The 70273-nt window shown below is 52.3% G+C and overlaps 3 protein-coding genes across 3 annotated transcripts; all 3 read left to right on the forward strand.

Moving 5' to 3' along the window:
- The first annotated feature begins 10578 nt into the window (after positions 1-10578).
- On the forward strand, positions 10579-11496 carry LOC148594947 (olfactory receptor 14A16-like). The gene has a single exon (XM_088523301.1). It carries the CDS (start codon positions 10579-10581, stop codon positions 11494-11496), a length of 918 nt encoding a protein of 305 aa, XP_088379427.1.
- Positions 11497-11691: 195 nt separating this feature from the next.
- On the forward strand, positions 11692-30792 carry LOC148594948 (olfactory receptor 14C36-like). The gene is made up of 2 exons (XM_088523297.1): positions 11692-11764; positions 29810-30792. The coding sequence occupies exons 1-2, from the start codon at positions 11692-11694 to the stop codon at positions 30790-30792; spliced, it is 1056 nt and encodes a 351-aa protein (XP_088379423.1).
- Positions 30793-47690: 16898 nt separating this feature from the next.
- On the forward strand, positions 47691-48662 carry LOC148594949 (olfactory receptor 14J1-like). The gene has a single exon (XM_088523298.1). It carries the CDS (start codon positions 47691-47693, stop codon positions 48660-48662), a length of 972 nt encoding a protein of 323 aa, XP_088379424.1.
- The last annotated feature ends 21611 nt before the right edge of the window (positions 48663-70273 follow it).

Here is a 70273-nt window from a genome sequence, read left to right on the forward strand (position 1 = left end):
TCTCCCACCCCTGAGCCACGAGGCCTCACCTGCAGAGTGTACAAATTCACTTCTTAACCATTACTAGAGCTACTTGTCTCATATATTCTGGGTAAATCAGGGCAAAGCATGTGCCAGGTAAGCTCTGTGTTTTATATCTCAGTTGTTTTCTTGGATGGTTTACAGATGCAGGCTTTGTCCAGGCTTCACTTAAGCGTGGAAAATAAAATGTCCAGATTTCTAAGGTGGATGCCTGTAAGTTAAGTGAAGGCAATTCTTGTCTATTAGTGCTTTGTGTGAAAGCCACGGGCCTGCACATGCTTGCACCACTGGGCACCAGGAAGGTTTCCTTGCATCTCCAGGGAGAGGAGAGGGAAAAAATTACAGAAGCAAAAATCTGTTTCTTAGCCCTTGAAGATGGTGTTGAAATCCTGACATCTTAAATGCACCTTTCACCAGGGAGTCGCTGTTGGTTCATTCTGTGGTAACAGGGAAACTTCTTACACTGAAAAAGAAGGGACAGGGCGGGAAAGGCAGACCCAGAAACAATCTTCTGATAAAGCTTTTGCACTTCAAACTTTTGGTTCAACTTTTTTTGTACTGCTGCTCTCAGCAGGAAACTGTTGCTATGGTGTTTTAGAAGTGTATGTGTATAAATGGGCAAATAGCGGTGGTCTTCCCTCATGTGATGCTGTGGGGGTGATCCTTCCTAAAAGTCACTCTCTGTTTCTTCCTACCTCTGCTGCTGTTCCCAGAGTTGGGTGTCTGACCTCAAAACCGCATAACCCTGTTAAAAACAGCAAGGAGAAGCACATCACTGCAGGAAGAGCGTGGGGCAAGAGCTAAAACTAAACCCTAAACCAAATCCTAAAACTCACCCTGTGAGTGCGTATTGACGGAAGAGGTCCTCTCAGCTCTCAACAGGTATATACAGAAATGTTTTTTGGATCTGTATGGCTTTTCCCACCCTAAATCTTTAATTCTGGGCCAGTTCGTTAAAGGCCATGGGTGGTGGGCCTGGGCCCTCCCAAACTCCCCTCCCTGCTGACATACGCGGGGGAACTGCTGCAATCTCTGACTCGTGACGGGACAGCCATTTTTTGAAAACGGAATTATATAAAAGCACAATAAAGAACATGTATCATGCTGCTATCGCACATGGTATGGGACATAACACCTAGCAATGCTCAATGTCCAACTGTGCAATCTTTGCATGTAAGTTTTAGTCGTCATGCCATCGTTATCTCTAGCATCTCTTTATCTCTATCTTTATCTATTATCTTTATCTCTATCTATTATTTATATCTCTAATATCTCTTTATCTAGCCGCTTCCTAAGCTGATCTTAGGTCAAGACTGTGTGTAAATGGGAAGAGTCCTGCATTATAGCAAATCTACCCAACCCTGCTTTTTATGCTGGGGTCAGCGTTGTACTGCACAAAGCTTCCTTTTTCAGGTGAAACTTCTAATTGTGAACAGAGTTGCTGCATTAAGAAAGAGGTATTGCTTACATTCTAGCTACTCTATGAACAGTTCTTCTAGTGGTATTTATTTTTCTTTCATATAGGGTTTTTTTTAAAAAAAATGAAATGCTTGATGTTATTAGCTGCCCTGTAGATAGGGGCCTTCAGTAGTTCATATGAAAAAGAACCACAAGTTTTTAGTACGCACATCCTCTGATACTTTCCATTTCACCCACAGCAGGTTCAAGCAAGAAGAACAAGAACAGGAGGAAGAAAGCAACTGCAAGATGGTAGAGGGAGTTCTGCTGGTAGAGTAGGCAGGGTTCATTCCAGGAAAAGAAAAGGAGAACCTGCAGGATTCTCTAGCTCACCCACTAAGAGAGAGGGATACACTGCTGAGAATAGGAATATACAACCAGGGAGACCCTACTGGCAGGGAACTTGATTGTCAAATGAGAGGCTCTTGCAAAAAGGAGGAGCACTAGATGAAAGTACATAGACAAATTGGCATAACTCAGTCCTCAGCGCTGCCCTCGCGTGCCCACAAATCAGCGCTGCTGCTCTGGTACATCTAGAAAGCAGAACTGTGAGCGGAGGGGGCAGGAGCGCGGCCGCTCTGACAGCTCCTCGAGGGTGGCGCACGGCATGGGAAGCTCCTGCAAACAGCAGGTTGAGCGGGAGGCAGCCTTGTTCTTGGAGCCGCCCTTGAAGATGCTGCCTGCATCAGCCCAGGTAGGACTGGGGGAAGCCAGAAACTTCAGAAACTTCCAGAAACTTCAGAGAGAAGGAGTAGCTTTGGTGCACAAAATCTGCAGGAGTCGAGGGCCTCCCCTTCTATGGCAGGGCTCTTCAATATGCAGAAATCTAGTGTCCACTGCAAAAGGGTCACTGCAGGAGTCTGTTGGTATAGAAATGTGCATATATATATATGATGGTGCACACAGAAACATACAAAGGTGCCTCCTCAATTTGGGAACATTCTTTGATAGAACAGAAATCCTTGGCATTTCAATCACTCTCAGGAGAAAAAAGACTTTGTCATGGGACCTGCTTCATCACCGAGCCTTACCCCTTAGTGTCGTGTACTTGCACGTCACTCACATGAAGGACAACGACACTCACAAGCAGGAGAAGGAGCCTGACCTGGTGGAGGATAATCCTCCCACCCAGAACTTCTCCCCTCAGTGCTGTGGAGAGCTCCCTGGGCAAGCTGAGCGCTGACCTTCACAGGCGACACAGTCACTGCTGCGGGCACACAGCACCTTTGGTTGCAGGGACCCTGCTCTGAATTGCAGACTTCTCACCCTGTCTGGGACCTCTCACCCATCTGGGAAGGTGATGACCCGGCTTCACATCACTGCTGTTTCTGTTGGGGAAGGCAGCAGGATGCCCTGCTCTTAGGTGGTATGTTAGAGAATCCCTGCTCTGAAGCAGCTCCTCTTCCTCTGCACTGCAAAAGCCAGAAGAAAGAAGAGAAAAATACTGCCAGCCATGGGATGTGATGGCTTCTTATGTCCCCTTCAAGAAGCTCCATAGCATTGTCCTGTAAGCACACACTCACTGTTTTAAGAGCTGTGGAGGTCTCCTCTGTCCTCCCGCTCCACACTGCCGTTCCCCTCTCGCTGCCTTCTCTCCTCTGCTGTCCGCAGCAGCAGGCAGTGCCCGCAGCCCTGCTGCTCTTGGCACAGGAGCTGCTCCTGCACTCGGCTGTCTCTGGGCAGTGCTGCCAGGCTGCCACGAGCTGCCTCCGTCCCAGGAGCCTGGCCCCGCTCAGGAGCAGAGGCCCAGCTGAACTCATCAATTTCTCTGTCCCTCGTGCTCCCTCCTCCTGGGAAATGTTCACTGGAATAGAGTGAAGTAATCACCTGTTGTCTCTTCCCATTGAGTGGAGAGCGACTATTTCCAACATTGCAAGTCCTTTCATCAGAGTATGACTACCTATGAGAAATGGAAATGTGCTCCTGTGGAACCTTTGATGCTCATCTCTTCAGAGAATCACGGAATGGTTAAGGTGGAAGGAATCTCTAGAGATCATCTAGTCCAACCCCCCTGCTCCAGCAGGGACACCCAGAGCACAGGGCACAGGGTGGCATCCAGGCAGGATTTTGAAGATCTCCAGAGAAGGAGACTCCACAGCCTCTCTGGGCAGCCTGTTCCAGTGCTCTGTCACCCTCACAGTAGGTTCAGGGAATGAGTCACTCTGCCCATCTCATGCTGGTCTAACAGTCCCTGGCATGAAGTGGGATTCAGAAAAATCCTGCAAACTCCACGGGCAGCTCAAGTGATTCCCCTTTCAAAACTGAATTGAGCACAACATAGAGGTCTGCAAGAGAGCTCCTTGTCTAAGCTGCAATTGCAATCACTGGAGATGGAGAATGGGAATCAGTTGCTCCCACACAAACACCTGGGGACAGTTGAAAAGACTGAGGAGGTCCAAGGCATGTGCCAGGGCCTACTTGCTCTGATGCAGCTCCTCGGAGACCTGCATCATCCCAGAGCATCAGGGTGGGGGCCTCAGGAGAATTGCATTGCCCATCTGAAATGACCCCAGATCCTAAATACAAGCCCCATTAACTATGAAGACCAGGCATAGAAAGATTCTGGCATAAAGCAGCAGTTTTGGTAATTGAATGCAGCTATTTGATCTGATGGCATAGAAAAATGCTGGCAGAGCCTTGCCAGATGCCTGGGGTGTCCAGCACAACCAAATGTCTCTAGCAGATACAGTAGGGCACCTGCAGGAAAAGCATGCCCCATTGCAGTGCTTGCTGGGCAAGTGCCTCAGGCTATGCTGAGTTTCCTACCTCTACCCTAATCAATGAATTCCAGCACTGACTGCAGGGAAATTGTCCCACCTGCATGCAGAACTGTCCCACCTACATGCAGAATGCTGCTAAAAGAGGAGGCACATCACTCCAAGCTCTGTGCTCTGGTCTCTGAACTCTCAAACCCTTCTTAATCCCCTCCCCTGAATTCCTGCTCACCCCGCTAGATTGTATGAACAGGGAGTTCTTCAGTAGCACCTTCACTTTTCTAGAGATTGCTTCAAGAAATCTGCCATCCTGCCCTGTCCCTCAGGCTAGGCAGCTGTGACAGTCACAAGTGCTCCATGTGCCCACCTACAGCACCTGCACACATACACCCATGGTCCCTATGGCACTCGCATGGTCTTTGGGTATCTCCATTCTTGTGGTTATTGGCCAGATAGGCCCAGCAAAGGTGCTACTGGTGCTGTCAAGAGGCAGAGTGGGCAAAGGCACTTTTGGAGCTTCCTCACAACCTGCTGGTCTCTCCATGGTCTTCGGAGTCTTCAGTCAGTGTCCTTGGGGTGGCCTTTGCTCTGGCACAGTGATGCACAGAACATGCCTCCAGCAGCAGCATCCCTGCACATCTGGGCATGCACTCATGCAACAAGGGGAAATGTGTCCTAAGGATTCATGGTTTAATTCTGCATTTCAGATATCATAATTCATATTGCTTTATTGTACAATCATCCCAGCTTATTACAAGCTGAAAATGGAGAGGACAATGAGCAAAGATTTTTTTTTGCTTTACTTTTTTTTTTTTTAGCAGGATTCGGAGGAGGACCTGGAGCTGAGCACACAGCAAGGCAGCAAAGGTACCAGGTGTCACATTTCATTTGGAAGGAGACTCTTCCCATCTGCCCACATAAAGGTCATCAACCAGCTGTCCAAGCTGGTGAGGAGAGCCTTAAATTGGGAGTGAGTCAGGGGAGAAGAAGACTCCAGCAAGAGAGAGAAGGTGATGGCCTGAAATGATAAGGAAAGGTGCAGGTGAGAGAGCAGTGGGATGCAGGGAGCTAGGCTTAGGGATGGAAAGAGAGCCAGTCGGGAGTGTTGTTATGAGGATTAGTGGGCAGAGCAACAGCTATGGCCTTGTGAAGATCTCTGCTATAGATCTCAAAACAAGCGATAATGATGAGGTCCCCATGGTCTTCACCAAGACATTGTGATGGCGTCATTCTCCATGGTCTCCCCCAAGGAATCATGATGGGATCTCCACAGTATCCACAAAGGCATCGTGATAGGGTCTCGGTGGTCTCCACCAGGGTATCGGAATAACGTCCCCATGGAAACCACCAGGGCTTTGTGATGGCAGTGGCGTCATGTCCATAAGGCCGCTGTGAGGGGACGGGCCCCATGGTGACCATGCCCTTGCTGGGGACAGAGACCCCAGGCTCCCCACTCTGAGGAGAGCAGCTCCATCAGGAGGGAGCAGCTCCCCTTGGTGCCGCTGTCAGGTCCCCACGAGAGGATCCTGAATATGGACAAGGAGCAGCAGACGAACGCCTGTTCCCAGCCCACAGACGGGCTCTCGGCTTGCAGGAGAGCGGGAGCGAGGTGAGCAGTGGGGCTGAAGGGAGAGGCAGCGGGGATGGCACCAACACGGAGAGCACAAGGATGGTGTCGAAGGGGAGTCAGGATGAAACGAGAGTTAGGAGCTCTTCTGTGGAGGGCTCATTTCTTCCTGGCCATGGCCTTTGCTTGGGATAGATTTAGTTTGTGCAAAGTCAGCCACATGAAAAGAGTGCATTTCCTTGAAGCTGGTCCCTGACTTTCTGCACCAGTTGAGAGAGGACGATACCTCCGAGTGCGACGTGCTCTGTGCAGTGAGAGGTGGCAGGGACAGCTGTGGGCAGGGGGGCTTTTCTGAGCGCAGGGCTCTGAGTGGGACAAAGAAACCTTACAGGTATAGACCTGATAGTAACAGAAAAGTTTAGAAAATTTGATAAAAAACAGATCTAGACAGAAATTAAGAAAAAGAATTAAAGAAAAAAAAGATTTGTTATACTTCCCGCCATTATTCATTGTTGTGTTTTAGTACACTAGACTTCGGCATCATCATTTTTTCTTCAAAAGGAAAGTGATTTTCAGAAGTGGGTGGGCTGCAGTCCCAGAGTCCTGCACAGCTGGTGCCATTCCAGGTGTTGTGGTCCCCTGTCCCCAGCCTCCCTCTGCAGCTCTGAGGGGCTCTGCTCTCCTGCAGGTCCCTGCGAGAGCTCTCAGGCCCACGCAGGTCACTCAGAGACACTGGGAAATCTCCAAGTCCCACTGGGTGCTGGTACTCAGACACTTGAGCTCTGCCTGCAAAGTTGAATGGCTGTTTTCAATGTCTTCCAGTGATAAAAGAGTGGAAATCTTCAGGAAGTTTCTCAATCTGCTGTGAAGAACTATTTATTTGCCCTTGCCTTTTAGTGTCCACTGCTCTCTCCACTGGACTGTAGAGGAAATCTCTGTGATCACCCCCGTATTTTCTATGTCTTGAATACATTAATCATTCCGGCAGCCCCTCTGGGCAGCCCCTCTCCCAGCACAGCACTCACCCCCACTCCAGGCATGTTCTGCCCCTGGAGGTCTCCTGTGCTCCATGGTGGCTCCATAGCCCCTTCCAGGAGGATGGGCATCTGTCCCAGCTCTGTAATGAGTGGGACTGTCCTCAGCAGATCCCTCCTGAGCACTCACCCTCTCCAGGGGCCTGGGCACCAATAAGCGGCAGCTGAATCCAGTCCCCTTTCCCTAACACAGGAACATGGCTGCACAGCCCTCTGGTGCATCAGCCAAGCCTCCCACATTTGTATCATCACAAAATTTGCTGGGAGTGTACTCTGTTCCTTCTTCCAGGTTACTGATGGTGAAGATGAATAGGATTGGACCCAATACTACTCCCTGGGGGACACAGCTGGCTCCAGGCCCCCAATAGACTCTGTACAAATGTCTGGGCACAAGTAGGAAAACCTGAGAGAACCTGGGGTCTTTTCCTAGCAGCTACTAAAGAATTGCAGAGTTTCCTCATAGCTCCTGCACATGCAGATGTGCTAGAAATCCCAGGCATGTATCATGGCCTTGCAGGCCTACTTCAGTGCCACTGAATCAAGTGTCCGAAATGAATTACAGTCACAGTTTACATTGTCAACATCTCCATGTGTCTCAGCTTCCTAGTGAGTGTGGCTCTAACACTAGTGAGCATCTAGTGCTATTTCAGATGGCCAAGGAAGATGCCCACCGGGCCCTGACCAGGCATTCTAGAAAGATGTGAGTATCACATTTGCTCTATCAGAGCAATAGACACTAGCCCGTGCCTGGGACAACCCTGTCTCTTCAGATGTCACCTGGTGTCACCAGGCAATTGACTCCCACCCTGCATCTGATGTGGTTACAGCAGAAGCTTAGACGAGGACCTCCCATGCAGTCATCATTGGAGATCATCCTTCAGCTTGGGAAAGGGGAATCCCACAACCTTTATGTTCGTGGAGTTCTGGGCAGGGAGCTGAATCCCACTGCATGCCAGGGGCTTCTAAACCAGCATGACATGTCCATATTGACAGATTGGAATCCATACCTGAACCATGGTTAAATGAACTCCCTTCTTGTCCCTACCTAGGTGTCCTGTCTAGCTGAGAGATGTGTATGAGGGCTTTCAGAGCAGGATATTTCCAACTCTGGCAAATATGAGGGGGAAAATTTCTGATGAGAGCAATTGCCCTTCTAGCATCAGTCTTCCTTCAGTACTTAGAGAGGGAACATTAGGGAGTGTTGAAGTCTATTCCAGTGATAATTTCCCAGGAGTAATGAGCACAAGGGATAGAGAAATTGTTGAATTCAGCTGGGACTCTACTTCCGACCCCTTGCTCAGGAGCAGCATCTGGAGACAGATGCAGTTTGTGGCAGCACTGCCCAGAGACAGCCCAGTGCAGGAGCAGCTCCTGTGCCAAGAGCAGCAGGGCTGCGGGCACTGCCTGCTGCTGCGGACAGCAGAGGAGAGAAGGCAGCGAGAGGGGAACAGCAGTGTGGAGCGGGAGGACAGAGCAGCGCTGTTGTGGGAGCAACCTTCCCAGACCTCGACACGGTGAGTTTCTAGCTGCAGGGCAATGCTGCTGAGGTTCCTGGAGGGCTCTTCTGAACTCAATGCATGTAATCACGGATTGAGATTGTAAAGGTCTCTCTCCTGGAGAATGCAGGGTTTAGCAGGAGGAGGAGACGTTTCAGAGCAGGGATTCCCTGCCACACACTCACAGGGACAGGGCATCCTGCTCCCTTCTCGCAGGGAAGACACAGGGGTGTGAAGCTGCGCTCTGCACCCAGCTCTGCATGGGCTGTGATTCAGAGCAGCATCCCCCAGGCCCAGGGTGCTGTGTGCCCGGGACAGTGACTCTGCAGCCTGCGAGGGGCAGCACTGCCCAGGGTGCTCCCCACAGCGCTGCGGGGAAGCGCTGCGTGGGGAGACAGACACCCGTCAGGGCAGGTTCATTCTGCTGCTAAGAGGCTGCTGCAGAGTGAAGTCTGCTCACAGCTCCAGCTCATACACAGGGCATGTGCGAGGGGTCCTTTACAGGAGCAAGATCAGAAGGGCCACTTGAAAGGGAAGGAGCTTTCCTTCCTCTCTCTGCTCTTTCAGCCTCCTTAATATTGCAGGGGGAATGAAGGAACAAGTTTTCTGTTTTGGCAGGGAACTGGGAATCCTAGATCTTCATGCCTAGAGATTAATAGGTCTGTGAGAAGCCTCAGCAAGCTGCTTCATGCCCACCATAACCTACAGGTAGCATCCATATCGTCTTTGTGGACTCATAGGACCCCATGTGACAAGCTAGTTAGGATCTGCAACTGCACAGCTGCCCCTGGACATGGCCCAGATGTTTCTGTAGGGCAGAACTGAGCACACAGAGGGTGATACGATATGGGATCTGTGAGCAATGGCAGGGACAGGACACTGGGATAGAGGAAGAGCTGGTGGCAGGGACAGCTGCAGGCAGCAGAGATGGGCAGGGAAGGGGCAGGAGGTGCAGGGCAGCAGCCTCCTCCTCTGCAGCCAGACCTGCAGCAGAGGAGAGGGGCAGCTCTCCTGCCACAGGCCCATTGCCTGCTGCCCCACCAAAGGGCTAAGAGGGACTGCCCTGCGACGTCCCCCTCGGAGAGGTGACATACCCAAATGGTAAAGTGAAAGTTTTCCAGAAGGCCTCTCTGTCCTTCTCCTTGCCTCCCTTGGCAGCAGATTTATGGTGTTGCTCCTTGTTTCTCCCCCCGCCCATGCTTTTTCTGTTCTTGCCCTCAGCTTTCTGCAGCTGGATGTTTTCAGCTGCAGTTCAGACACTGATGCTACAAGTTGTGGAACAGAGGGGTCTGCATGGGAGTGAGATTTCCCAAGCCACCTTTTGTCCTGTGGAGCTCCTGGAAATGCAGCCTGTGAGCCTAGGCATTGCACTGGCTCTCCCTTAAGGAGAGCCCATCTTCAGTGCTAACGCTCCTTTGGCTGTTTCCCTGTGGTGTCCCGCCAGGCTGCCACCTGCCCTCCAGAAAGGCTCTGCCGTCTCATGGCCTATCTGTGATATCTGAGTGACGTGTGAGGAAGCTGCCGAGATGCTGAGGGTATGGAGGTGGTGGTGAGAGGCTGTCCATGAGCAGCTGAAATGAGCCCTGTGTGTCTTTGGCTAGAAGGGGAGTGTGGAAACCTCCCTTAGGTGTGTGGAGAAAGGGTGAGAAATTTGGAGATGGGCACTTGGAAACTGCACAGCTCTGCTCTCAGCAGAGCCTGGCCTCCTTTGAGGGCAGCATAATGAACACGATGATCCTGTAGCTCAAGGAGACATGAGTACAGGACAGACCAAGACTAATAGATAAACAAGATGTCCCCACTCTGCACATAGTGACTGTGGATGCATTTCTCTAAGGATTCAGGGCTGAAATTCCAAGGAATTGTCCTTTGCTGAACATTCAGCAAAGACATCTCAAAGAAACTACAAATATTGAACAATTCCATAAAACTATGTTCCTCAAACCTATTTGTGTAGTCTTGAGAGTAAAGATGATGAAAATCCTGTCTACATCTTGAGCGGATTTCACCTGACGTAGAAGGTGAATGTCCAAGCGTGCCTCAGTTCCTGCTATTACTCGGCATGACAGACTCCCTGGAGTTCTCGTGTTGATGTCCCTGCTCCTCACAACAAACGGTGCAAAATGGAGCTCAAGGAAAGCAACTGCACTAAGATATTCTTACTAAAGGGAGGTAATGGAGGACTGTCAGACAACTGAATGACTTCAGGGTTTTTTTCTTCAAAAGTTTATCTTAACTTCTCCATATCTTCTATTCTTTAGACAATCCCCCATGACTGGAGGGAGCTAATGTCCAACAGCAGCTCCCTCAGTGAGTTCCTGCTCCTGCTGTTCACAGACACGCGGGAGCTGCAGCTCTTGCACTTCTCGCTCTTCCTGACCATCTACCTGGCTGCCCTCCTGGCCAACGGCCTCATCATCACAGCCGTAGCCTGCGACTACCACCTCCACACCCCCATGTACTTCTTCTTCTTCAACCTCTCTGTCCTCGACCTGGGCTCCATCTCCACGACTGTCCCCAAATCCATGGCCAGTTCCCTACGGGGCACCAGGACCATTTCCCAATTGGGGTGTGCTGCACAGACCTTATTTTTTTCCTTTTTCATGTCAGCAGAGTGTTCCCTTCTCACAGTCATGGCCTATGACCGCTATGTTGCCATCTGCAGACCCCTGCACTATGGGACCCTCCTGGGCAGCAGAGCTTGTGTCAGAATGGCAGCAACTGCCTGGGCCAGTGGTTTCCTCAATGCTCTCTTGCACACTGGGAACACATTTTCCCTACCTCGCTGCCAAGGCAATGTAGTGGAGCAGTTCTTCTGTGAGATCCCCCAGATCCTCAAGCTCTCCTGCTCAGACTCCTACCTAAGGGAAGTTGGGTTTCTTGTTGTTAGTACCTCTTTAGTCTTTGGGTGTTTCGTTTTCATTGTGGTGTCCTACGTGCAGATCTTCAGAGCTGTGCTGAGGATCCCCTCTGAGCAGGGCCGGCACAAAGCCTTTTCCATGTGCCTCCCGCACCTGGCTGTGGTCTCCCTGTTTGTCAGCACTGGTCTGTTTGCCTACTTGAAGCCCTCCTCCATCTCCTCCCCAGCTCTGGATCTGGTGTTGGCTGTTCTGTACTCAGTCGTGCCTCCAGCTGTGAATCCTCTCATCTACAGCATGAGGAACAAGGATCTCAAGGATGCCCTGAGGAAACTCATCCAATTGTAATAATGTCAGCAATATCTGTACTGGAGGTTTTGGCATCAAGGATATGTGTTGTTTTTTAATTTATTTCTTACTTTTGTTGTGTTACATTCCTGTAAAGGAAAATAAATATTCTGTTTCATGCTATTTGTCCTCAAGAATCTCTCACATGAATCTTAGTCAGTTTCCCACCATGACAAGCAGACAAGCATGACAAGCATGTCCCGCCAAGACAAGTTGCTGGAGGGGCTGCAGGCCCAGGGCTCTGGGGACGTGCTGGGCAGCAGTGTGGGTACGGAGGGACTGCAGGCAGACAGGGAGGGGATCTGCTGGGCACAAGAGCTAGGGAGACAGGGAGTCATCGACCTCATTATGGGGCCTCCTGCCCCTTGTCAGGGAGCTTCTGCCTTGTCCTTGCACTTGCCCTGACTGATGCTGTGGACATGGCTGAGCTGGGTCCTGACCTGGTCTTGTCACCATTCTGCAGAGATGACTTGCCATCTCCAGCTCGACTCGGCCCTCCTAATAGTTGGAAAGTCTTGGCAAGGGAAGCTGGAACTGAGCAGGTCCCAGAGAGGGCTCTAGATACCAAAGCTGTCTGTATGTACAGGGCAGAAAATTTCCTGACAAACAATTTAAAGGCGTGAGGAGAGCTTCAGATTCAGGCAGCCTACCCAGGAAGGCTGCATGCAGAGTCTTACGTGCATGAAGAAGCAAGAGCAGCCACTTTGGTCTGAGCTTATAATGCCCTGGATGCAGGCAGGGCCAATAGTGCTGGGATCTATGGACAGAAGATGCCACTATCCAGTGCCCAAACAAGCAGAGCAGAGCAGATTTGTGGATGGTAACAGGGGTCAGGTGGAGTCCAACAATGGCCAGGTAACACTGGAGGGCTCCAACTAGTCCTGCTCTGTGTAGGAGGCTGGGCTGGAAAACTCCACGGTTCCCTACCCGCCGCCATCTTCTCTGCAGCTCCACGGTTTCTTATTCCTTATCCACAGATCCAGAAGCACTGGAAGCTCACTCTGCGATGGAAGCCCCAGAAGGTCCTGCTGCTCCTACCCTTGAGCAGGTATCCACCCAACACACAGGGTCCATCTGGCTACAGAGGCATCACCCGTCCAGTGCCCTGGCCAATACAAGCGATTGCAGGGTCTGTTGCACCCGAAACCACAAATGCTGTGCCAATGTCAAACCCTCCTGCTGCCAGATGACCTCAGGGCCTGAGGCAGCTCCAGCTCCTCCAGGGCTGCGCTGGAGCCATTCAGGATTGGGCTGAGGTGGGTCTGGCACCACCACAGTGGGTGGGAGAGGGCAGCCCCCTCTGCCACACTGGGGCTGGTGCTGGGTCTGGGCACAGCTTTTTCCTGGGAGCTCCCTGCGGAGCCGCTCCAGGGGATCCTCCACCTCTGCCCTGGCAGCAGCACCAGCGCTCAGGGTGCCGGGGTGGGAGTGCACAGAGGGCAGGAGGGGACAGGCTGCCCCGGGGGAGCATCGAGACCTGCTCTGTGCATGCAGGGATGGAGAGAGGAAATGCAGAGCTCGGCTGGAGCTGGAAAGAGCGAGGGAAGAGAAGAGCAACGCGGAGGCCTCCTGCCAGCACATCCACAGCACAAGGAAGGAGGGAGGGAAATGGGGGCTGCTGCTCAGCGGGGTCAGGTCTGGGGCAGCCGAGGAGCCGGTCCCTGCCCACCCCAGGCTGTGCCCCACACAGGGCTCTGCAGGCAGCTGGGCTGCAGGACCTGCTGGGCTCTGCTGCACAAGAGAGGTCGTGCAAGCCTGGCCTGTTCCTCTCCCTTGGGATATGGGGACCTGCAGGAGGATGGAGCTGGCCACGGACCGCCCCACAGCTGGATGAGAACTCAGGTGTGGGACAGTACAAATGGGATTCCCATTAACCTGTCTTTACAACACGCTCGTTGCCACCACACTCAGCATCACCAGCTGCCAGAAAGGAATACGATGAAAACAGCTCCAGACTCCTTTTTTTTATTTTTTTATACTTTGTTTTTATACCCTGTGTTGAGCTGAGCCTTGTCCACACTCCCCCTACCCAACACACGCTGGTCTGGCTCACACAGGGAGACATTCACTCTCTTTTGATTAACATGGTCAAAGGCATTTGTGCAACCACTGGATCTGCTCAGCTGCAAGATGGTCATCTGCTCCACTCAAGTGGTCTTGCAGCTTATCTAAAACAAGGGCCACCCTACAGTCCCACCCTTCAACTTTCCTTGCAAGAACTGTGGTCCATCACACCCTATCTTCACACCCAGAATCTCCTTCATTTGCAGAAATTTATTGGCCAGTTGTGAAGGAAATTTATATTATACTCTAGTTTTAGAGGAAACAACATGCAAGCCTGTGTACCCCGTGAGCAGGACATCTCACCTTACCTTCCACAGCCCCGCTCTTCCTATAAAATAGAAGTGCTGCAAAGAAAGCAGTCTAATCCAGCCAGAGGTACAAAGGTTGTGCAAAGGTTACACTAGAAGTACAAAATCAGCCCCAATGACCCATTTCAGATCGCACAGAACTAACTCACACTGTAACACAGCAAAGGGAATAGGTAGGATCAAGAATGGTGGATATATCTGATTCATCATGTAAACTAATGTCTATGTAAAAATTTACTCTTGCTTAAAAACCTTCTTCTTAGTAATCATATCTGGCAACTAAGAAATAGGATTCCTGCTGCTTAAAAACTGCTCTGGTGCCTAAAGAAGGAAATCTCTGACCTGTCCCATATTGTCCTACAATCTGACTTGCACAAAAAGAGCAACTCCCAGGAGAAACTCGTATTGAGGTTCATCAAAGCATCTCGTCCCATGGCCATGTTTTGTGCTGTTTCATCCCACATGACTTCCATTTTAGCTTTGAAAAATGCCCAGCCTGAAAGTACCCTGAAACCCTGGTTCCCCTCACAAAACGCCAAATTCCCAAACAACCCCAACATCCCGGCTTCCTGCACAGCTGTGCCCAGTGCAGAGGCCTGTTGGAGCAGGGGAGTAGAAGGGACTTCTCCAGTGCCCCACTGAAGACATTTCACATCCTTTGGTACCATCTGGAGACATTCTTGAAGGATTTATCAGCAAGTCCTGGGCAACAACAGGGGTGAGTGGAGGGCACTGCTTTCCAGGACTGTGCTCTGCCTGGCTGGGCCATCTCCATGGCAGTGACCTACACAGTCCCCTAGGACACAAAGTACATTCCTCCTTTGGACACCCTCCCTTAAGGTATTTATAAACACTGATAAGATCCCCTCTCCACCCAGGATGCCATTGGCCTTCTCAGCTACACAGGCACATTACTGGCTCAGGGTCAACTTCTTGCCCACAAGGATGCCCAGGTCCTTCTCCACAGAGCTTCTCTCCAGCAGGTCAACCTCCACCTGTCCAGGGGCATGGAGTTATTCCTTCCCACGTCCTGCTCTTGACTGTGTTGAACTTCATGACATTCCTCCACCTCCTTATTCAGTCTGTGACAGCTCATCGGTGATGCTGTGAGCCCAGCTCTTCATGCCGGAGTTCTTGGCCCATTCCCTCCTCTGTCGCCTGTGCATCTACCTAAGTCTCCCATTCCCACGTGTCCTGTTTAAAGTGACAATTTCTAACATCCCCTTTAGGGCACTATTTGGACACATTGTGACTCCTCCCGATATTCTGTTCGCTCAGAGACCCAGCGGCTGGTTTGCCCTTTAGGGAGGTTAAAGCTTGCTCTGTCTTTCTGCAGTCTGCCCCCTTAGCCAAGTCCTTACTATATGTATGGATTGTATGGACTTAGCATACATTCAAAGAGTGTCATTATTTTCTGTGAAACTATACTCTGCCTTATTTTTTTGTTTCTTTGTAACTGAAAGAAGATCCCCCTGTGCCTGTTGGCAGCCAGTTGTCTAAGTAAAGCAGGTGAGAATTGGGGCAAGTGAACTATAACACTGAGTACAGCCTTAGGTGGACTAAGGTTGGCTTTCAACATGAGTGATTTAAATTCCTGAGAGGTTGATGAGAGAAATGGCACGGCTGGGGAGATGGGAGAAAGACTGTGCATACAGTGCCTGATCTCTGGGACACTGCTTTTCCTACATGTGCTGAATACACCCTTTATATGTTTTGTCAACACACTTTGGCCAAGCACAGGCAGAGAAACCCTGGGAAGGGAGATCCTTTCCTCCATGTGTTGCCCACATTTTCCCTGGCATCAGTGTTTGGGTAGGGGTGTGCAATGCTGAGTGCAGGACAAACACACGACACCTCCCAGGGTCCCCAGAAGGATAAAGGGCGTAAAGAAGTCCTGATGATTCCTGATAGGCCTTGGTGACAGACACAACAGCCATAGTCAAGAGGATAAAGACCTCCATTCTGTTGGGGCCTTAGCAACGCCCTTGGTCATCTCTACCACAGGTCATCCTAGACCTGCTCCTGTGTCCCTGCAGACTATGGACACCCAATCTGCTTCCCCAGCAAGTTCTCACAAGAGATTCTTCTTCCCTTCCTTGATGGCTTTTCCATCCTCAGTGACTGTTTCTTGAAACACAAAGCCATGGGTGGTGACGGACTCACTCTGGGTGCCCTGTAGCACCACTGCTCTGCCCTTCAAGTGATATTTCTTCATCCTCTTGCCCAATTTGAGCTTCCCAGGCTGTATTTTGGTCCTGTTTCCTCTTTTCGTGCTGCTTCCCACTACCAGCGAAATCTCTTGGCAGCCCCACAATGTGGGGACGAATATAACCTTGTGTGGCACGACAGAGTGGAACCTGAGGAACTGAAGTGCCAGGGCCTGAACGACAGGCCCGAGTCGGGGTTGACTTAGAGATTAATATGGCACTGCATTTGCAGCGCACAACGCTCGCCTGTAGAACTGCTCATGCCAGCTTCCACAGAGGCTTATTAAACTGTAGCTTTTTTAAGCTCTCGTGCGGCTGTTTTTGACCTTGAAGGGAACCCTCCCACCCGAGGCCTGGGCTCTGACCAGATCCCCATCCCAAAGATACGGAAAGTATGCCACATCAGATGTCACCATTCACGAACAAAATGCAAGTTATCATGATTTGCTGATTTGGCTCTATAAAAGATGGACACTCTTGCCACGATTTTGGAGACCTCATGGGTGGATGCACCACGTAAGACCTCCCAGTTCCCGGGAAGGGTCTCCAAATCCTTGCCAAAACAGGGACTCACCAGCGACCGCAGATCTGGATGATGATGATATATGATGGCATATTTAGACAATTGGTGATGTATCTTTTAATCACTATTCTCTTTCTGGTATACTAATGGCTAGGTGCATTACCTTGCTTATTTTGTCTGATGCTAAAACCAGTGTGTAATAAGCTTATTTTGTTAAATGTATCATTCTGTACTGCCTTAATATTAATAGTGAAATAAGACCTTAATATTAATAGTGAAATAAGACCATTCTTTCCAGTGGTGGCTGGTTCTTTCCGTCGCCCCGTCTGCTCTCTGCCCCAGAGCTGTGCCGGTGCTCTTCTTTCTCATCATGCTCCTTTGCATGCCCCAAGCCCCTGGCCATTATGGCCCTGAGTAGCAAGGATGCAAATTATTGCCTGATGACTTTTAAAAGAAGGGAAAGATGCCTCTTCTCTTGCTGCTCTCCAAGAAAAAGCAGCCCAGCCTGAACCAGGCAATGCCCGTAACAAGACCAAGCAAGGTAGAGCTACGTCCTTCCTTGCGCTCAGCTTCTTCTATTCCCAGTTGTCACTTTGACCATGCAGGTGGCAGGTGAAGTTGTCTGAGGTGCGAAGCACAGGAATAACACCAGAGGAGAAACTGCCACTTGTGCACTTTGAGATGTGATCGTGACACATGCAATGGTGCAGTGTGACAAACAGAGAAGGGATAAAGGGAAGCAAGCTAACCATCAGGAGGCATGAAAGCAGTGCAGGATGCAATGTCATAAATGCAGCATTCCAATGTGAGCCCCTTTTTGCATGTATCAGGCGGTGCTCAGAGAGTCTCTGATGTGTGAAGGTCCCTTGCCAAGGGCCAGAGGCACAAGCAGTGTGACTGGAGCGACTCGATTTCTTCAAGCTCATGGAGCTCTGTCAGACATGGGCACTGAACAGTGCAAGAGAGTCCCCTCAGAGCCCATGGTTTTGTGGGTGTCCAGTTTGCTGAAGTGAGCCCTACTCAGATCCTCCTCCAGCAAGGGAAAGTCTTCCTTTCTCCATTTCTCCATGGTCTCCAGGGCCTAGGATTCCTGAGGGTCACTCTTAGCACTAAAGCCTGAGGCAAAGGTGGCCTTTTCTGTGTCCTCTCTCACCAGGGCTCTTGGCCCATTTAACAGCAGGCCTGTATTTTCCCTAGTCAGCCTTTTCTTCCTACTGTATTGTTGTATTGTATTTTAAATAATTATTTATGATTATTTTATCAGGAAGGTAAGAGTAAACATTGAGAATGAAATAACTGAAGAGCACAAGTTTCATGCCAAGTACATGGGAATGACAAGTGACTGCACACAGGACAGTTTTTGGCATTAACATTGTACCCATTGAGGAAGTTTCCTCAGTGCCTCCTTGAGCTCCTTGTTCCTCATGCTGTAGACAAGGGGGTTCAGTGCTAGAGGCACCACTGAGTACCGAATGGCCAGTACAGAGAGATCCAGAGCTGGGAAGAATATGGAGCGGGGAGACGTGGGGAATAAAGTGGCTAAGGGTGACCGGGGGTAGGAGTCAGACCCAACCAAATGTGTATCGCGACCTCTAATCCCTCCGGGGGACTGCAGATGACTGCACAGTCCAGGGCACCTGGACTGCAGAGCATTTCCAAGGGTGCTCGTTGTGTCCATTGTGCCTATACATCCTGCCCCTGGTATTTGATAGATGGTGACCCAGAGGGCTCTCCGTTCTCCCTTCTTCCTAACAGTTGAGTCCTCACTGCCTCTCCTGAAACTGCAGAGTCCTCTTTTGCCTGCAAATCCCCAGTGCTTTACCTCTAAGAAACTCCATCTTTGAGGACCTCTCCCTTTATGAGGCTCTACTCACAGTCCATCCCAGGCATATGCTGTCCCAGGAGGATCTCTGTGCTCTCCTGACACCACCAGCTTCCCCTCCATGAGAACAGCTGTCTGACACTGTGCCTTAATATGTAGGAGAGATGTGCAGGTGTAAATCCATGACCACTGAGCGTCTCTACTATCCTTGGACTCTGATAGGTGAATTCTCAAACCAGCCCTTGGTCTTTAAAAGCTCATTACATGATTCTGAGCTCTGTGTTGCTGAAGCCATGGAGAATCCTGTGCAGCAGGCCCTTCAGGGGTGCAAGTCCTTGGGCCTATTCTTGACACTAGCTTTGGAGGAAAAGCCCAGCTTTCATGCACCGTACTGATAGAAATTACTTTATTACAGAGATACTGTTAGGGAGCCAGTCCTTGACCAGCATTCAACACAGTTTAGGGCATCAGGTGAGACCGAGTAGACACCGTAAAAAGGGGAATGAATAGAAGTATTTGTGTAGGAACATGATAACAATTATTATCACTAGTAAAACTCATAATAAAAATAACATGAAGAAACAATTCTCAATAGAGTTACGGGATACAGAAAGAGTCATTTGTGGAGAGATGTGGAAAAATTACCACTGCTTAAAAAGGTCCATGAAATCACTTTCCTAATGGCTTCCTTGAGCTCCTTATTTCTCATGCTGTAGATGAGGGGGTTCACTGCTGGAGGCACCACCGAGTACAGAACAGCCAGTGCCAGATCCAGAGCTGGGGAGGAAATGGAGGGGGGCTTCAGGTAGGCAAATGCACCTGTGCTGACAAACAGGGAGACCACGGCCAAGTGCGGGAGGCACATGGAAAAGGCTTTGTGGCGGCCCTGCTCAGAAGGGATCCTCAGCACAGCTCTGAAGATCTGCACGTAGGACACCACAATGAAAACGAAACACCCAAAGACTAAAGAGGTACTAACAACAAGAAGCCCAACTTCCCTGAGGTAGGAGTCTGAGCAGGAGAGCTTGAGGATCTGGGGGATCTCACAGAAGAACTGCTCCACCACATTGCCTTGGCAGAGGGGTAGGGAAAATGTGTTCCCCGTGTGCAAGAAAGCATAGAGAAAGCCACAGGCCCAGGCAGCTGCTGCCATTTTGACACAAGCCCTGATCCCCAGCAGGGTCCCATAGTGCAGGGGTCTGCAGATGGCAACGTAGCGGTCATAGGCCATGATGGTGAGGACATAATAGTCTGCTGATACGAAAAAAAGGAAGAAAAAGGCCTGCCCAGCACATTCCGAATATGAAATGACCCTCATGTTCCACAGAGAATTGTGCATGGATTTGGGGACAGTGGCGGAGATGCAGCCAAGGTCGAGGAGGGAGAGATTGAGGAGGAAGAAGTACATGGGAGTGTGGAGGTGGTGGTCGCAGGCTACGGCTGTGATGATGAGGCCATTGGCCAGGAGGGCAGCCAGGTAGATGGCCAGGAAGAGCGAGAAGTGCAAGAGCTGCAACTCCCGCCTGTCTGCGAATGCCAGGAGGAGGAACTCGTTGAGGGAGCTGCTGTTGGACATCTGTTTTATTGGGCTCAGGAAAACTGTGTAGGGAAGAAAAGGCAATAATAGTTTAGAAGATTTTTCTCTGAAATAAACTTTCCATTTTTCATTGAAATGCTTCTCTACCCCTGTCCCAACTCTCAGTAATTTCTTCTTCTCACTATCACCTTCAGTCAGCTCCTCAGTCTCTGCTCCACCTGAATGTTCTGGGAGGAGCTGGAGCCTGAGTTACTCTGCGTCCATGTGTATAAAGGACTGGTTCTTGATATCTGTTCTTTTTGGAATTGATGTCACAGGACATCCACCTTTAATCTAAAGCGTCTTTTCATACTCCCACACACACTTCCAAGGAGTTTGGGGTGCAGCAGGGGGTTTTAGAATTTTGCTTTAGAATTACTTATGTTGGAAATTTTTAGATTCTGTCACCATATCTGGTCAGATTTTTCACATGTCTTTCTTGACATGCAAATACAGACAGCTGACTTTACTGCTGCAAGCATGAACATAAAGCAGACAGGAGAGAGAGCTCTCTGCTGCTTAGGGAACAGTGTGGAGTGTTGTTGAGTCCGTCTGCCTTGTTCCTCCTAACAAACCTGTACTCTGTTGAGATCATAGAAGACTGTTTCAAAGCACTAATTTAACTTTGCTCTCCCTCTAAGGTTAAGGTGGATACATGATGGAGAGAACAGCACACTGCTCCTGACATGGCAGAGACTCTGTGCACTGAATCCTCTTCTGGAGGGCAGCTCACAAACCCAGCAGGATAACAGAGACAGTCACGTGTCCTGACAGTCACAGGGTCTCCTAAAGGGAGAGTCAACCCCTTTGCAGCCCTTCCAATGACGCTGCCCAGCACCCTGGGCACATTGTCCCTCTTCAGACACCTCCATGGCAGGACCTCAGGGTGAGTTTCTGAATTTGTAGCTGAAGCCCCAACTGACTGCCAGGACAAGAGCAGAAAGGAGAGGCAGGGAAATTAGGAGAAACACTGTGACTGCTGCCAAGGGAGGACAGAGAGACAGAGCAGCACCGTCCCCAGGTTACACCTCCCAGAGAGTGTGGACTTCCAGGGCAGTGGTTCTCAGACCCTGTGCCTTGCAATAGGAAATGGGCATATGGCAGGAGAGAGGCAGCTCTGCTGTTTTTGGAAATCTGACTGCAGAGGAGGTCAGAAATGCCCTGGAGCCCTTTCCCTTGAGACCAGAGTGAGACTAAGCACAACGAGAATGAGGAGAGCTGCAAAGGGGATATTGTTGCTGCCCACAGGTGAAAAGGCAGTTGGAGGAATATTCTGGGGTCCTCGCAGACCTATTGATCCCTCAGAGCAGCACTGCAGAACTCTCCTTCAGGCATCTAAAGCTAAAATGTCCCATTCATTTGCTGCCTTGTCAAGGATACAAAACAAAATCCTAGCCTCTGGATATTGCTATCCCTTTCATAGAAGCTTTCCAAGAGTGTCCTCTTGAAAAGCCCCTTCCAGATATGTTGTGTGGGTGAGGCTGAGCTGTGAGCAGCCCTGACCCCACACAGCAGCCTCTCAGCAGGAGAATGAACCTGCCCAGGGTGGGGGATCTCTCCACCCACCCAGAGCTTCTCCCTGCAGCGCCCTGGCAGGTTGAGTGCTGATCCTCACAGAATCACTGCACCGGGCACACAGCACCCTGGGGCGCATGGACACTGCTCTGAAGAACAGTGCTCTGAAGAACCTGTGTGCCCGCATTGCCTTCACTGTCTTGCACCAGCTCCAGAAAAAGTAGCCATGATGCCCTGACCTTGTGATGCTGGGACAGGGAATTTCTGTTCTGAAGCATCGCCTCGTATGCAAAGTAGAAGCAGGGAGAACAATCCTCAAAAATAAAAGTCATCAGCTGGGAGGGATGCTGCAGACCCCTCCAGAAATCTCCGCAGCATTACCCTGCAGCCGGTGACTTACCATGTCAAAGTTTGCTCCCACCATGAGCTCTCCTCTGTCCTCCCACTCCACGCTGCCTTTCACCTCTCTGTCCTCTCCTGTCCGCAGCAGCAGGCAGAGCCCTGCTGCTCTTGGCACAGGAGCTGCTCCTGCACACGGCTGTCTCTGGGCAGTGCTGCCAGGCTGCCACGAGCTGCAGCCCAGCTGAATTCATGAATTGCTCTGTCCCTTGGGATTCCTCCTTCTGGGATATGCTCCATCAAGTAGAGTAACCTGTTTTCCTTCGCTAAAGAGTACAGGGATACAGATTCCAACATTGCAATTTATTTCAGATAATGATTATCTACCAAAGTCAGAAATGTCCCACGGGAAGTCCTGATTCACATCTCTTAACTAGGCAGGACACCCAGACAGAGATAAGAAGGGAGCTTGTTGATACATGGTGCATATATGATTCAGATGACTTATTCAGGTGACTTATTGGGGCTCCACATGTCTGTTCAGAAGTGCCAGGTTTGGAGAAGGATTCAGCTAACTCATGAACTCCACAAATACATGGCAGGTGGGATTCCCCTTACCAGGCTAGGCATGCACATGGTCTGCTTGCAAGCTCCTGGCCTAAAGGTCCTAATGGAATCACTGGAGATAGAGCTTCAGTGGGAGGCCAGGTCAGGAATTTCCTTGGTCATCTCTAATGACCCTGGATGCCTTCTATCCTGCTAGAGCAGCACTCACAATAAAGCTGAGGGACAGGCAGATCCCTACAGCTCATAAAGCTGATATATTCCAGTGGAGACCATTTATAGAATCACAGAAGGGTTGAGGTTGGAAGGACCTTCGCAGATGATCTAGTTCAATCCCCTTGATAAAGCAGTGTCACCTGCAGCACATTGCACAGGATCCCGTCCAGGCAGGTCTGGAATATCTGCAGAGAAGGTGACTCCACAACCTTTCTGGGCAACCCATGCCAGTGCTCTGTCACATTCACAGTCAAGATGCTTTTCCCCAAATTCAGGCAGAACTTCCTGTGCTTCAATTTGTGCCTGTTGCGTCTTGTGCCATCACTAGTCACCACTGAAAAGAGTCTGGGCCATCCTCTTCTGCTCTTGGCATCCTCCCTTCAGGTATTTGCACACCCTGATAAGATTCCCTCTCAGCCTTCTCTTCCCCAGGCTAAAATAGGCCCCGTTCTCTCACCTTCTCCTCATAGGAGAGATGCTCAAGCTCCCTGATCAACTTTGTAGACCTGTGCTGGGCTCTCTCCAGTAGCTTCACTACAGCTTCTTGTAGTGGGGAGCCCAGCACTGGACACAGGACTCAAGGGGTGGCCTCCCCAGGACCTAGTAGAGAGGCAGGATGACCTCCCTTGTCCTCCTGGCAACAGTCTTCCTACTACACCCCAGAAGACCACTGGCCTTCTTGGCAGCAAGGGGACATTGATGGCTCATAAGCAAGCTCCAAGGGGGCTTGAGTGAGAGCAGACACCTTTCTCTGGTTGCAAGGGACGTTTGGAGATCATCTAGTCAGATGCTGGTCAAGTCAATGTTTGTAAGCTCCTGGGAGGCCAGCAGCAGGCACATGGCACTGCTCCTGCTTGGGAGGGGGGTCACCTTGTCTGTGCTCCTGACTGGACAGCACCAGGCATTAGCAGGTCCATCCATGTCTGTGAGGGTGACCGTGAGCTCTGCTCTTTGCTGAGTCCCGGGCAGGCCAGCAAGAGGCGCCTGGCTGGGCAGTTCCTTGGGAGGTCCCTGCTGGCAGAGCAGCTGCGAGGCCAGCGCTGGCCCATGGCTGGGGACGGGCTCTGAGGCCGCTCCTGTCCCAGCAGCAGCGCCGCCGGCAGCGGGGTCTGGTGCAGACACGCGGGGAGGTCCCTTGTGTGAGCGGAGCTGCCGGGGCAGCAGCAGGCGCTGCCTGTGAGGCCAGGGGTGTCTCAGCAGCGGGCAGGGACACGGAGGCCATTGCGGGGACGCTGCCGGGAGGCCCCTGCTCTCTGCAGGGCTGGCTCTGTGCTGACGCGTGGGCGTTGGCTGGTGACGTCACTGCTGCCACAGCCCCTGATAGGCCAGGCCGCGTATCTGGTTGTGACGTCAGCAGCCCCTTCCTGGCCGGGGCGGCTCTGCCGAGGAACCTGGTGTCCCTGCAACCCGTGGCGGCAGCAGCCCACGCTGGGCTGTGCGCGAGCGAGGTCCCCCTGCCCGAGGAGCTGCTGGGCCAGCAGGAGGCTCACGGCGGGTGCTGGCGCTGAGGTCGCTGCTGCCAGAGCAGTGAGGGGCCAGCAGCAGCGGCGGGGACGAGAGGGTTTGCTGAGGGTGCCCCGTGGAGGGGCTGACACCTGTGGAGCTCTGCAGCCCTGGAGAAAGGCAGCTTTTAATCAAGAGGAGGGAGAGGGAGCATTTAGCATCATGAATTTGTGCTGCTGTGAGCATGATCTTCTCCGTTGAACGTGGACCAGGAGGAGAGACTTGCAGTGAGCTACCAGTGGACCATGGAGTCCAGCAAGATCTTTATGCTGCTAAATTAACCCAGTGCCTGAGTGAGCATGGTGTAACAAGAGCAGTGGCATTATTAATTTATGATTGCCAGGCTCTTTGTGCTGCAGTAATTCCCCTCCCTGTCTGATGGGTGAGTGTAGCGTTCATGTAGACTTGGCTGAATTGCACTCTGAAGATGTGGTAAGGGAAATGATGGGCACTGTCTCCAGCAGCAAGTTCACAGAATCACAGAGTGGTTAACATTGGAAGGGACCTCTAGAGATCATCTAGTCTAACGCCCCTGCTCAAGCAGGGACACCTAGAGCATGTGGCACAGGGTGGCATCCAGGTGAATTATGAAGATCTCCAGAGAAGGAGACTCCACAACCTCTCTGGGCAGCCTGTACCAGGGCTCTGTCACCCTCACAGTAAAGTTCTTCCTCACATGGAGATGGAACTTCCTGTGTTTCATGTTGCACCCATTACCCCTTGTCCTGTCACTGGCCACCACCAAGAAGAGTTTGGCCCCATTCGTCTCCCTACATTCACCCCTAAGATACTTACTTCTGCTTGTTGATCAGATCTCCTCTCAGTCTTCTCTTCTCCAGACTAAACAGGCCCAGCTCGCTTAGTCTTTCCTCATACGATAGATGCTCCAGTCCCTTAAGCATCTTGGTCGCTTTATGCGGCATCCTCTCTAGAAGCTCAGTGTCCCTCCTGTACTGCAGAGCCCAAAACTGCACACAGTACTCCAGGTGAGGCCTCACCAGAGCTGAGGAGAGGGGACAACATCTGCTGGCAACACTCCTCCTGATGCAGGCCAGGATGCCATTGACCTTCTTGGCCATGAGGGCACACTGCTGACTCATGGTTAACTACTTGTCAATCAGGATTCCCAAATCCCTCTCTGTGGAGCTGCCTTCCAGCAGGTCAACCTCTAATCTATACTGGTGCCTGGGATTATTCCTCCCCAGGTGCAGGACCCTGCACTTGTCCTTGTAATGCGATGCTGGGCAATATTTCTAAATGCCTCTGCCTCTGCCTTTGCCTCTGCCTTTTTTCTGCTCTACATTGCCCTATTAGTCTGGAGCTAAGTAACGAGATCCCAGTCTACCCAAGGGGTATCTGCTGGTTTGAGTGCCCTGAGGTATCTGATAGTTTTAGTGAGTATCAGAATGGCCCATCCTTATGCTTGGCAGGTCTGTCCTTGAAGACCTGCTGGCTTTCCTGAGCTCTGATGTCCTTGAGAGCTGCCTCCCCTGGGATCCCCCACCAGTCCCCTAAACCGGCCAGGAAGTTGGCTCTTCTGAAGCCCAGTCTCTATTCTGCTACTGTCCTTCTGCACTCCCCTCAGCATTAGGCACTCCAGATTCTCATGGTCACAGTAGGCAAGGCAGACACTGACTATCCCGTCCCTGATCAGTTTGTCCTTGTTTGAAATGTCCAGATACCAGAAAGCATCATCCTTATCAGGCCATCTGGCAGCTGTGCAAAAAAGTTCTCCTTAATGTCCTCCAGAAGCCTCCCAGACTGCTTGCACCCTGCAGTTTGCCTTTCCAGGTCATGATAGGGGGATTAAAGTCCGCCCAACAAGAACCAGGGCCAGTGATCCACAGACTTTTTTTATACTGCCGAGAAATAGGAGAGCTCCCTCCTGAGATGCTCACCCACAAGCTCTCACTTCAAACCTTGCCTCTTCCAAGGAAGAGCTCCACACATCCAATCTGCTCCTTCACACAAAAAGCATTCTCCCTCATCTTCCCTTGATCATCATACCAATGATATTTCAGGCCTGTGACAGCTTGCACATCTTCATGTGCTCCTGCCTCTACTTCAGGCAGCCTACACTTGCATATATTTGGGCTATAGAGCTTCAGCTGTGGCACAGAGAACAGAATGGTCACAGAGAAACCTGTTACCAAGAGGCAAAAACACTGCGTGTGCAATGGCCCAGTTCAGAGCAGAGCCATGCCGTCATATATAGCAGGAACAATGCAATGGTGGAAGCAGCTTCCTACTAAGAAAATGAATCTAGCAGTGTTCGAGGCCAGGAAGACACAGAGCTGGCCCATTGAGAAACAGCAGGAAAGAGGGTTCTGCCTGGGGTGATTCTGTGGCTATACTGGACCTATGACAGACTTCTTGCACAAATCTCCAGGAAGAACAAGGTGCCCCTGACGATGTCCATGGACCTTGCCAGACTGTGATCCAGCAACACTGAGGTCTTAATTAGCCCAGTCCATGTTCATATAATATGATGGAATAAGCAGAAGTTGGGGGGAGGAGAGCAAAAAGGGCTGGAGATTGCAAAGAATCTCAAGACACCTTGGTGTGATGGATGTGCCTCTCATTTATGCAGCACACATGGATGTAGATGGGATGGACTTTCCCTACAGACAGTGCTGGATTTCATTTGTTTGTGTTCAGGATGGAACCCTAGGATTCTCTGGAGCACTTGCCCAGCAAGCGCTCCAAAGGGGATAGTTTCCCTGTAGGTCCAATCTGCACGAGACATATAGTTGAGCTGGACAACCCAGGCAACTGACAAGGCTCTTCCAGCACTTTTCAACACCATCAAATCAAGTGCCTGCACTGAATTACACGAGCTGCTGGTTAATACTGGAATCTTCCTACGCCTCAGCTGGAGTGAGTGGGGCTCTAGTTGTGTTTGGCACTAGGAGTCATTTCATATAGCCAAGACAATTCCTCACCTGATCCTCATCTCATCCTCTAGGATGATGCAGGTCCCCCAGTTCCTGCATCAGAGCAAGCAGACACTGACACCACACCTGTCTGTGGCACATATTCCTCAGACCACATCTGTCTCTTCGACTGTAACCAGATATCTGTGTGTAAGCAACTGACCCTTCCATCTCCAATGATTGTCAATGATTATCAATGATTATCCATCTCCACTGATTATCCCAATGATTATAGTGGGATCTTAGACAGAGCACACATGCACACTTCAGTGTGCTCACCTGTGTTATGCTCACTTAGTTTTTGGCAAGGGGAATCCCACCGTTGGCGTCTGTGGAATTTACGGGAATAATGTGAATATCACTTCAGACCCAGGTCTGAGGGTCTGCATTCTGTAATGCCCACATTGATTAATCCTAATTAAAACCTGAACCACATCTCAGTGATTTAGTTTTGTCCCATCTAGGCATCCCTGTCTGGTTGAGATATGAAAATCATTTTTCCAGAGTGGGACATTCACAACTTTCATAGCTCCTCATCCTCTGATGAAATAAATTGCAATGTTGGAACCTCTCTCCACTCACAAGAAAAGGAAAACAGATGATTATTTTAGTTTGCTTGAGGGAACATTCCCCAGGAGGAGGGGACACAAGGGACAGAGAAATTAGTGAGTTCAGCTGGGCCTCTGCTCCTGAGCAGGGCCAGGCTCCTGGGACGGAGGCAGCTCGTGGCAGCCTGTCAGCACTGCCCAGAGACAGCCGAGTGCAGGAGCAGCTGCTGTGCCAAGAGCAGCAGGGCTGCGGGCACTGCCTGCTGCTGCGGACAGCAGAGGAGAGAAGGCAGCGAGAGGGGAACGGCAGTGTGGAGCGGGAGCAGAGCTCATTGTGGGAACAACCTTCCCAGCCCTTGAAACAGTGAGTCTCTGTCTGCAGGGCAATGCTGCTGAGGTTCCTGGAGGGGGTGTCTGCATCCCACCCAAACCATGGCTCATAGGATTTTTAATGGTCTCTCTCCTGCAGTAAGCAGGACATAACAGGAGGAGGAGATGCTTCAGAGCAGGGATTCCCTGACACATGGTCAGAGGATCAGGGTATGCTTCTCTTGGGTATGCCACTTGAACACAGGGCTGTAGGGCTGTGAAGGCAGGGAGTGCACCAAGGTCTGCCTGGGGCTGTGATTCAGAGCAGTGTCCCTGTACCTCATGGTGCTGTTTGCCCAGGGCAGTGACTCTGCCACCCGTGAGGGTCAGCACACAGCCTCTCCAGGGAGCTCCCTGTGGTGCTGTGGGGAGAAGCTTTGGGTGGGAAGAGAGATCCCTGGCAGGGCAGGTTCTTTCTGCCTTTGAGAGGTGCTGCAGGGGTCAGGTTCTGCTCACAGCTCCAGCACATGCACAGGACATGTCTGAGGGGTCCTTTCAAGAGGAAAATCAAGAGGAGAGCTGCTTGAAGGAGAAGGAGCTTTCCTTCAGGCCTCTGCACTTTCACTTTCCTCATTTTGACAGGGAGAATGAAGGAACAAGTTTTCTGTTTTGGCAATGAACTCAGAGTCGTAAACCTTCACTCTGAGAGATTAATAAGTCTGTGAGAAACATCAGTGAGCTGCCTCATCCCCACTTTAGTCTAAAGGCAGCATCAGCATCTTCTTTGCAGCATCCTAGGACTTTATGTGACCTCATTCCAACCTGCAACCACAGAGCTGCCCCTGGACATTGCCCAGAGGTTTCTGTAGGGCAGAACTGAGCACCCAGAGGGTGACATGGGATCTTTGAGCAGTGACGGGGCAAGACACTGCGACAGAGAAAGAGCTGCTAGCAGGGAGAGCTCCAGGCAGCAGAGATGTGCAGGGAAGGAGAAGGAACTGCAGGGCATGAGACTCTGGCTGAACTCTGCAGCCAGAGCTGTGGCAGAGGAGAGGGGCATCTCTTTGGTGCCTCCCCACCAAAGGGCTGAGAGGGGCAGTGCTGCAATGTCCCCCTCTGCAAGGTGCCATACCCTGCAGGTAACGATAAGGTTTTCCAGAATGCCTCTCTGTCCCTCTCCTTGCCTCCCTTGGCATCAGGGTCATGGTGTTGCTCCTTAATCCTTCTCCTGTCCATGCTGCTCCTGTTCTTGCTCTCTGCTTCCTGTCGTTGGGAGGATTCAGCTGCAGTTCAGTGACCAAAGCTATGAGTAGTGGAAAAGAGGAATTTCCAAGGGAATGAGGTCTCCACAGCCCCATTCTGTCCTGTGGAGCTCTAGGAAATGCAGTACAGGGAAATGAGTTGACTCTCCCTTAAGGAAAGTCCATCTTAAATCCTCACAATCATCTGGCTGTTATCCTGTGGTGTCCTGCAGGCTGCCACCTGCTCTCCAGAAAGCCTCTGCTGTCTCATGGCATATCTGGTATCTCAGCGACCCATGGGGAACCTATGGAAATACTGATAGTATGGAAGTGATGGTGGCAGGCTGTAAATGGGCAGCACAAAAGGGTCATATGTGTTGTTTTCTTCAAGGGGAGTGTGGAGACCTCCCTCAGGTGCCTGTAGAAAGGGTGAGAAGGTCAGAGATGGGCACTTTGAAACCAGACTCTGCTCTCAGCAGGGGCTGCTCTCTTTTTAGAGTAACATCATTTTCTAGTTAGAAGAGGCATGAGCCTCAGAGATGTGGGAATGAGACAAATAGATAGGTAAAAAACTTAATTAATTTGTTGATTTTCCTTTTAAGAGTGTCCTCCTAACTTCTCTCTGTCTGTTTTTTCCTTGGTGAGTCCCTCATATGTATAGGGAGGAAATGTCCAACAGCAGCTCCCTCAAAGAATTCCTGTTCCTGCCATTCTCAGACAGGCGGGAGCTGCAACTCTTGCACTTCTCACTCTTCCTGGCCATCTACCTGGCTGCCCTTCTGGCCAACGGCCTCATCATCACAGCCGTAGCCTGCGACCACCGCCTCCACACCCCCATGTACTTCTTCCTCCTCAACCTCTCCCTCCTCGACCTTGGTTCCATCTCCACCACTCTCCCCAAATCCATGCACAATTCCCTGATGGACACCACAGCCATTTCATACTTTGGATGTGTTGGACAGGTCTTAAGTATTACTGTTTTCATGTCAGCAGAGTTTTCTCTCCTCACAGTCATGGCCTATGACCGCTACGTTGCCATGTGCAGACCCCTGCACTACGCAACCCTGCTGGGCAGCAGAGCTTGTGTCAGAATGGCAGCAGCTGCCTGGGCCAGTGGCTTTCTCAATGGTCTCATGCAAACTGGGAACACATTTTCCCTACTCCTCTGCCAAGGAAATGTGGTGGAACAGTTCTTCTGTGAGATCCCCCAGATCCTTAAGCTCTCCTGCTCAGATTCCTACCTCAGGGAAACTGGACTTCTTGTGGTTAGTGCCTGTTTAGTCTTTGGCTGTTTCATTTTCATTGTGGTGTCCTATGTGCAGATCTTCAAAGCTGTGCTGAGGATCCCGTCAGAGCAGGGCCGGCACAAAGCCTTTTCCATGTGCCTCCCGCACGTGGTCGTGGTCTCCCTGTTTCTCGGCACATGTGCATTTGCCTACCTGAAGCCCCCCTCCATCTCATCCCCATCTCTGGATCTGGTGTTGGCTGTTCTGTACTCGGTAGTGCCTCCAGCAGTGAACCCCCTCATCTACAGCATGAGAAACAAGGAGCTCAAGGATGCCATTTGGAAAGTGATTTCATGGACCTTTTTAAGCAGCGGTTATTTTTCCACATCTCTCCACAAATGACTCTTTCTGTATCCCGTAACTGAGTGAGTATTGTTTCTTCATGTTATTGTTATTATGACTTTTATTAGTGATAATAATTGTTATCATGCTGCTACACAACTACTTGTATTCGTGCCCCTTTTTACAGTGTCTGCTCTGTCTCACCTGTTACCCTCAATTGTGTCGAATGCTGGACAAGGACTGGCTCCCTAGCAGTATCTCTGTAATAAAGTAATTTCTATCAGTACAGTGCATGAAAGCTGGGCTTTTCCTCCAAAGCTGGTGTCAAGAATAGGCCCAGGGACTTGCACCCCTGAAGGGCCTGCTGCACAGGATTCTCCATGGGTTCAGCAACACAGAGCTCAGAATCATGTAATGAGCTTTTAGAGACCAAGGGCTGGTTTGAGAATTCACCTATCAGAGTCCAAAGATAGTAGAGACGCTCAGTGGTCATGGATTTACACCTGCACATCTCTCCTACATATTAAGGCACAGTGTCAGACAGCTGTTCTCATGGAGGGGAAGCTGGTGGTGTCAGGAGAGCACAGAGATCCTCCTGGGACAGCATATGCCTGGGATGGACTGTGAGTAGAGCCTCATAAAGGGAGAGGTCCTCAAAGATGGAGTTTCTTAGAGGTAAAGCACTGGGTAGGCAAAAGAGGACTCTGCAGTCTCAGGAGGGGCAGTGAGGACTCAACTGTCAGGAAGAAGGGAGAACGGAGAGCCCTCTGGGTCACCATCTATGAAATACCAGGGGCAGGATGTATAGGCACAACTGGACACAACGAGCACCCTTGGAAATGCTCTGCAGTCCAGGTGCCCTGGACTGTGCAGTCATCTGCAGTCCCCCGGAGGGATTAGAGGTCGTGATACACATTTGGTTGGGTCTGCATTGAATGTTATAGCTCACCTGCTCCAGTTCCTACTTGCTTTACTAAGACACCTGGCTGCAAACAGGCACAGGGGGATCTTGTTATAGTTACAAAGAAACAAAAAAGTAAAGCAGAGTATAGTGTCATGGAAAATAATGACACTCTTTGAATGTATGCTAAATTCATACAATCTGTACATATAGTAAGGACTTGGATAATGGGACAGACAGCAGAAAGACAGAGCAAGCTTTAACCTCCCTAAGGGGCAAACCAGCCTCTGGGTCTCTGAGTGAACAGAGTATCGGGAGGAGTCACAATGTGTCCAGATAGTGCCCAAAAGGGGACGTTAGAAATTTTCACTTTAAACAGGATATGTGGGAATGGGAGACTTAGGTAGATGCACAGGAGACAGGGGAGAGAATGGGCCAAGATCCCCAGCATGAAGAGCTGGGCTCACAGCATCACTGATGAGCTGCCACAGACTGAATAAGCAACCCAAAGAAGTCCTTCCTTTGGCAGTGACTTGGAAAGCTACATCTCTGACAGAACTCCAGGGAGATGGAGTTTCCCTTCCATAAGATGGTCCCCGGGACTATGCAGAGATGAGGAGGATCATGAGGCGAGGCTGCAGGGATATTTCGCCAGCTTCATCAGCTGCAGAGCAGGGAGCTGGTCACCTCACAAACTGCTGATTGAGTCAAATGAGATGGGGACTGATGAGTGAGATGAGGACTGCTGGATCAACACCCACAGCCTGGACCTCAGTTCTTGCTCCCAGTGATTCTGCTGCTCTCCACCAAGGCTCCGAGCTTCGGGAGCTCCTTCCCGAGGTGTCACACAGAAACTGTCACTGCAAAGACACCTGTGGATCCCAGGCGGTGGCAGCAGCTGCTCAGGGCTGGAGGCTGCTGCAAGGGTCCTGCCTGAGGGTCCCACCTTGCCCAGGGGACAATGTGGCAGCCAGGACTCCTGGGGCTGGGGCTTCTCCGAGCCCCAAGGCTCCCATGGGGCAGCTCCAACCCTTGTGTGGGAGCTGGGGGCAGAAGGAGAGAATCCAGGGCAGGTTTCCCTGGCACTGGCTGCCCCTCTTCTCCCCCACGCCGGGGTGGGCAGTGCTGGCTGAGCCCAACACAGCAGCTCACACAGCCCCCCAGACCCCCACACCAGCACCCCCAGCACCCGCAGCCCCGAGCTGGGCTTCCCTCCCTGCCCCAGCCCCGCACAGCCCCCAGCACAGCCAGGAGCCCCGCGGGGCCTCACAGCCAATGGCTGCGCTGGGCACGAGGAGGTCACTGCTGCCGCAGCCCCTGATAGGCCAGCTGCAGGGAGAGGGCGTGGCTGCTGCTTGGGAGGTCCCCACTGTGGGCAGAGCTGATTGGGCAGCAGCAGGGCTGGCTCTGCCTGGTGACTGTGAGGTCACCGCTCCCGCAGCGCCTCATTGGGCAGCAGCCGGGCCCTGCGGGGCTCTGCGCTGCTGAGATCATCTCCGCGGAGCAGCTGCTGAGCCCGGGCTGGGCTCCTGGCGGGGAAGGGCTGGGGAGGCCATTGCTGCCCTGGAGGGCAGGGCCAGAGAGCTGGGCGGGACGGCGCTGTGACGTCATGTCTTTGTGAGTGCCTGATTGGCCGGCAGCAGGCAGGCAGGCGTGGGCGGTGGGTGGGGGGTCTCTGTGGTGAGAGGAGCTGAGAGGGCAGCAGTGGTTCCTGTGTGGGGAAGGGGTTTGAGGAAGCTGCTGCCTCTGCAGCCCATAGGGCATCAGCCGGGGAGTGGTGGGGTTTGCACCTGTGAGGTCACCTCCACCTGAGCAGCTGGTTCTAGGCTTTAGGGTTGTGATCAGGGGTGCAGCGCCTAGTTGGAGGCCTGTAGCTAGCAGTGTTCCCCAGGGCTCCAGTCCTGCTCCATTTAGTCATTAATGCCCTGCATGAAGGGACAGAGTGCAGCAAGTTTGCTGAGGGTATAAAACTGGGAGCAGTGTCTGATCCGTTGGAGGGCAGTGCAGCCATTCAGAGGGACCTGGAGAGGCTGGAGAGTTGGCAGTAGAGGAACCTCACGAAGTTCAAGACAGTCAAGACCAGCATGTGGGGAGGAATAACTGCATGGCCCAGGACAGGTGGAGAGCAGGAGTGCAGAGGAGGACGTGGGCGTCCTTGGGGGCAAGAAGTTGACCGTGAGCCAGCAGTGATGGCCTGTGGCAAAGAAGGCCGATGGCATCCTGCGCTCAGAAGGGATCTTATCAGTGTTTATAAATTCCTTAAGGGAGATTGTCCAAAGGAGGGGGGCAGTTGTGTCATCAGCAGCTCTGTAGGTCACTGCTATGGAGATGGCCCAGCGAGGCAGAGAACAGTCCTGGAAAGCAGTGCCCTCCACTCACCCCTGTTGTTGTCCAGAACTTGCTGATAAATCCTTCAGGAATGTCTCCAGATGGTACCAAAGGATGTGCAGTATTTCCAGTGGGGCACTGCTGCACAGAAGTCCCTGCTATTCCCTGCACAAACAGGCCTGTGCACTGGGCACAGCTGTGCAGGAAGGCAGGGCTTTGGGGTTTGGTGTTTTGTGAGGGAACAAGGGCTTCAGGGCTAGTTTCAGGTTAGGCATTTTTCAAAGCCAGGATCCAAATCATGTGGGATGAAACAGCACCAAGCGTAGCCATTTGAGTAGATGCTTTGGTGAACCTCAATCCGGGTTTCTCCTTTTTTTGTGCAAGTCAGATGTAGGACAATATGGGACAGGTCAGAAGTTTCTTTCCTTAGGCACCAGAGCAGTTTTTAAGCAGCATGAATCATATTTCTTAGTTGCTACATATGATTACTAGGAGGAAGGTGCCTCTTGGAGCACAAGAAGGATCCTGAGTATTTTTCTGTCTAACTTTTAAGCAGGAGTAAGTTTTTATATATACATTATTTTACATGATGAATCAGATCCATCCACGATTCTTGGTTCTGCCAATCCCTTTGCTGTGTTACAGTGTGCGTTAGGTCTGTGTGGCCCTGAAATGGGCCATTGGGGCTGATTTTTGCACCTCTAGTGGAACCTTTGAACAACCTTTGTACTTCTGGCTGGATTAGACTGCTTTCTTTGCAGCACTTCAATTTTATAAGAAGAGCGGGCCTGCAGAAGGTCACATCGGATGCTCTGCTCACACGGCGCCACAGCCTTGCATGTTGTTTCCTGTAAAACTAGAGTATGAAATAAATTTCCTTCACAACTGAGCAATAAATTCCTGCAGTGGAAGGAGGTTCCGGGAAGAACATAGGGTGTGATGGACCACAGTTCTTGCAAGGAAAGTTGAAGGGTGGGATTTTATTGTGGCCCTTGTTTCAGATAAGCTGCAAGACCACTTGAGTGGAGCAGCTGACCATCTTGCAGCTGAGCGGATCAAGTGGTTGCACAAATGCCTTTGACCATGTTAACCACAAGAGAGTGAATGTTTCCCTGAGTGAGCCAGACCAGCGTGTGTTGGGTAGGGGGAGTGTGGACAAGGCTCAGCTCAACGCAGGGTATAAAAACAAAGTATAACAAAGAAATAAAAAAGGGGTCTGGAGCTGTTTTCCAAGTATTCCTTTCTGGCAGCTGGGGATGCTCAGTGTGGTGGCAACGAGCATGTTGTAAAGATCGGTTAATGGGAATCCCATTTTTACTCTCTCACACCAGAGTTCTCATCCAGCTGGATTCTGGATTCTCATCCAGGAGGATTTGATGTGGGCACAGCAGCAGCGGCGGTGAGAGGAACAGACCCTGCCATCGCCTGTGTTGGCCAGGGCGCTGGACGGGTGATGCCTCTGTGGCCAGATGGACCCTATGTTGGGTGGATACCTGCTCAAGGGTAGGAGCAGCAGGACCTTCTTGGGCTTCCATCGCAGAGTGAGCTTCCAGTGCTTCTGTATCTGGGGCTAAGGAATAAGAAATCACGGAGTTGCAGAGAAGTTGCTGTGGGTAGGGACCCCTGGAGTTTTCCAGTTCAACCAGAGCCGGGCTGGTTGGAGCCCTCCAGTGTTACCTGGCCACTGCTGGACTCCACCTGACCCCCGTTACCATCCACAAACCTGCTCTGCTCCTCTTGTTTGAGCACTGGAGGATGGCATCTTTTGTCCGTAGATCTCAGCACTACTGGCCCTGCCTGCATCCGGGGCATTGTAAGCTCAGAACAATAAGGCTGCTCTTGCTTCTTCATGCACATAAGACTCAGTGTCCAGCCTTCCTGGGTAGGCTGCCTAAATGTGAAGCTCTCCTCATGCCTTTTAAATTGTTTGTCAGGAAATTTTCTGCCCTGTACATACAGACAGCTTTGGTATCTAGAGCCCTCTCTGGGACCTGCTCAGTTCCAGCTTCCCTTGCCAAGACATGCCATGGTATTAGGAGGGCCGAGTCGAGATGGAAATGGGAAGTCATCTCTGCAGAATGGTGACAAGACCAGGTCAGGACCCAGCTCAGCCATGTCCACAGCATCAGTCAGGGCAAGCACAAGGGCAAGGCAGAAGCTCCCTGACAAGAGGCAGGAGGCCCCATAATGACGTCGATGACTCCCTGTCTCCCTAGCTCTTGTGCCCAGCAGGTCCCCTCCCTGTCTGCCTGCAGTCCCTCCATACCCACCTTGCTGCCCAGCACTGCATGTGACCTGACCCTTCAGTTCCTCCAACAACTGCTGCTTGTCATGGTGGGAGACAGACTCAGTTAGAATTGAACATGGCTAAGAGTCAGATTTACATGAGAGATTCTTCAGGACAAATGGCACGAAACAGAAAATTTATTTTCCTTTGCAGGAATGTAACAGAACAAAAGTAAGAAATAAATCAAAAAAACAACACATATCCTGGATGCCAAATCTCCCAGTACAGATATTGCTGATGTTACAACAATTGGATTAGTTTCCTTGGGGCATCCTTGAGCTCCTTATTTCTCATGCTGTAGATGAGGGGGTTCACTGCTGGAGGCACCAACGAGTACAGAACAGCCAGCACCAGATCCAGAGCTGGGGAGGAGATGGAGCGGGGCTTCAGGTAGGCAAACACTGCAGTGCTGAGAAACAGGGAGACCACGGCCAGGTGCGGGAGGCACATGGAAAAGGCTTTGTGCCGGCCCTGCTCTGAGGGGATCCTCAGCACAGCAGCCAAGATCTGCACGTAGGACACCACAATGAAAATGAAACACCCCAAAACTAAACAGGCACTAACCACAGGAAACCCAACTTCATTGAGGTAGGAGTGCGAGCAGGAGAGCTTGAGGATCTGGGGCATTTCACAGAAGAACTGCTCCACCACATTGCCTTGGCAGAGTGGTAGAGAAAATGTGTTCCCAGTGTACAGGAGAGCATTGAGGAAACCACTGGCCCAGGCAGCTGCTGCCATTTTGACACAAGCTCTGCTGCCCAGGAGGGTCCCGTAGTGCAGGGGTCTGCAGATGGCCACATAGCGATCATAGGCCATGACTGTGAGGAGATAATACTCCGCTGATATGAAAAAAAGGAAGAAAAAGACCTGCCCAGCACATGCCATGTATGAAATGACCCTGGTGTTCCACAGAGAATTGTGCATGGATTTGGGGACAGTGGTGGAGATGCAACCAATATCAAGGAGGGAGAGGTTGAGGAGGAAGAAGTACATGGGGGTGTGGAGGCGGTGGTCGCAGGTTACGGCTGTGATGATGAGGCTGTTGGCCAGGAGGGCAGCCAGGTAGATGGCCAGGAAGAGCGAGAAATGCAAGAGCTGCAGCTCTCGCCTGTCTGAGAATGGCAGGAGCAGGAACTCGTTTAGGGAGCTGCTGTTGGACATCTGTTCTATTGGGCTCAGGAAAACTGTGTAGGGAAAAAAGGCAATAATAGCTTAGAAGAATTTTCTCTGAAATAAACTTTCCATTTTCATAGAAATGCTTCTCGATCCCTGTCCCAACTCTCAGCAATTTCTTCTTCTCACTATCACCTTCAGTCAGCTCCTCAGTCTCTGCTCCACCTGAATGTTCTGGGAGGAGCCGGAGCCTGAGTTACTCTATGTCCATGTGTATAAAGGACTGGTTCTTGATATCTGTTCTTTTCGGAGTTGATGTCACAGGACATCCACCTTTAATATAAAGGGTCTTTTCATATTCCCACACACACTTACAAGGAGTTTGGGGTGCAGCAGGGGGTTTTAGCATTTTGCTTTAGAATTACTTATGTTGGAAATTTTTAGATTCTGTCACCATATCTGGTCAAGTTCTTTACAAGTCTTTCTTGACATGCAAATACAAACAGCTGTCTTTATTGCTGCAAGCATGAACATCAAGCAGACTGGAGAGAGAGCTCTCTGCTGCTTAGGGAACAGTGTGGAGTGCTGTTGAGTCCATGTGCCTTGTTCCTGCAGAAAAACCTGGACTCTCTTGAGATCTTAGAAGACTGTTTCAAAGCACTCATTTAGCTTTGCTCTCCCTCTAAGGTTAAGGTGGATACATGATGGAGAGAACAGGACACTGCTCCTGACATGGCAAGGACTCTGTGCACTGAATCCTCTTCTGGAGGGCACCTCACAAACCCAGCAGGACAACAGAAACAGTCACGTGTCCTGACAGTCACCGGGTCTCCTAAAGGGAGAGTCAAGCCCTTTGCAGCCCTTCCAATGACGCTGCCCAGCACCCTGGGCACATTGACCCTCTTCAGACACCTCCATGGCAGGACCTCAGAGTGAGTATCTGAATTTGTAGCTGCAGCCCCAGCTGACTGCCAGGACAAGAGCAGAAAAGAGAGGCAGGGAAATGAGGGGAAATACTGTGACTCTTCTGCCAAGGGAGGACAGAGAGACAGAGGGACACCGTGGCCAGGTTCCACCTCCTAGACAGTGTGGACTTCCGGGGCAGTGGTTCTCAAACCCTGTGCCTTGCAATGGGAAATGGGTACATGGCAGGAGAGAGGCAGCCCTGCTGTTCTGGAAATCTGACTGCAGAGGAGGTCAGAAATGCCCTGGAGCCCTTCCCCTTGAGAGCAGAGTGAGACTAAGCACAATGAGAATGAGGAGAGGTGCGAAGGGGATATTGCTGCTGCCCACAGGTGAAAAGGCAGTTGGAGGAATATTCTGGGGTCCTCGCAGACCTATTGATCCCTCAGAGCAGCACTGCAGAACTCTCCTTCAGGCGTCTAAACCTAAAATATCCCATTCATTTGCTGCCTTGTCAAGGATACAAAACAAAATCCTAGCCCCTGAATATTGCCTTCCCTTTCATAGAAGCTTCCCAAGAGTGTCCTCTTGAAAAGCCCCTTCCAGATATGTTGTGTGGGTGAGGCTGAGCTGTGAGCAGCCCTGACCCCACACTACAGCCTCTCAGCAGGAGAATGAACCTGCCCAGGGGGGATCTCTCCTCCCACCCAGAGCTTCTCCCTGCAGCACCCTGACAGGCTGAGTGCTGGTCCTCAACAGAATCACTGCACCGGGCACACAGCACCCTGGGGCACATGGACACTGCTCTGAAGAACAGTGCTCTGAAGAACCTATGTGCCCACATCGCCTTCACTGTCTTGCACCAGCTCTAGAAGAAGCAGCCGTGATGCCCTGACCTTGTGATGCTGGGACAGGGAATTTCTGTTCTGAAGCATCTCCTCATATGCAAAGTAGAAGCAGGGAGAACAATCCTCAAAAAAAAAGTCATCAGCTGGGAGGGATGCTGCAGACCCCTCCAGAAACCTCAGCAGCATTACCCTGCAGCCGGTGACTTACCATGTCGAAGTTTGCTCCCACCATGAGCTCTCCTCTGTCCTCCCACTCCACGTTGCCTTCCTCTCTCCTCTCCTGTTTGCAGCAGCAGGCAGAGCCCTCCTGCTCTTGGCACAGGAGCTGCTCCTACACACGGCTGTCTCTGGCAGTGCTGACAGGTTGCCATGAGCTGCAGCCCAGCTGAATTCATGAATTGCTCTGTCCCTTGGGATTCCTCCCTCTGGGATATGTTCCATCAAGTAGAGTAACCTGTTTTCCTTCTCTAAAGAGTACAGGGATACAGATTCCAACATTGCAGTTTATTTCATCAGATAATGATTATCTACCAAAGTTAGAAATGTCCCACAGGAAGTCCTGATTCACTTCTCTTAACTAGGCAGGACACCCAGACAGGGATAAGAAGGGAGCTTGTTGATACATGGTGCATATATGATTCAGATGATTTATTCAGATGACTTATTGGGGCTCCACATGTCTGCTCAGAAATGCCAGGTTTGGAAAAGCATTCAGCTAACTCATGAACTCCACAAATACATGGCAGGTGGGATTCCCCTTTACCAGGCTAAGCATGCACATGGTCTGCTTGCAAGCTCCTGGCCTAAAGGTCCTAATGGAATCACTGGAGATAGAGCTTCAGTGGGAGGCCAGGTCAGGAATTTCCTTGGTCATCTCTAATGACCCTGGATGCCTTCTATCCTGCTAGAGCACCACTCAAAATAAAGCTGAGGGACAGGCAGACCCCGACAGCTCACAAAGCTGATATATTCAAATGGAGACCATTTGTAGAATCACAGAATGGTTGAGTTTGGAAGGCCCTTCGCAGATGATCTAGTTTAATCCCCTTGATAAAGCAGTGTCACCTACAGCACGTTGCACAGGATCCCGTCCAGGCAGGTCTGGAATATCTGCAGAGAAGGTGACTCCACAATGTTTCTGGGCAACCCATGCCAGTGCTCTATCACCTTCACAGTCAAGATGCTTTTGCTTAAATTCAGGCAGAACTTCCTGTGCTTCAATTTGTGTCTGTTGCCTCTTGTGCCATCACTAGTCACCACTGAAAAGAGTCTGAGCCATCCTCTTCAGCTCTTGGCATCCTCCCTTCAGGTATTTGCACACCCTGATAAGATCCCCTCTCAGCCTTCTCTTCTCTAGGGTAAAACAGGCTCAGTTCTCTCACCTTCTTCTCATAGTAGAGATGCTCCAGCTCCCTGATCAACTTTGTAGACCTATGCTGGGCTCTCTCCAGTAGCTTCATGTCCCTTTTGTAGTGGGGAGCCCAGCACTGGGCACAGGACTCAAGGGGTGGCCTCCCCAGGACTTAGTAGAGAGGCAGGATCAGCTCCCTTGTCCTCCTGGCAACAGTCTTCCTACTACAGCCCAGAAGGCCACTGACCTTCTTGGCAGCAAGGGGACATTGCTGGCTCATAAGCAAGCTTCAAGGGGGCTTGAGTGAGAGCAGACACCTTTCTCTGGCTGCAGGGGACATTTGGAGATCATCTAGTCAGATGCTGGTCAAGTCAATGTTTGTAAGCACCTGGGAGGCCAGCAGCAGGCACATGGCACTGCTACTGCTTGGGAGGGGGGTCACATTGTCTGTGCTCCTGACTGGACAGCACCAGGCATTAGCAGGTCCATCCATGTCTGTGAGGGTGACCGTGAGCTCTGCTCTTTGCTGAGTCCCGGGCAGGCCAGCAAGAGGCGCCTGGCTGGGCAGTTCCTTGGGAGGTCCCTGCTGGCAGAGCACCTGCGAGGCCAGCACTGGCCCATGGCTGGGGACGGACTCTGAGGCCGCTCCTGTCCCAGCAGCAGCGCGGCCGGCAGCGGGGTCTGGTGCAGACACGCGGGGAGGTCCCTTGTGTGCGCGGAGCTGCCGGGGCAGCAGCAGGCGCTGCCTGTGAGGCCAGGGGTGTCTCAGCAGCGGGCAGGGACACGGAGGCCATTGCGGGGACGCTGCTGGGAGGCCCCTGCTCTCTGCAGGGCTGGCTCTGTGCTGACGCGTGGGCGTCGGCTGGTGACGTCACTGCTGCCGCAGCCCCTGATAGGCCAGGCCGCACAGCTGGTTGTGACGTCAGCAGCCCCTTCCTGGCCGGGGCGGCTCTGCCGAGGAACCTGGTGTCCCTGCAGCCCGCGGTGGCAGCAGCCCACGCTGGGCTGTGCGCGAGCGAGGTCCCCCTGCCCGAGGAGCTGCTGGGCCAGCAGGAGGCTCATGGCGGGTGCTGGCACTGAGGTCGCTGCTGCCAGAGCAGTGAGGGGCCAGCAGCAGCGGCGGGGACGAGAGGGTTTGCTGAGGGTGCCCCGTGGAGGGGCTGACACCTGCGGAGCTCTGCAGCCCTGGAGAAAGGCAGCTTTTAATCAAGAAGAGGGAGAGGGAGCATTTAGCATTGTGAATTTGTGCCACTGTGAGTATGATCTTCTCCGTTGAACGTGGACAAGGAGTAGAGACTTGCAGTGAGCTACCAGTGGACCATGGAGTCCAGCAAGATCTTTTAGGCTGCTAAATGAACCCAGTGCCTGAGTGAGCATGGTGTAACAAGGGCAGTGGCATTAATAATTTATGATTGCCAGGCTCTTTGTGCTGCAGTAATTCCCCTCCCTGTCTGATGGGTGAGTGGAGAGTTAATGTAGACTTGGCTGAATTGCACTCTGAAGATGTGGTAAGGGAAATGATGGGCACTGTCCCCAGCAGCAAATTCACAGAATCACAGAGTGGTTAACATTGGAAAGGACCTCTACAGATCATCTAGTCAAACTCCCCTGCTCAAGCAGGGACACCTAGAGCATGTGGCACAGGGTGGCATCCAGGTGAGTTTTGAAGATCTCCAGAGAAGGAGACTCCACAACCTCTCTGGGCAGCCTGTACCAGGGCTCTGTCAGCCTCACAGTAAAGTTCTTCCTCACATGGAGATGGAACTTCCTGTGTTTCAGCTTGCACCCATTACCCCTTGTCCTCTCACTGGACACCATCAAGAAGAGTTTGGCCCCATCCTCCCTACATTCACCCCCAGGGTATTATTTCTACATGTTGATCAGATCTCCTCTCGGTCTTCTCTTCTCCAGACTAAAGAGGCCCAGCTCGCTTAGTCTTTGCTCATATGATAGATGCTCCAGTCCCTTAATCATCTTGGTCACTTTATGCTGCACCCTCTCTAGAACCTCAGTGTCCGTCCTGTACTGCAGAGCCCAGAACTGCACACAATACTCCAGGTGAGACCTCACCAGAACTGAGGAGAGGGGACAACATCTGCTGGCAACACTCCTCCTGATGCAGGCCAGGATGCCATTGACCTTCTTGGCCACGAGGGCACATTGCTGACTCATGGTTAACTACTTGTCAATCAGGATTCCCAAATCCCTCTCTGCGGAGCTGCTTTCCAGCAGGTCAACCTCTAATCTATACTGGTTTCTGGGGTTACTCCTCCCCAGGTGCAGGACCCTGCACTTGTCCTTGTAATGTGATGCTGGGCAATATTTCTAGATGCCTCTGCCTTCACCTCTGCCTTTTTTTCTCCTCTAAATTGCCCCATTAGCCTGGAGCTAAGTAACGAGATCCCAATCTACCCAAGGGGTATCTGCTAGTTTGAGTGCCCTGAGGTATCCGATAGTTTTAGTGAGTATCGGAATGACCCATCCTTATGCTTGGCAGGTCTGTCCTTAAAGACCTGCTGGCTTTCCTGAGCTCTGATGTCCTTGAGAGCTGCCTCCCCCAGAATCCCTCACCAGTCCTCTGAACAGGCCAGGGAGTTGGCTCTTCTGAGGCCCAGTCTCTATTCTGCTGCTGTCCTTCTGCACTCCCCTCAGCATTAGGCACTCCAGATTCCCATGGTCACAGTAGGCAAGGCAGACACTGACTATCCCATCCCTGATCAGTTTGTCCTTGTTTGAAATGTCCAGATACCAGAAAGCATCATCCTTATCAGCCCATCTGGCAGCTGTGCAAAAAAGTTCTCCTGGATGTCCTCCAGAAGCCTCCCAGACTGCTTGCACCCTGCAGTTTGCCTTTCCAGGTTGTGCTAGGGGGTTTAACGTCCACCCAACAAGAACCAGGGCCAGTGATCCACAGACCTTTTTTACACTGCGAAATAGGAGATCTCCCTCCTGAGACGCTCACCCACAAGCTCTCACTTCAAACCTTGACTCTTCCAATGAAGAACTCCACACATCCAATCTGCTCCTTCACACAAAAGGTATCCTCCCTCATCTTCCATTGATCATCATTCCAATGATATTTCTGGCCTGTGACAGCTTGCACGTCTTCACGTGCTCCTGCCTCTACTTCAGGCAGCCTACACTTGCATATATTTGGGCTATAGAGCTTCAGCTGTGGCACAGAGAACAGAATGGTCACAGAGAAACCTGTTACCAAGAGGCAAAGACACTGGGTGTGCAATGGCCCAGTTCAGAGCAGAGCCATGCCGTCATATATAGCAGGAACAATGCAATGGTGGAAGCAGCTTCCTACTAAGAAAGTGAATCCAGCAGTGTCTGAGGCCAGGAAGACACAGAGCTGGGCCATTGAGAAACAGCAGGAAAGGGGGTTCTGCCTGAGGTGACTCTGTGGCTATACTGGACCTATGACAGACTTCTTGCACAAATCTCCAGAAAGGACAAGGTGCCCCTGAATATGTCCGTGGACCTGGACAGCCTGTGATCCAGTCACGCTGAGGTCCTCATTAGGCCAGTCCCTCTTCATATAATATGATGGAGTGAGCAGACGTTGAGGGGAGGAGAGCAAAAAGGGCTTGACAGTGTAAAGAATCTCAAGATACCTTGGTGTGATGTGCCTCTCATTCATGCAGCACACATGGATGTAGACGGGATGGACTCTCCCTACAGACAGTGCTGGATTTCATTTGTTTGGGTTCAGGATGGAACCCTAGGATTCTCTGGAGCACTTGCCCAGCAAGCGCTCCAAAGGGGATAGTGTCCCTGTAGGTCCAATCTGCTGGAGACATAAAGTTGAGCTGGACAACCCAGGCAACTGACAAGGCTCTTCCAGCACTTTTCAACTCCATCAAATCAAGTGTCCGTGCTGAATTACAAGAGCTGCTGGTTAATACTGAAATCTTCCTATGCCTCAGCTGGAGTGAGTGGGACTCTAGTTGTATTTGGCAGCAGGAGGTCATTTCAGATAGCCAAGACAATTCCCCACCTGATCCTCATCTCATCCTCTAGGATGATGCCAGTCCCCCAGTTCCTGCATCACAGCAAGCAGACACTGACACCACATCTGTGTGTGGCACATCTGCCTTGGACCACATCTGTCTCTTCAACTGTCACCAGATATCTGTGTGTTAGCAACTGACTCTTCCCATCTCCAACGATTATAGTGGGAGCTTAGGCAGAGCATACATGCAGAGCTCCGTGTTGTGCTCACTGTGTTTTTGGCAAGGGGAATCTCACCGATGGAGTCTGTGGAATTTACAGGAATAATCTGAATATCACTTCAGACCCAGGCCTGGGGGTCTGCATTCTGCAATGCCCAGATTGATTAATCCTAATCAAAACCTGAACCATGTCTCAGTGAGTTCGCTTTTGTCCCATCTAGGCGTCCCTGTCTGGTTGAGAGATGAAAATCATTCATCCAGAGTGGGACATTCACGACTTTCATAGCTCCTCATCCTCTGATGAAACAAATTGCAATGTTGGAACTTCTCTCTACTCACAAGAAAAGGAAAACAGATGATTATTTTAGTTTGCTTGAGGGAACATTCCCCAGGAGGAGGGAGCACGAGGGACAGAGAAATTGGTGAGTTCAGCTGTTCCTCTGCTCCTGAGCGGGGCCAGGCTCCTGGGACGGAGGCAACTCGTGGCAGCCTGGCAGCACTGCCCAGAGACAGCCGAGTGCAGGAGCAGCTCCTGTGCCAAGAGCAGCAGGGCTGCGGGCACTGCCTGCTGCTGCGGACAGCAGAGGAGAGAAGGCAGCGAGAGGGGAATGGCAGTGTGGAGTGGGAGGCTAGAGCAGAGCTCGCTGAAGGAAGAAATCTTCACAAGCCCTTGTGTGGTGAGTCTCTGGCTTCAGAGCAATGCTGCTGATGTTCCTGGAGGGATCTTCTGAACACATCCCACCCCATGACTGATAGGACTTGTCTCTCCTGGAGTATCCAGGTTATGGCAGGAGAAGGAGCTGATTCAGCTCAGGGATTCCCTGATGCATCTTCACAGGACAGGGCATGCTACTCCTTTCTTCCAGGTATCGCTGCAGGGGTGTCAAGTGCTGGGTGTGCACATAGGTCTCTCCAGGTTTCTGAATCAGAGCAGCATCCCTGCACCTGAGGGAGCACCCTGGGCAGTGACTCTGCTGCCTGCAAGGGTCAGTGCTGCACAGAGAAGCTCTGACAGGGCTGGCTCCCAATCAGTCAGGATCATCTTCCTGTTGAGACTGTGCTGCCTCGATCAAGTCTGCTCACCTTGTTCATGTACAGGACATGTCCCAAGAGTCTTTTCAACAGGAAGATCAAGAGAAGGGCTGCTTCCAAGGGCAGGAACTTTCCTCTTCCTGTCTGCACTTTCCGTTATCTCCCTAACTGCTGCAAGGAGAAAAGAGGAGTGTATTCTGTTTTGCCAAGGAAGTGGGACTCAAGCCTTCCCTCTCAGAAATCAATAGGTCTGTGAGAAACTTTATAGAGCCTCTTCCACCCACCTTAGTCTGCATTAAGCATCAGCATCACCTTTGTACAATTTATTTTACTTGCTCTGTCAAGTGCCTGCATAGCGATGCCCCTGGACAGTGCCCTGTCCCCAGAGGCTTGTGTAGGGCAGAACTGAGCACACAAAAGTGATGTCTCTGTGAGCACAGACTGACAAAATTTGTTGGGACAGAGTAAGGTGCCATCAGAGACTGCTGTGGACAGCAGAGATGGTCAGGGAAGGAGAGGGAAGTGCCCACCATGATGGGAGGATGGATTTGGGGAAGTCATGCTCAGTCCTTCCAATGCAGACACCTTCCTCTGAGCAAGCCCTGCCACGTCTCCTCTGCCACCCAGCAGCCTCTGTGCCCTGACAGCCTTGGGGTCCAGGGTATCAGCCCACTCCACTACAGCCAGATCCCTGGCAAAGGACAAGGGCATCCCTCCTGCTATGGGCACATTTCCTGCTGCCCAGTATAGCGGCTTCAGATGCATGGCCTGCAGTGTCACCATCTGTGAGGTAGCATGCCCACATAGGTGAGGTAAGGGTGTTCCTGAGTGCCCCTCTGACTGTCTTCCCTTTTGCCCCTTGGCAGAAGGATTGCAGGATTGCTCCTTGTTTCCCCTCCTGTTCTTATCTTGGGCTCCCTGGGGTTGCAGAGTTTTCAGATGCAGTTCAGACACCTACCCTGCAAGCTGTGGAAGAGAGGAATATGCATGGGAGTGAGGTGCTTCCAGTCCCCTCTAACCTGTGCAACTCCAGGAAATGCAGCCCATGGGTTTAGGAACTGAGCTAACTCTCCCTTTAGCAGAGCCCATCTTCAAGGCACCTTCATTTGACCCTTTTGCCTGTAATGTTTTAACAGACTTGGAGGTGCCCTCAGGAGGGACATTGCTGCCTCCTGCCATCTCTGTGATGTCCAGGAGACCTCTGAAGAATCTGTTACTGAGACTGAGAGTATGAAAAAACATTTTGGAAACTGCATATGAGCAGCTGAAAAGAGCCCTGCATATTCTTGGCTAGAAGTGAAGCTTGGAGACCTCCCTCAGGTGCCCTGAGAAAGGGAGAGATGTTGGAGATCGGAGGTTTTGAAACTGGCCTTGTCTGCTCTTAGGAGGGGCTGGGTTCTTTCTAGGGCAACTGATTAGGGTGATCATCATGCACTTCAAAGAGTTTTGGGCACACAGCAGCTGCAATCAAGGCTAATAGGCAGAGGAGCTCTCTTCACTCTGCATAACGTGACTATAAATCCATTTTCTCACGATTCCCAGTAGAAATGCTGAAAATTTCTGCCTCTGAGGAACACTCTGCAGAGGTGAGAGGGGCATCCCAAAGAAAATACATGTCAAAATAAATGTTAAAAATCCCAAAATTGTGCTCTCAGTACACGTTCATTAGCAGTGGTGCTGTAGATACTGAAAAGCCCTTTTACAAACCAGGGGGATTTCACCTGAAAAATTGTGAATCTCAGAGCTCATCACTCCTCTTGTCCCCTTCCCATTACTGTAGAGCTGAACAGACTTCTCTGGAGCCCGTGGGGAGATGCCCCTGCTCCTCACAGCACATTCAGCCACCCCACCCTGAGGCTCAAGGAAGGGAGCTGCACAAAGATCTCCATGAAGAGAGGCCATATGGGCAGTGTATTAGAACTGGAACAAGTTGGGAGATATTTAACTTTAAAAATCTGTGATAACTGCTCAACATCTTTTCTTTTCTGAACAATCCACAAAGCCTGGAGAGAGTGAAATGTCCAACAGCAGCACCCTGAAAGAATTCCTGCTCCTGCCATTCGCAGACACGCGGGAGCTGCAGCTCTTGCACTTCTCGCTCTTCCTGGCCATCTACCTGACTGCCCTCCTGGCCAACGGCCTCATCATCACAGCCGTAGCCTGCGACCACCGCCTCCACACCCCCATGTACTTCTTCCTCCTCAACCTCTCCCTCCTCGACCTGGGCTCCATCTCCACAACTGTTCCCAAAGCCATGGCCAATTCCCTGTGGAACACCAGGGCCATTTCCTATTTGGAATGTGCTGCCCAGATATTTTTCTTCTTCTTCTTGTTTTCAGCAGAGCTTTATCTCCTCACAGTCATGGCTTATGACCGCTACCTTGCCATCTGCAGACCCCTGCACTATGGGACCCTCATGGACAGCAGAGCTTGTGCCAGAATGGCAGCAGCTGCCTGGGCCAGTGGCTTTCTCTATGCTCTCCTGCACACTGGGAACACATTTTCCCTGCCGCTCTGCCAAGGCAATGTGGTAGAGCAGTTCTTCTGTGAGATACCCCAGATCCTCAAGCTCTCCTGCTCCGATTCCTACCTTAGGGAAGTTGGGCTTCTTGTTGTTAGTACCTGTTTAGGCTTTGGGTGTTTCGCTTTCATTGTGATGTCCTACATGCAGATCTTCACTGCTGTGCTGAGGATCCCTTCTGAGCAAGGCCGGCACAAAGCCTTTTCCATGTGCCTCCCACACCTGGCTGTGGTCTCCCTGTTTCTCAGCACTGTACTGTTTGCCTACCTAAAGCCCCCCTCCATTTCCTTCCCATTTCTGGATCTGGTGCTGGCTGTTCTCTACTCGGTGGTGCCTCCAACAGTGAACCCCCTCATCTACAGCATGAGGAACAATTTGCTCAAGGATGCCATTAGGAAAGTGATTTCATGGGCCTTTTTAAGCAGTTGTAATTTTTCCACATCTCTACACCCTTTCTGTATTCCATAAGTGGATTGAGCATTGTTTCTTCATGTTGTTTTTATTATGACTTTTACTAGTGATAATAATTGTTATCGTGTTGCTACACAACTACTTGTATTCATTCCCCTGCTTTGTCTCACCTGATAGCCTAAATTCTGTCAAATGCTGGACAAGGACTGGCTCCCTAACAGTATCTCTGTAATAAAGAAATTTCTATCAGTACAGTGCGTGAAAGCTGGGCTTTTCCTCCAAAGCTGGTGTCAAGAATAGGTCCAAGGACTTGCACCCCTCAAGGGCCTGCTGCACAGGATTCTGCATGGGTTCAGCAACACAGAGCTCAGAATCATGTAATGATCTTTCAGAGACCAAGGGCTGGTTTGGGAATTCACCTCTCAGAGTCCAAGGATAGTGGAGACGCTGAATGGTCATGGATTTACACATGCACAGCTCTCCTACGTATTAAGGCACAGTGTCAGACGGCTGTTCTCATGGAGGGGAAGCTGGTGGTGTCAGGAGAGCACAGAGATCCTCCTGGGACAGCATATGCCTGGGATGGACTGTGAGTAGAGCCTCATAAAGGGAGAGGTCCTCGAAGACGGAGTTTCTTAGAGGTAAAGCACTGGGTATTCACAGGCAAAAGAGGACTCTGCAGTCTCAGGAGAGACAGTGAGGACTCAACTGTTAGGAAGAAGGGAGAACGGAGAGACCTCTGGGTCACCATCTATCAAATACTAGGGGCAGGATGTATAGGCACAAGTGGACACAACGAGCACCCTTGGAAATGCTCTGCAGTCCAGGTGCCCTGGACTGTGCAGTCATCTGCACTCCCCCGGAGGGATTAGAGGTCATGATACCAATTTTGTTGGCTCTGACTCCTACTCCTAGTCACAGGAGCAGTGAAATGTCACCCTTAGTCACCCCTAGCCACTTTATTCCCCTTTCTCCCTCCTCCATACCCTTTCCAGCTCTGGATCTCTCTATACTGGCCATTCTGTACTGAGTGGTGCCTCCAGCACTGAACCCCCTTGTCTACAGCACGAGGAACAATGAGCTCAAGGACGCACTGAGGAAACTTCCTCAATCGGTACAATGTCAGTGCCAAAACCTGTCCTGTGTGCAGTCACTTGTCATTCCCATGTACTTGGCATGAAACATGTGCTCTTCATTAATTTCTTTCTGAATTTTTACTCTTACCTTCCTGATAAAATAGTAATAAATAATTATTTAAAATACAATACAACAATACGGCAGGAACAAAAGGCAGACTAGGGAAAATACAGGCCTGCTGCTAAATGGGCCAAGAGCCCTGGTGAGAGAGGACATAGAAAAGACCACCTTTGCACTGGAGAGTTGTCCTGCTTTGTTCTTTACACCACAGGATGTAGGGAGGAGGAATCTGTGACCCGATTAACAAACATCGCATGAAAACCAGGACACCCGTTTACCAAATGAAGAGTACACTAACACTTCCCTGCTCACTATCCTTGAACAGGCAACTGCTGCCTGGGAGAACTCCAGGTGCAACTTTTCTCCTTGGTTACCTCTTCTGCTGGCTCAAAACACTTGTGGCCCCCTCCAACTGGTCTTGATTTGAGGGTGACAACCTGCAGGAAGCAGCACCAGACCAGAAGTACAGCTGCCTTCAGAAACACTGTGGCCTGCAAGGCTGAAAATCAGAGGCCAACCTTGCATCCTGAGAGCTGCAATGGGCATCTGCAAAGAGCATGGTGTTTTGCCAATTGACTGGGGCGGACGGGATGACGGAAAGAACCAGACACCACTGGAAAGAATGGTCTTATTTCACTATTAATATTAAGGCAGTACAGAATGATACATTTAACAAAATAAGCTTACTATGCGCTCAGTTTTAGCAACAGACAAAACAGGCAAGGTAATGCACCTAACCATTACTAAATGAGAAAGGGAATAGTCATTAAAAGATACATCACCAATTGCCTAAATATGTTACTGTCATCCAGATCCGCAGCCACTGGGGAGTCCCTGTTGTGGCGAGGATTTGGAGAACCTTCCCGGCAAATGGGAGGTCTTATGTGGTGCATCCACCCGTGAGGTCTCCAACAACGCGTCAAGAGTGTCCATCTTTTATAGAGCCAAATCAGCAAATGATGATAGCTTGCATTTTGTTTGTGAGCAGTAACATCTGATGTGGCATACTTTCCCTATCATATGGGATGGGGATCTGGTCAGAGCCCAGGCCTCGGATGGGATGGTTCCCTTCAAGGTCAAAAACAGCCGCACGAGAGCTTAAAAAAGCTACAGTTTAATAAGCCTCCGTGCAAGCTGGCATGAGCAGTCCTACAGGCGAGTGTTGTGTACTGCAAAGGCAGTGCAGTATTCATCTGTAAATTAACCCCGACTCGGGCCTGTCGTTCAGGCCCTGGCACTTCAGTTCCTCACGTTCCACTTTGTCGTGATACACAAGGTTATATTCATCCCCACATTGTGGGGCTGCCAAGAGATTTCCTTGGTCATGGGAAGCAGCATGAAAAGAGGAAACATGATCAAAATACACCTTGGGAATCTCAGATTGGGGAACAGGATGAAGAAATATCACTTGAAGGGTAGAGCAGTGGTGCTGCAGGGCACCCAGAGCGAGTCTGTCACCATCCATGGCTTTGTGTTTCAAGAAACAGCCACTGAGGATGGAAAAGCCATCAAGGAAGGGAAGGAGAACCTCTTGTGAGAACTTGTTGGGGAAGCAGATTGGGTGTCTATAGTCTGCGGGGACACAGGACAATATGGGACAGGTCAGAGGTTTCCTTCCTTAGGCACCAGAGCAGTTTTAAGCAGCGTGAATCATATTTCTTAGTTGCTACATATGATTACTAGGAGGAAGGTGCCTCTTGGAGCACAAGAAGGATCCTGAGCATTTTTCTCTCTAACTTTTAAGCAGGAGTAAGTTTTTATATATACATTATTTTACATGATGAACCAGATCCATCCACGATTCTTGGTTCTGCCAATCCCTTTGCTGTGTTACAGAATGAGTTAGTTCTGTGTGGCCCTGAAATGGGCCATTGGGGCTGATTTTTGCACCTCTAGTGGAACCTTTGAACAACCTTTGTACTTCTGGCTGGATTAGACTGCTTTCTTTGCAGCACTTCAATTTTATAAGAAGAGCGGGCCTGCAGAAGGTCACATCGGATGCTCTGCTCACACGGCGCCACAGCCTTGCATGTTGTTTCCTGTAAAACTAGAGTATGAAATAAATTTCCTTCACAACTGAGCAATAAATTCCTGCAGTGGAAGGAGGTTCCGGGAAGAACATAGGGTGTGATGGACCACAGTTCTTGCAAGGAAAGTTGAAGGGTGGGATTTTATTGTGGCTCTTGTTTCAGATAAGCTGCAAGACCACTTGAGTGGAGCAGCTGACCATCTTGCAGCTGAGCGGATCAAGTGGTTGCACAAATGCCTTTGACCATGTTAACCACAAGAGAGTGAATGTTTCCCTGAGTGAGCCAGACCAGCGTGTGTTGGGTAGGGGGAGTGTGGACAAGGCTCAGCTCAACGCAGGGTATAAAAACAAAGTATAACAAAGAAATAAAAAAGGGGTCTGGAGCTGTTTTCCAAGTATTCCTTTCTGGCAGCTGGGGATGCTCAGTGTGATGGCAACGAGCATGTTGTAAAGATCGGTTAATGGGAATCCCATTTTCACTCTCTCACACCAGAGTTCTCATCCAGCTGGATTCTGGATTCTCATCCAGGAGGATTTGATGTGGGCACGGCAGCGGCAGTGATGAGAGGAACAGACCCTGCAATCGCCTGTGTTGGCCAGGGCACTGGACGGGTGATGCCTCTGTGGCCAGATGGGCTCTGTGTTGGGTGAATACCTGCTCAAGGGTAGGAGCAGCAGGACCTTCTTGGGCTTCCAACACAGAGTGAGCTTCCAGTGCTTCTGGATCTGTGGCTAAGGAATAAGAAATCACGGAGTTGCAGAGAAGTTGCTATGGGTAGGGACCCCTGGAGTTTTCCCGTCCAACCAGAGCCAGGCTGGTTGGAGCCCTCCAGTGTTACCTGGCCAGTGCTGGACTCCACCTGACCCCCGTTACCATCCACAAACCTGCTCTGCTCCTCTTGTTTGAGCACTGGAGGATGGCATCTTTTGTCCGTAGATCTCAGCACTACTGGCCCTGCCTGCATCCGCGGCATTGTAAGCTCAGAACAATAAGGCTGCTCTTGCTTCTTCATGCACATAAGACTCAGTGTCCAGCCTTCCTGGGAAGGCTGCCTTAATCTGAAGCTCTCCTCATGCCTTTTAAATTGTTTGTCAGGAAATTTTCTGCCCTGTACATACAGACAGCTTTGGTATCTAGAGCCCTCTCTGGGACCTGCTCAGTTCCAGCTTCCCTTGCCAAGACCTTCCAAACTATTAGGAGAGCTGAGTCGAGCTGGAGATGGGAAGTCATCTCCGCAGAATGGTGACAACACCAGTTCAGGACCCAGCTCAGCCATGTGCACAGCATCAGTCAGGGCAAGTGCAAGGACAAGGCAGAAGCTCCCTGACAAGAGGCAGGAGGCCCCATAATGAGGTCGATGACTCCCTGTCTCCCTAGCTCTTGTGCCCAGCAGGTCCCCTCCCTGTCTGCCTGCAATCCCTCCATACCCACCCTGCTGCCCAGCATGTCCCCAGAGCCCTGGGCCTGCAGCCCCTCCAGCAACTTGTCTTGGTGGGACATGCTTGTCATGCTTGTCTGCTTGTCATGGTGGGAAACTGACTCAGTAGGAATTGCACATACCTAAGATTCATGTGAGAGATTCTTGAGGACAAATAGCATGAAACAAAATATTTAATTTTGTTTACAGGAATGTAACAAAACAAAAGTAAGAAATAAATTGAAAAACAACACATATATTTCATGTCAAAACCCTCAGTACAGATATTGCTGACATTATAACAATTGGATGAGTTTCTTCAGGGCATCCTTGAGCTCCTTGTTCCTCATGCTGTAGATGAGAGGATTCACTGCTGGAGGCACCACTGAGTATAGAACAGCCAGGACCAGATCCAGAGCTGGGGAGGAGATGGAGGGGGGCTACAGGTAGGCAAACAGGCCAGTGCTGACAAAGAGGGAGACCACAGCCAGGTGTGGAAGGCACATGGAAAAGGCTTTGTGCCGGCCCTGCTCAGAGGGGATCCTCAGCACAGCTCTGAAGATCTGCACATAGGACACCACAATGAAAATGAAACACCCAAAGACTAAACAGGTACTAACAACAAGAAGCCCAACTTCCCTGAGGTAGGAGTGTGAGCAGGAGAGCTTGAGGATCTGGGGGATCTCACAGAAGAACTGCTCCACCACATTGCCTTGGCAGAGGGGTAGGGAAAATGTGTTCCCAGTGTACAGGAGAGCATTGAGGAAACCACTGGCCCAGGCAGCTGCTGCCATTTTGACACAAGCTCTGCTGCCCAGGAGGGTCCCGTAGTGCAGGGGTCTGCAGATGGCCACATAGCGATCATAGGCCATGACTGTGAGGAGATAATACTCCGCTGATATGAAAAAAAGGAAGAAAAAGACCTGCCCAGCACATTCCATGTATGAAATGACCCTGGTGTTCCACAGAGAATTGTGCATGGATTTGGGGACAGTGGTGGAGATGCAACCAATATCAAGGAGGGAGAGGTTGAGGAGGAAGAAGTACATGGGGGTGTGGAGGCGGTGGTCGCAGGCTACGGCTGTGATGATGAGGCCGTTGGCCAGGAGGGCAGCCAGGTAGATGGCCAGGAAGAGCGCGAAGTGCTGCAGTTCCCGCTTGTATGCAAAAGGCAGGAGGAGGAACTCGTTGAATGAGCTTCTGTTGGGCATTAGCTCCTTCAGGCCACTGCAGGACTGTCTGAGTAAAAAGAGTTGTGGAGAAATTAGAACAGATTTCCATGTCCAGTTCTTTCCCATAAACCCTCCTCTAACACACAAATTTTTTTAACTCCCATCTCAGTCAAACCATCATTGAGGTCCATGTCTTGAGCTGTGGTTGGTGCTGGGTGAGTTTGCCATGAGGAGACAGAAATCCTCAGCACTGCTACTGCACTCTGAGTAAATGGCTTTGGTTATAGAGGGGCAAACGGGATCACTATAGCATTAATGCAGAATGAGAAGAGCTGACCTCTTCCCAGCTGGCCTGTGTTCGCACCTCTGATATAGGACAATTTCCCTGATTTTACCATAGAAAGTAATCACTCCACGGAGTGCAGAGGAATCCAGGTTCAAAGCACCGATCGCCCAACCCAGCGCCCTATCTGGGAGTCCCTGTGGGAGTTCTCAGCCCTCCTCTTCAAGCCAGAAGCACATTGGGATTATTCCAGCTGTTCCCGTGCACCTGCCCAGCAGCAGTGCTGTGGCCTCAGTACCTAGAGAGCTTCTCCATGGAGCCCCTCCATAAGACTCATCCATAATGGGGGAGCTGTGCCCCTCTGGAGAGGCAGCTCGCAGCCCAACCAACAAAAATAAAGAGAAAAGGTCTAATGTTTTAAGGATGGGGTGTCCTGAAGAGAGAGTTGGTTCATTCCCAAACCCTCACTGTACAGGGCTCCAAGCAGCACAGGGCAGAGGGGCACTGGGCACCTCCCACTCAAGGACACATCTGCATGGCAGGACCCACAGGGTCGGTGTCTGGACTGCAGCAGAAACCCCTTGCCCAGAGAGTCCAAGGGAAGCACATGGTGAAACACAGAGCAACACCCTGATTTGTGCCAAGAGAGGCAGGGCCAGGCAGGCCTGGGGGAAGGGAGCTCTCAGGGGTGTCTCCTTCACGTCCATCTGCCAAGGAAATGTGGTCTGGATGCTGCAGCTTGTAGAGCAGAGGGTTGTGCTGGTGGGGAGAAGGGAGGAGGTCCTGGAAACGACAGTTTCCTCAAACCCTCTGGCCATGACCCTGCTGCCTGGCGAGCCATCCCCTGTGGGAGCTGTTCCTCCATCTGCGTGTCTGCCCTCAAATGGCCAGAGACTCTCACAGACCCTATCCCACCCTCTGGGTCCTCAGTTCTGCCCTGCAGACACCTCCTGGAGGCAGGATCCTGCCAAGGGCACCTCCGTGTTTGCAGGTGAGACAAACCTTGCTGAGGCTGGAAAGGGGATGCTGGCTCTGTCTGCAGGCTGAGGGGTGGGTGAAGGCATTTGCTCAGGTCGTCCCACTACTGCTCTTCTCTCCCTGTCACCGTTTATGAGCTTCCAACCTCGGTATAAACCTGACAAATCCATGCCTGTTTCACCCCACCCAAAGAGAATAAAAGTGAGAGGACAGAGTCGTGACAATTCCCTCTCTATCAGGTGATTCCTGCCTCGGTGTTCTTCATGAAAAGTCACCTCTGATATGTCCCCAAGGCAGAAAATACAGCATCCTGTTCATGGGAGGCTCAAGCTGGGGGTTTCTCTTCTAACCCAGAGCTTCTCCCCACAGTGCCATGGGGAGCTCCCCAAGCAGGCTGAGCGCTGACACTTACAGGTGACAGAGTCACTGCCCCAGGCACACAGCACCATGGAGCACAGGGACACTGCTGTGCACACCCCGGCTTCACACCCTGCAGCCATCCCCAGGAGAAGAGAGCAGCATGTCCTGTCACTGTGCTGGAGTGGCAGGAACGCTGCTCTGCAGCATTTCCCTGTTCTCTGCACAGGAGAAAGCAGGAGAATCCATGTTGGTCTGTAATGGCACGGATTGGGGTCAGAAGACTGCTCCAGGAACCTCAGTAGCATTGCCCCGTAGTCAGAGACTGACCGTGTCGGGGGAGTGATGATTTCTCCACCGGTTCTCCTTTGTGTTCCCAATCCACATTGCCGTTCCCCTCTCGCTGCCTTCTCTCCTCTGCTGTCCGCAGCAGCAGGCAGTGCCCGCAGCCCTGCTGCTCTTGGCACAGGAGCTGCTCCTGCACTCGGCTGTCTCTGGGCAGTGCTGCCAGGCTGCCACGAGCTGCCTCCGTCCCAGGAGCCTGGCCCCGCTCAGGAGCAGAGGCCCAGCTGAACTCACCAATTGCTCTGTCCCTCGTGCTCCCTCCTCCTGGGAAATGTGCACTGTAGTCTACTAAAATAATCCCCTCTTCCTAAACACTAGGAAAGACTGGTGTCAGCACTGTGGTTTGTGTCATCAGAGCATGGTTACTTGGAAGAGCTGAAAATGTCCCACTCAGGAAGCCCCCCTTCCCAAGTCTTAGCTAGGCAAGATAAATAAATACAAGAATAGAGCTCACTTTCCCAGTGTTCAGGTATTGGTTGATGTCACCCAGTTTGGGATCCTCAGGGTGGTTTAGAAGACCCTGGGCTGCCATGGTATTCTGTGGTGAGCTCCACAGAAACACACAGCAGGTGGGATTCCTCTTGCCCAAGCTGAAGTGAGCACAGCAGGGATGCCTGGATGTGAGGTCTTGCTCTATGCTCCCAATCACTGGTCGTTCAGGGTGGGTGTCAGCTGCACACACACAAACCCTTGGTGACACTGGAAGGGCCAGAGGTGGTTGAAGGCATGTGCCAGTGTCTGATTGCCGTGGTCACTATATCTACATTCTTCTAGAGAAAGGACCAGGGACCGGGTAGGGAATTGCTTTGGTCCCCCCAAATGTTATCAGATGCCCACTGCTACCAGAGCTCTGCTCACTAGGAAGCTGACACACGAGCAGATGCTGACATTGAAATAGTTCATCTCAGTCTGCTCAGGCATTTGATTCACTGACAAAAAATAGGCCATGCTGGATGCCTGGTGCGTCCAGCACAGCCCCATGTCTCTAACAGATACACCCTGTGACCTATGGGGTAAACGTGTCCCTTTCAAGTGGTTTTGGGCACTCAGGTTTCTCAACAGTGCCCACATGTCTGGATCCCACCGCTGTCCTTCAGTCAACTCCTAACAGTCTAAGCCAAGCTTACTTCATCAATGGGAGAGGCACATCACACCAAGGTCTCCGCACCCTTAAAACCTTCTAGCTCTCCCTCTCTTGAAACTCTCCACACCCCTAGATGGCATGAACAGGGCTTGGGCCAATGATGACCTCAGGCTGTGAACTCAGGCCAAAGGACTTATTCGCTGTCATCTTGTCCTTCCTGTAGATTGGTTCACCTCTGTCAAGGTAAAGCCTGCTCCTGCCATTCTTTCTGCACAGCCCAGCTCTGTTTCTCTCGAGGCCTCCCCTCCTCCTGGCCTGGGTGAGAATGATGGTGCTGGGGCTGGAGGAAAAATACTCAACTTTGATAATGCTCAGCAGAGGCCACCAACAAAGGGAGATTGTAACACCCAGATCTCTAAGGAAACAAGAACTGCTGTTCAGGCTGCTTTGCTGCCAGCCTAACTATAAAATGCTGTCTAAGGATGTTTGAGAATGTGAGAATGAGAAGGATAAGGAAAGCGGGACCACCACATGAGGAATGAGACCTCCTTCTGGAATGTGCGCATGCACCGTCTTAGAAGGATTCTATGACAGGAAGATGGAGATTTGCCCACCCCTGGGCAGCCTCCTGGCAGGTACTGACTTTACGTGTCAGGACACCCCAGGAATAAAACATGAGGGCAGAATCCGGAGGGACGGAGACTCCCAACATTGAGGTGAACGTTGTCCCCTGCAGGGATGCCCGCTACGATTGAGAGCCTGCCATTCTCTCCACTCCGCTCTCTTTGAGAAATGTGTGGTCTCATAGTTCTCCTGGCAAGTATTATTCAGTAAGTAACCGTTTCCTATTCCTTTGTACTTGTACCTGTGTTGTTTTGATTAAAGGTGTCAGTGTCAGCAAGTCTGTCTCATCAGATGTGTTTTTATTGCTGAATCCCAAGCCCATGCGGCACAACTGCTCAGGAGCAGAGGCCCAGCTGAACGCATGAATTTCTCCATCCCTCGTGCTCCTTCCTCCTGGGGAATGTTCACTGGAATAGACTGAAATAATCAACAGTGGTCCTTGTCTAAGCAATGAAGGAAGATTGAAGCCAGCATTGCAACTGGTCTCATCAGAGGATGGTTATTTGCAAGAGGTGGAAACGTCCCACTCTGGAAGACCGGATTGCCATCTCTTAGCTGAGCAGGACACCTAGATGGGGACAAGAAGTGGGCTCATTTTCCCAGACTTCAGGTATTGACTCAGATGAGCCAGGATGAGCTTCTCAGGCTGGCCTAGGAGGCCCTGGGCTGCAGGGGAATTCAGATCCTTCCCATGTGCTCTACAAAAGCACCCAGGAGGTGGGATTCCCCCTGTGCAGGCAAAAGGGAGCACAAGAAGACTGTGTGCAAGCAAGATCCTGCTCTATGCTCCCTTTAAAATCACTGGGGCTGGAGGGGGAAAGCCAGCAGCTCACACACAAGCACATGGTGATACTGAAAGCGAGCGAGGTGCTTGAAGCCATGCACCTACTTCCGTCAAGAGCATGAACTGGGGACCAGGTAGGGAGTTGGTGACCTGAAAGGACACCACATGCCCACTGCCACCAGAGCTCCTCGACTAGGCAGCTGAGGCACATGCAGACACTGCAAGCACTTGATGTCAATCAGTGCAGCCACTTGACTCAGTGACACCAACATAGGCCCACAGGGACAGGTGGGCTGCCTGGGGTGTCCAGGACAATCCCATGTCTCTAGCAGATACAGCAGGGCACCTATAGGAAAACCAGGACCCTTTGGAGTGGTTTCCTGACAGTGCCCAGACAAATGGATGCCACCACTGCCTTAGGCCAAGTCCTCCTTATCTACAGGCAAGCATGCTTCAGAAATGGGAGAGGCACATCACCCCAAGGTCTCTGCTCTAGGCGCTGCACCCTTAACACCTTCTATCACTCCCTCTCCAGAAACTTTTCACACCCCTAGAGGATATGAAGAGGAAATGGGCTAAGGGTGACCTCAGGCTGCCCAATCACAGGCTGCCCACATCCAGCGACTTCTTCACTAACTTGATGTTATGATGTTATGATGAAGCCATCCTGTCCCACATGCAGCTCACTGAGGGATGCCACTAACAGCCAGTTGCTGCTTGGCAGCACTGTACTGCTGATCCCTGTTTTCAGTGAGCCTGATCCTCTGCAGATCAGTTCACAATTTGACTAGGAGACTATGAGAAACCTTTTCAATGCCCTTGCTAAAGCGAGAGTTCACAAAATCCCCTGCTTTGTCCTTCTGCACACAGGCATTCCTCTTGAGGCGGAAGGAAACCAGGTTGCTCTGGGAAGGGCTAACTTTACTCTTCTATCAGGTTGGTAGGTGGTTTCATCAGGAAAATCTCCTGGCTCCTGTCCCAGTGCTGCTCAGCTACAAAAATTATTATTAGTTTTTCTTTATACTCTCTTGAAATTCCCTTTGCTGCTGCTTGTCCTTGTTGTCTCTAGTCCTTTCCTGCCCTTGGCCCCAATCAGACTTTCACCGAGGACAGTCACACCTTCACCTCTAAGCGCAGCCTTGCTGGGGTCTCCAGGCACCGCGCAGGCAGGCCTGCTCCATGGTAGGAGAGGGATCTGCAGACAGTGGGGCTGCCTTGGGGACCCTCAGCAACAGGCAGCAGAGCAGGGGCACATTGCAGGCACCTGGCGGTGACAAGAAGGCAAGAGCGTCCCTCCTCCCTGGGGGCAGACCCCTTCTGAGGGCAAGGGCACGCTGGAGATGTGGGGGACCCTGGACCCTTCCACAAGGCTTCACACACAGTCTATTTTTCTCCTGCTTTGGATGTTCTCCCCACAGATTCATTTTCACTAGTACTCTTACACTTTGCCACTGCTTCCCACATTTTCCTCTACTTTGATAATTTTCCCATGCTTTGACTTTTTTTCCTTCTCTTTCACAAACATTCCCTCTTATGCTTGTGACCATTTTCCCACACTTGTGAGGATTTTCCTACCCTTTTGTCTTTTACCCAACCTCTCCTTCTTTTCCCATGCTTTCTCGATATTATTGAGCTCTCGGTGTTCTTTTTGCACTTTCGTTTTTTTCCGCATCACTTCATACTCTTTCCACTTTTGTAACCATTCCCACACTTTTGACCATATTCCTACACTATCGTTCCTTACCCATGTTTTTCCCTATTTTCCACGATCTTGACACTTCACCAGTGTTTTTGCACTTCTTCCCACCATTTCAATTTTTTCCAATGCTTACATTTGCCATCTATTATTTTCCAACTCTAGCGCTCATTTGCCACACCTTTGAACTTTTCCCTATGCTTTTAGTGATTTTCCCATGCTTTCCCTTCTTTCCCTTCCTTTAACTGTTCGCCAACCCTTGCTGTATTCTTCCCACTCATTTCCACTTGTAGAACCTCATTAAAAACCCTGTATATATCAATAAAAACTATAACGATTTCTTACATATTAAGTTGATAGCTAATGTCTCCTAGCAAGGCAGGGCACCTAGATGGAGACAAGAATGATTTCGCAGAAAACACCAAGGAACCTGTTTCTCACTTCAACCACAAAGCGTGCGCAGCACGAGTCTTGGCACACCAGAACACTTCCCTTGGCATGCCCTTTGCAGCCTCACTCCAAACGGGGCTCTCCGCTTCATCCATCCTCTAACTCCATACTAGCACCAACGGGCTGCTGAAGCATTTCGCAGAAAACACCAAGGAACCTGTTTCTCACTCCAACCACAAAGTGTGCGCAGCACGAGTCTTGGCACAGCAGAACACTTCCCTTGACCATGAGGCACTTCTTCTTGACCATGAGGCAGCAGTGTGCCCTCGTGGCCAAGAAGGCCAATGGAATCCTGGGCTGCATTAAGAAGAGCATCTCCAGCAAGTCGAGGGAGGTGATCGTGCCCCTCTACTCAGCCCTGGTGAGGCCGCATCTGGAGTATTGTGTCCAGTTCTGGGCTCCACAGTACAAGAGGGATGTGGAGCTTCTGGAGAGAGTCCAGCGCAGGGCCACAAGGATGATCAGGGGCCTGGAACATCTGCCCTATGAGGAGAGGCTGAGGGAGCTGGGCCTGTTCAGCCTGGAGAAGAGAAGGCTGAGAGGGGATCTAATCAGTGTCTATAAGTACCTCAAGGGAGGGAGTGCAGAGGACGGCGATGGTCTCTTTTCAGTGCTGGTCACTGATAGGACTAGAGGAAATGGCCGGAAACTGAAACACCAAAAATTCCATAGGAACTTAAGGAAAAATTTCTTGACAGTGAGGGTGACAGAGCACTGGAACAGGCTGCCCAGAGAGGTTGTGGAGTCTCCTTCTCTGGAGATCTTCAAAACCCGCTTGGATGCAATCCTGTGCCACGTGCTCTAGGTGTCCCTGCGTATGCAGGGGGGTTGGACTAGATGATCTCTAGAGGTCCCTTCCAACCCTAAGCATTCTATGATTCTATGATTCTATGATTTCTTTACATATTGATTGCAATTAATAAATGGTATTAACTCCCTTCTCCACTCTTGCCACTCAATGCTGCACCCACAGGGCAGGAAGTTCAGCAGTGGTCAATGAGTGTGGGCGGAAACAAGCACATGTCAGGAACCTAAGCACAAGAGTCCCAAGTGTTTTGTGTTTTCGTGGTGGCCGGTTGGGGGTTGGCACCACATGGAGCTGAAGGGGTGTAAAACACGTCTGTTCCCATGTGCTGACCTGATGGTCGAGCAGGCGGCCACCCTGGTGAGGAGAGCCTCAAAGTGGGAGCAAATCAGGGAGGAGGGGGACTCCAAAAAGAGTGAGGAAGTGATGGCCTGGGATGGCAAGGAATAGTCACGAGGTGATGTGGGAAAGAGAAGCGCAGGGAGGGAGCAGTGGGTTGCAGGGAGCTCTGCCTTGGGGTGAACCAAGAGGCAATTGAGAGCGCAGGGGCGAGGATGGGGGGCAGAGCAACAGGGTGGCCTCATGGTGGGTGTCTCCTATGGAGCGCCTGACGAGGGGCAGCCCTGGGGAGCGCAGAGCTGTGGAGAGGACAACTCATCCTGTGCCCCAGGGACCTGCTCAGGAGTAGGGAGAGGAGGAAACGACGTGATGCCTGGTGTCCCCATGGTGACTCCCAGGGCTTTGTGATGGGGGTGACATCGTGCCCACAGGTCACTGTGATGGGGCAGTCCCTAAGGTGACCGTGTCCCTGCTGGGGTCTTCACTCTGAGGAGAGCGGCGCAACCAGCAGGGAAAAACTCCCCTTGGTGCCCGTGTGAGAGATCCTCAGAGAAGTTCCTAGACATGGAGAAGGAACAGCAGGGTAAAGCCTGCTCCTCATCCACGGAAAGGAATTCCAGTGCACAAGAGAGCATGAGTGAGGTGAGTGGTGGGGCTGGAGGGGGAGGTGAGAGCACAAGGATGGCGAGGAAGGAGCCCTGGGTCACGATAGTGGGGCAGGAGCTCCTCCAGTGAGGGGACTTGTATTCCTGGGCGTGGGAAAAGCAGCCTGACCTACACTCTCCCACTATACTCGGTGCCAGTGAGGACGCACCTTGAATACTGTATTCAGATTTGGGCATGGGAAAAACGTTGAGGTGCTGGAATATTTCCAAAGGGCAATGAAGCTGGTGAAGGGTCTGGAGCACAGACCTTATGAGGAGCGGCTGAGGGAGCTGGGGTTATTTAGTGTGGAGAAGAGAGGCTCAGGGGTGTCCTTATGGCTCTCTACAACTACGTGAAAGGAGGGTGCAGTGAGGAGAGGCTGATCTCTAAAATACTGATAGGAAAAGAAGAAATGGCTTCAGGTTGCACCAGGAGAGGAACTGGTTAGATATTAGGAAAACTTTCCACATGGGAAGAATTGTAAAGCATTGGAAGAGGCTGTCCAGGGAAGTCGTGGAATCACCGTTCCTGGCAGTGTCCAAGAAACGTGTAGATGAGGCACTTAGGGATGTTTAGCAGGCATGGTGCTGAAGGGTTTACAGTTGGCCTTGGTGGTTTTGAAAATCTTTCCCAAATGTAATGATTCCATGATCTGGATGCCCCGAGGCCCACATGAACCCCATGAGCTCTGTGCTGAGGGCAGAGAGCAGGTTTGGGCCAAGCACAGCCGGATCGTGCTCAGCCAGGAGGTTCCCTTCGACACGACGCTGGGGTTTCCTGTGCTTAGGAGCTGCTTGTACCAACACCAGTGCCCCCATCACGGGCGTCCTTCTCCCCACAGGTGGGCCAGCAGGAGCTGCCCGCAGCAGTGCAGCGCAGACGGACCCCAGCTTCGTCCCACCAAAGGGACCGGCTGCTGTCACTGCCCGGCCCTCAGGGCTCACGCTGCTCCCAACACGGCATCGCACAGGTACAGAGCTGAGCGGCGGTGACAGCCAAGCGTCCATCTGGGAAGCATGGAGGGAGGGAAAAGGACACCAGTAACCTGGTCTTTGTGGTGGGCTTCGGTTGCAGGTCATGGAGGACACGGCCAGTGATGTCTCCTGCACAGTGCAAGATCTGCATCCCTCCTCCAGCCTTGTAAAGAAGGCTACTTTGGGATACAGCAGGACACTGACTGGCAGGACAAGATCGGGGACATCAGATGTGCCCAGCTTCCCACCTCTCCCAGCCAAGGCAGCTTGGCAGGCACAGGGAGGCCTGGAGGACTCTGCAGTGAAACCAGCAGGATCTGCAAGTCGAACCAAGCTGCCTGCTCTGGAAACGTCCTGCAGGTCTTCTCCCCAAGGCAGGGCCTTTGCCCTGGACAAGGAAGAGGTGGCCAGGAGAGTCCTGGAGAGAATGAACAAGACATTGGAGATGGTGGCTACAGATTCCAGCAAAGCTGCTGCCAGGGAACACTTCCCACCTGTTCCTGCTGCTGGAATGGCTCTGGACTCAGGGAAGAGAAGGGAAGAGCAGAAGCTAAAGGCATCGTGTCTGGCCTTGCCTCCACTTCAAAGACCCAAGTGGGAGACCCATGCTCTCATCCAGGAAACTCAAGAGCATGTGCAGTTCTTGCCTGGATCTAGGCCTGAGTCTTCAGCATCATCAGTGGGAGAAGCCAGGATGCTGCAAGGGGGTGGTGAGAGGACAAATCTTTCCCGGAAAAGCCAGCATCTCTCAGAAAGCTCCTCCTTTGTCCCGGGAACACAGACTATTCCTCCTGAGCGGCAAATGCCTGCCATGGCAAATCCTGAAGATGAAGTGGCCTCTTCTGCCCCAGATGATCCTGAGCACGGTGCGATGGCAGCTGAAGGTGTTTCGGAGGAGGCTGGACTCAGCAGCTCCTCCATTGCAGTGGTGCCACCCAGTTCTGCACAAGACGTCACTGCCGGGTGCTGCAGTGAAATGGCCCCACTGGAATCCCCATCGCCCTTCTCACCTGAGCTTGTCAGCCTCATTCAGAGCATTGATGGAGAAGCTGTCATGGAGCTGAGGTGTGAGAGCCAGGGGCCTGTCCCGCATGGCCCCACATCACCTGCTGTGGGTCTGGAGGATGCAGGCGTGGGGCTGGGGTCTGCCCCCTTGAGCCGTCCTGATGATGCGAGCCCTGGAGCCAGCCAGCAGCCAGCACAGCCTGATGCCTTGGCACACACCGTCGATCAAGGCACACAGGCAAGCTTGTGGCTGCTCCAGACCATGGAGTGTGACCAAAGCAGAGCCCCTGCAGCTGAGGAAGGGCCGGATCTCTGCTCTCGAGGGGGAGAAAGGGAGGTCAGCAGGGCTGGGACACCAGCTTCCCCAGGCAAGGATGGTGGGACAGGGACACCACAACGAGCACCGGCAGGACAGGACCCGAAACAACAGCCTGTGGGCATCACCTGCCACGTGCAAGGAAGGCCGCTGCGTGTGCACGAAGACAACACCGTGCGGTACCTGGGGGTGCTCAGCATCAAGACGGAGACACTGGAGGAGCTCGACAGGAGCTGCCTGGCCCGCACGGGGCAGAGCTTGGCCCAGATCCGGGAAGTCACTTTCCTGAGGAAGGAGCAGAGCCTGCAGGAGAGCCAGGGCGAGGAAGAGGAGGGCCATGTGGAGCGTTCCTCCCTGTCAGTGTCAGGATCCCTCAATGTGAGACCCAAGGAGGTGAGTGCAAGGGAGGGCTGGGCCAGATTGGAGCCCTCCCGGTGCTGGGGCTGGCCCCGGTGCCACGCTGTGACAGCCGGGTTGTCCCAGCAGTGGTGGAAGGAGGCCCAGGAGACCTTTCCTGTTGGGAAAAGAAGCTCCCTTCACAAATTCTGCCTCTTTTCTCCTAGCTCCTTGCCAGAAACTCCTTCCACAACCTGTGGAAACCAGAGATCACACAAGTGGAGCTCCTCAAGGATGCCAAGGGCAAATGGGAGGTGCTGGAGCGCCTCTATGCTCATGCCCCCAAGCAGAACATTGGAACATGCAGGAATGACCTGGATGAAATAGGAGAGCAGAGCTATGAGGAGGAGGATGCTGAGGAAGAGCTTCTGCCAGAGGAGGAGTTGGAGGAAAGTAGCTCCTTGACCTGGATTAGACCCAGTCTCCGCAGCCTGTTTGCAGAAAGGGAGATGGACCTCGAGAAGGTGCCCTACTTGCCCGACACCAAACAAGCAGAGGCTGCCAGTGAGGGACCTGGTGAGGTGGAGAGCCCCTCTGTTGAGCCAGCAGTGCCCAGAGGAGCTGAGGAATCTCTGCTGCAGGAAGCAAAAGCAGCAGTTTCTCCCCTGGCTGCAGGCCCTGCTCCCCAGGTAAGCATGGAGCATGTCACCTGTCCCCACGACCCAAGGGAGTTGCTATGTGAGCTGTGTGGGCGGGTGTGCAGAGGGGGTGCCCAGAGCTGCCCTATCCTATTGATCCCCCTTGTCCATGGTGCCCAGATTTCCCCTCCAGCCATTTACCCTTGCTGATGTCTGGTGTGGAAGAGATGCTGGGTCCTCTCCATTTCCAAGTGCCAAAGGTGCAGGGCTGATGTCCCCTCCACCCCTGCGCCATGTTCAGCCCTGGGGCCTGGATGCCCAGCGAGGAGGGAAGGGGCAGCCCCAGCAGCAGCCCCCTCCTCACCCAGTGCACGAGCCCCCTTGTGCCACGCAGTGGCTGCCTCCCTGCCCCTGTGCATCACGGCCCCAGCCCAGCCCTGCTGCTACGGCCCCACAACGAGCCGTGTCCCATTGCCCTGCCAGCCGCAGGTCCCTTCCCTTGGGACGCACAGCCGTGGGCAGCCTCCCCCAGCCCCAAACCCTTTCCCCCGTGCACCCCAGGGCACCGGTACCCTGAGCAGCTGCAGCCGATGGCCGACGGGTGCGTGTTCTTGCTCTGTCCATGCAGGAGGCCTCGGAGTCCCAAGAGGAGAAGTCATCATCCTCCTGCAGCCCCACAGCAGATGTTGAGCCAGGTATGTACCCGCGTGCAGAGCCCTTCTGGGGACAGCAGGTCTGTCTGGGACAGCGAGCGGCACCGGGGCCGGCAGCAGGAAGCCCTCGGGGGCTGCTGTGCTGAGGCCACAGCCCCTCGGGAAGCCCTTGGTGGCAGGGACAGGCAGGCGCAGCCCTGCGCCCGTGCAGCCCATTGCCCACAGCTCTGCTTCCCACCGCAGGCACCGCTGCCCTTCCAGATGTCGCGGCTCCCCGGCAATGGCGCTTGCGGCTCAGGATGGCGCTTCGGGCTCTGCGCAGAGCGTTCTGCTGCCGCTGCATCACGGGGCAGCGAGAGGAGCGGCGCAGGTGAAACAGCCCAGCAGGATCCTGAGAGCGGGGCTGGCGCAGAGCAACAGACACCGTGCCCTGGGGGCTACAGAGAGGCTGCTGCATCGTGCCCCATAGCAGCCATGTGCCCACACAAGCCCTGGGTGGCAACAGCCATTGTCAGCTCCAAATAAACCCCTCAGAAGGTTTTTCTCCCCTTGTCAGTTGTTGTCAGAAAATCTCCATGAAAAGACTAGGGGGGCTGTGGGACCCTAAGGCCATGGGTGACTCCTGACTCCGCACTGGCCTTGGTGGCTGGGGTGGGAAGCAGATCTAGCCAAACAGGGCTGCTCACGACTGGCACGGCTGGCACGTGTCCAGGCTCTTGAATGGTTCTCAGAGTGACCCCTGGGCTCTTGCAAGACCAGGAGGTATTTTCAGGGGTGCACTAGCTGCGGCCTGTGCTGCTTCACTGCGAGTGCATGAATCACTCTCCAGTTCTCCTTCCCTGCTCCTCCTGGGTCCCCCCTGCTTCTCCAGGAACTGCCGAGCCCTCCTTTCCCCAGGCGTGCCTGCATTTGCTGCATGGTCTTTGGGGGACTCTACCATGGACTGCCTCATGTTTGGTGAGACTGCACTCACTGCCACCCCTAGGCATCCCCGGGGTTCCCCTGAGCTCTCCTGGAGCCTCAGGTTCCCTTCCACAAGGATGGGCATCTGTCATCAGCACTGTCACCTGTGCCACAGTCCCAGGCATGCAATTCAGAGACCATTCTGCACCTCCAGTGGCAGTGCTCCCAGGGACATGAACCCCGAATGCAGCCCTTGGTCCCTGAAAGACCACGCTGGGCCTCTGACCTCCTCCCCTGGAGCCCACAGAGCGCACAGGCAGAGCAGAGGCCCTTTCATGCTGCAATCCCTTGGGTGCATTGGTGTGCTGTTGACCCCAGCTTCAGAAGAAAGACACAAACTTAGTGTTTTTCTGGAGGGTAAGTCTGGCATAAGGCTGCCCATTGCCTTGTCCTGCTTTACTTAGGAAACACATGGAAACACAACCCCACCACCACTCTGTCCCTTCAAAAGTCCAAAGGTGTCTGTGTGTGTCCAGCTGCCACCCTCTCTCCATCCCTATGGATTACGAGCTTAGACAGGAAGCTCCTATGCAGAGAGACATAAAATTTAGTCAAGGGGAAACCTGTGAACTTGCGGAGCACAGAGGAGGGAACTGAACCCCGCTGCATCCCAGGAGCTTCTCCATGGGCATTTGGTGTGTGGATTAACTCCCCGTGAAGAGTCCATGGAGCAGGAGGAAACGAACCAACTTCCTGCTCCTGGGCAGGTGTCCTGTCCTCTTATGTGGCGGGAGCAGAGGCTTCTGCAGTGGGACATTTCCAGCCCACAGATGATCGTCCCCTGCTGGCACCAGCCGCAGCGCTGGGCTCCAATGTTACCGATGTTATCGAATATTCATTAATCCACAGCCAATCAGGTGATGGCGGGGCCCAGGGGCGGGGCGGGTACTGAGCGCCGCTGGCAGGTGGGCGGGGCAGCGGCAGAAGCAGCCAATGAGCGCGCGGCGGGAGGCTGGGGGCGTGGCGGCGCGTGCCGTGGGCGGGGCCAGCGCGTGACGCGGCCGTTGGGCAGCAGCGGCTGCAGGCGGCAGCGGCCCCGGGGCTGCAGCGAGGCGCGCGGCGGGCGGCGGCGGCTGCGGGCGGCGCGAGTCCCGCACGACCGATCCCTGCGCGATCCCTGTGCGGCCAGAGGCGCTCGGGGCCACGGGAGGCGGCGGCTGGAGGCGGCCCGAGGCGCGAGGGGCCGGCCCGGGCCCTGCGGCCTCGCAGCCGGAGGCTGGGGCCGTTGCTGCCTGTTGTGGACAGCGGCCGTTGGGCTGTGCGGGAGCGCGCGGCAGGCGGCGGGGCCCGGGAGCTGCGCGTAGCCACCATGGGGAAGCGGAGCTCGGCCGGCTGCGTGCCGAGGTGAGCGGCGGCGGGAGCCGCCGCGCGGGTGCCGGCCCCGCTGGGCCCCCCTGGGTGCTGCCGTCCCCCGTGGCACCCCCAGAGCCGCCCCCTTGGGGCCGGGTACCCCCCTGTGTTGAGTGCCAAACGCCCCGGGTGCCCCTTCCCCCCAGTGCCTCCTGTGACACGTGTGTGCTCATCAGCACACTCACGTCCTGCGTGTGCAGGACACGTGTTCTCATGCATATGGTCACGTCACCCGTGTGTGGGACACGTGGGTGCCTGTGATCACCGTCACGTCACCCGTGTGTGAGACACGCTGGTGCTCGTGCACATGCCCATGACACCTGCTTGCAGCACACACGTGTGCTCGTGCGCACCCTGCCCGGGGTCGCCATGTCTCCTGCTGGGATTATGGGAATGGGCCCAGGTTTCGGGGCCCCCACTCTGTCCTTGACTGCCCCCCCATCCTTCCCAGGTTCTTCAGAGCCTTCCTGAAGAGGCTGCGGATTGTGCGTGTAGTGGCTAAGAACCCCGACGCCACCACTGCCGAGCCCCAGGTGAGACCCAAGGGGGTCCCGTGGGTGGGAGAGCCGGGACCGAAGGGTTCCTTCCCCTAGGGGGGACACCAGGGGATCTGGGGGGCTCAAAGAGGTCTGTGGGGAAGGTGCCGAAGGGGCCCCTGGCTCCTGAGGTCTGGGGGGTCCCATCGCTGTCGCAGGACAGAGCTGGTGGGAGGGGGTACCAATGGGATGGATCATCGGGGCTTTTGGTGAGGGTCCCAGAGCACTGCGGGGTCCAAAGTGCACAAGGGTCCTGTCCCGGGGTGCAGGCAGGGGTTGGGAAATGGTTCCAGAGGCTTCCCAAGACGCCCTATGGTGCAAGAGGGGGATTCCGAGGGGCCTGGAGGGGCCCAGGGGTGCCCCAGGCTGCAGGCAGGAGGGTCCCAAGGGGATTCCAAGGGTGCAACATGGGCATCACAATGAGTTGGGGGGATGGTGTCCCGTGGGTGCCCCAGGGTACCACATGGGGGTTTAAATGTGTCTGGGGAGATCCCAGGGTGCAACAGGGGTGTCCCAAGTGGTCTGGGGTGGGAGTGGGGGTTCAGTGGTTCCCTATGGTGCAACGGGGGGGTCCCAAAGGGTCCGAAGGGACCACGGGTCCTCCAGGGTGCACACAGGGGGTCCCAACAGGTCTTGAGGGGCACAGTGGTACCCTAGAGCATGGGCAGGATGGACCCAAGGGGTCTGGGAG

Source organism: Tinamus guttatus, unplaced genomic scaffold (genome assembly GCF_059628265.1).
Source record: "Tinamus guttatus ecotype Peru unplaced genomic scaffold, ASM5962826v1 Tinamus_guttatus_pri_ptg000178l, whole genome shotgun sequence".
Lineage (NCBI taxonomy): Eukaryota > Metazoa > Chordata > Aves > Tinamiformes > Tinamidae > Tinamus > Tinamus guttatus.

Excerpts from the sequence above, each read along its gene's own strand:
- LOC148594947 (XM_088523301.1), top strand. The coding sequence starts at position 10,579 with ATGTCCAACAGCAGCTCCCTCAGTGAGTTCCTGCTCCTGCTGTTCACA.
- LOC148594948 (XM_088523297.1), top strand. The coding sequence starts at position 11,692 with ATGTCCCGCCAAGACAAGTTGCTGGAGGGGCTGCAGGCCCAGGGCTCT. Across the intron at positions 11,765-29,809 it reads CGTGCTGGGCAGCAGTGTGG|TCCCTCATATGTATAGGGAG; the intron begins GTACGGAGGGAC and ends TTCCTTGGTGAG.
- LOC148594949 (XM_088523298.1), top strand. The coding sequence starts at position 47,691 with ATGTCCAACAGCAGCACCCTGAAAGAATTCCTGCTCCTGCCATTCGCA.